The following is a 72089-nucleotide window of genomic DNA, read 5'->3' on the forward strand; positions in this document are numbered from 1 at the left end:
TGTAATGAATTTTATTTTCAATTACTCCAATGGGACTTAAAATTTTATTTCTTTTTTTAAACATTGCATACAAATACTTTATTTTTATTTTTAACTGTTGGGCCCAAACTTGCATGTTTTATCAAAGCTCCACTGAGTTTTTCCTTTAAGTGATATTTTTCTATTAATTATGACTTGAGTGACGTTTTGATAAAAGAATAGAACTAGGGTGCTTTACATGCCCTTCCACAAATTTGAAAAAGTCAAAAGAAATATTATTTACCCTCAGCAAATCTCAACCCTTAGATCAAAATCCAAGGGTCATAATTGCATGAACCATCAATGGTGATTTTTTTGGAACACCATTGTAGGTGGACCCATGTAATATTTTGTGAACAACTTTTATAATTAATTAATCAATTTTAAATTTTAAATAAATCAAATTCAAAATTGAAACAAACATAGTTTTATTTTTTTTTTGGATTTTTGGTTTTATCAATCAATTTTAATAAATTATTTATGTAAAAAAATAAATATATTAATATAATTTAAGTGATTGTATTTTTGTTTCGATTTAAAATAGGGTATTTTTAACTTTAATGAGCCTAAATGTAACGCACCAAATTTTTATTTTATTTTATTAGTTTGTGTGCTTTATTTTTTTTATTAATTGTTAAGTGTTAGCAATTTATTTTTATTTTTTTGAATTGTTTGGTAGGAATTATGTGAATTAAAAATTGTTAGTTGTTTTATTTAATTATTTTAATTTGTAAGTTCTTGAGTTTTGGTTGTATGCACCAAGGTACATGGTTAGTAGAAATGCACTTGAGCACTTGTGTGTGTGTGTATGTGCATGGTATGCATGGTGAGCATGCACTAGTTTTCTATGCATATTGTATTTTCTTTTTATTTATTTATTTATTTATTTATTTTTATTATTATAAAAAGAGAAAATAAAGAAAAATATAAAGGGGTAAGTTATTAGTAGATTTGTACCCATTTTTGGAAGGTTGAAAAATTGGGAAATGAAGTGTGAAAAGGCCATCCATGGCCATGTATAGAGAGAGTGAGAAGGAGTGAGGTGGTCGGCTAGGAGAGTGGAAAAGGAGGGATTTCTTTCCCATTTAGTTTTTAAAAATTCAATAAATTAAATTAGATGATTTTAGCTAAATTGGGTAAGTAAATGGTTGACATCTTTTTTTTTTTTATTAATTCCTTTTAATTTAAGAAAATAAAAATAAAGGAAATTAGGATTTGGGACTTACATTTTCCCATTGCATTAGGATTAGTCACTAGGGTAAATATAAGGGAATGAGATGATTTGAGAACCCCACTTTTGGAGCTGGCCGATTGCACTTAGAGAGAGAAAGCGAGAGAGCTCATGGGAGAGAAAGAAAGAAGAGAAGAAGGAAATTTCGAGAGCCCTAGAGTAATGTGTTCTAATGTTTATACTTTCATTTCATCTACTCTCTTTTCTAAGCAATAGAATGTTTTTTGGGTTTTTGATTGAACCTAGGTTTTGAGGTACCAAAGGATTGATCAAATCTTGTGTGTCTTTAATCATTACCAATGAGGTAATGGAGAATCCTAGTCTTTTTGCTATTATTATGGTGGTTTATTATTAATCTTGTTTATGGTTTTGATATGTTGGTGATTGTTTGAATAGTTGTCTCTATGCACTGTCATTGTTCTTCATGATTCTATTTTATTTATTATTCATAGAAATATGTTAAGGGTTATTGTTTATGGGTCTTCGAAGGTTGGTTGTTGCTTTGAGCATATATGTTTCGGCTAGCGTATGCCTTAGAAATCATGATCTTGTTGTATGTTCTTGTTATAGATTTAATGTTATTATTTTCTTAGAAAAAGCATGATAATTTTTGTGATATATTTTGTTATTGGACTTTATGTATGTTGACTGCCTTTTTCGCTGCCAACTTAATCCGAGAGATTAAATGATAAACAAGGAAAGACACAAGGTTTTACATGGTTCAGGTTATAAAAGAACCCTAGTCCACGAGTTTCCATTATTTGGTGAACTTGAATCTTGAGGTAGCAAGCTTCAATGGTGATTCTCAGGAAGCGTATATATTACACTGAGTACAGAGTTTCTCTCTCTAAAAAATGAACTATTTACAAGGAGATACCCTAGCCCTATTTATAGAGACTGGGGGTCATTAATTCTAATCATATCTCATAAATAGCAGGGTAGTAATGTTAAGTTAATACACAACGGGGTGTGTTGCAATAAAGACTATGGCCCACGCAGATTCTACGGAGCCCATTGCAGAAAGTCACACACCAACTTTATGGGGAACATATTTGTGATTGTCAGGGTGCAGCGCACGTTTGCCCATGTCAGGTGGCATTGTGGGAAATGTCGATTTTCGAGTGTAAAAACTTGAAACCACTAATCAAGGATCACCAAAAGTTGTCAAATGGTCCTTTCGAGGCTCACACCTACAGTGATTGACACCTGACATTACTCCTAGGCCCGAGTGGCCAAGTGAGAAGGGACACTCGAGGCGTGACCTCACTTTGAGACATCCTCTCCCCAAGGGAAGACCTCAAGCCATGGCTTCACCTATGGGTATTCATGCTTCGGAGATTGGCCTGGAACGTGGTCTCCCTAGAAGACACCCTCGAATGAGAGAAGACCTTGGGACATAGCCTCATCTGGAGACATCCTTGATTCGGCCGGACTGGACCACATCAAGGAACTCACATCCCAATGACGCCATGGCCTATCGCTAATTACTCTCAATTGCCACGTGTCGGATGATCAAAACACGGACAACATTTGCCCCCTAAGTATTCACTCATCCTCGGACAGTGGAGACTTAGATTGAGGACTAATTCAAAAAGGTCTTTGGGAGGTGACGTTTGGGCTTCCTCTGACTTCTCTGAAAAGTTCATGCCACGTGTTGACTCCTTATTGTTGGGCCCATCAATCTGTGCAATTAATGAGAAGTCCATTTCACTACTCAAGACGTCAACTCCATACCTGTTGTGCAAAATAGATACTAAGTGCAAGTGTACACTGTCAACAAGTAATAAGGTGATAAGAACCCAATATCGTATCCACAAGGATTGCTTTTAAGCTAAAAATGGTGAAATTAAAGTCTAGCAAAATGATTAAAAATAAAAGAACCAAACTCAAATTAAATTGGAAATTGAATTTTTTTTTATATGCAATTAAAAATAACTAACAACTGAATTTTTAAATCTAAATTAATGGGATGCAATGTGTAAATCAGCAAGTAATGAAATGGTAAGCTAGGATAATTAATTCCCCCTATTATGCAATTATTGGAAACAATGCTATGAGAATGCTGTAGCATTCCTGGCAGTTTAATAATCAAGAATTCTATTCAAGTCCATGAGTTTCTGTCGAAATCAAATGGGTTTAATTCCCTAATTAATTTGCTTATGTCTAAGCCAATTTAATTTCAGGAATTTCAATTAAAGCACCAATTCCATTAGATTATGCAAGGCAAAGATATATGTCTATACCTTCACAAAATAAAAAAATCAAAGAAATTAATCTTGCACCATTCAAGTCTTTTGTCCAATAGTTATAACCCTTTTCAGCAATCCTAACTATTTCAATCATTTACTAAAGGTGATCAAGCAATAGTAAATATTTAACATGCAAATTACTTGAATGAATGAACCTCAATTAACATTAAGCATCAATAGCAAAGTTCCACAATTACATAATAAAGTTCCTTAATTATCCTAACTTAAAGATAATTAGTTCATAACTTTAAACACAAAATAAACTAGCATATAATCAGCCATAAATCAAAATAAAATCCAAGAAAGAGTTGAGTTCAATAAGAAGGGGAAGAAAAACAAGCCAAGAGTATGATGGAGTGTCTTCCAAATAGCTCTTCTCTCCTAGTCTTCTTCCTTCCAAAATCCCTTCTCTCTCTCCTTCCTTTAACTCTTTAATGGCTGCCAAAAATGGGTGTATTCTCTCTTCCAGGCAGCTACTCCTCTCTTCTTGCCTCCTGGGCACGTTTTTCTTGGCTGCCCAAAAGAAGACCACAATACCCCAGGTCACTTTTTCCTCTTTTTGTCATGTGGGCCTCTTTTCCTTCTTTTACTTTTTTTTTTGTCCTCTTGTCCATTAATTGGGTCCAAGGAAAAATAAAGCCCACTAATTCTTTTCCTATCTATAATGCAGCCCACTTTAAATAATCCCCAAAATGGACTGGAAAGTAGTGTCCACGTGGGTCATCCAAATAGGCAGGCTGGCAGTACGTCATGCTGCTGAAATGCTGCAGCATTCCCTCCTGCTGAAACCATTTAAAACTTAAATCTCTTTCCAAATGACCAAAATTCCACCACCACCTGCCAAAATAAGAATTTCACACTTTAGGATATATTTTTCCAGCAAAATACTAGTATATAATATTATTTTATTATATTTTAATATTTGACAAAACAAAGATAAAGACTCTGCAAAAACACTCTAACCCACTCTTTCTTGATAAAATTACAAGTTTAAGCGCATAAAAATAACTCTAATTCCTAGAGTTATCAATACCTTAGGTGTCTTTTTGCTCCATACCCAAGACGTCGTTTCCCAAGGCCAATAATCATGATTCGTGCCTTTTAGGATCTAATCGTTGGATTACTCTCAAGTGCCCACGTCATGAGTAATCCAACGGTCGGGGTGTAGCTGCTTCCCCTCCAAGTTCTAAGTATAAAACTCGATAACCGCCTCTCAGCAAACACCCTTACCATCAAAATTTGAAACCCCCAACACTCTCTCTTCTTCCTTATTCTTCCCAGTCCTTCAATCGTTCCGGAGTTTCTTCTACAAGTCTGGAAGATTGGCGAGATACGTCGTACTTCTAGACAAACGATAAGCATTTCTTCAGAGTAAAAACTCGTTTCAGCACTTACCGTCACTATATCTCAGGTAAGCATTTACTGGTTTTGCACTTTTCATTGGGTTTAATTTCGTGTTTTCTCCTCCCCAAGCAATAGTCTTAGGGATTCTCGCTTTGACCCATCTTTCTATGGGGCAAGGTGATAACTGCTTGGTTTGTTGTTTTAGATGCCCGAGGAGTTTCACCAATTTCATAAACAAGGAGTTTACACCTTTGACGCCGAGATCCTCCAAATGGCCCGAGAAGTGGGGCGACAACCCGAGAAGGGGAAACAAGTGGCTGGTAGCAACCAAGCCCTCGTGGTATGAGAGGGCTCCGATCTGATGGCAACGAGACCCCTTCAAACTGGCCTCTCGGAGGAAGAAGCCAATACAGGCCCGGTGTCGTCGGACAACACCTATACTGTCGCGAGGTTCGAGGCGGAGGACATCCCCAACAAGCTACGGCACCAAGGCGCCCTGGAGAAGATTCTCGACCACTATGAGGTTGTAATGACCCACTAATCTAGACTATTTGGACCATTAACGAATCTATACATAAAACTTACATTTTTGCGGAAATACCATAATTTATTATAAACTTGTAGAAACAAAGGTTACTATCATAAAAATAAGTAGGATATGGGTACCCATTGTCTTTAAAACAAAAATAACTTAAAGTAAAAAGAGCTACATAGAAAATGCGGAAAATACATTTAAAACCATAAAAACATAAACAAGACTACATCCTCGAATCGAATAACGCTCGGCCCCTTGACTCCATTCACCATCGATACACATCCTCTAAGCGTCACGAATCTTACCGCCTCTAAAGCTTATTTTCCTGCACATAAACAGAAAGGAATGAGCCTAATGCCCAGCAAGGAAAATCTAACACATAGTCATAAACATAGATTTCATAATAAACGTAAAGACATATCATAACACATAATACACTTATTATAATGGCCATTATTACTTGGGGTCCCATAGACTAAACAAGCATATGCCCATGGGATTAGTGGGGTCCTACTAGCTAAGTAGGTCATATGCCCATAACCCATTTGGGGTCTTGTTAGTCATATGGGTCATATGCCCAAGCCTACAAACATACATGCATACATATTCATAACATATTCACAACATATCATAACATAACACATAAGATAACATAAACATAAACATATAGATTCTAGCCTATTTTCCTTACCAAAGTTACCGGGATATAATGGACTGAGTTGGGACTTTTGGAACACTCCTAAAACCATAATGAACATGGGTGAGTTGAAAGAAGGAAAGAGATGAAAAGGAAATGGGAAGACTAAACCATTTGAGAAACATGCTTACCACAACTTATGTGCTTAAGAACTTGGATTCCCTAACCAAAATAAAGATTAAGGTTAGAGATTTAGTAGAAGACTATGAGGAAGAAAATAACATAATACAGAAAGGAACTAGAGTTTTGGTTACCTCAAAGACTTGAAAGACTAATCTACACCTCAACCGAAATACTATAGAACCTCACTTCCCAAAGTGTTTGATAAGCTTATGATGTTTAAGCTTATGATTTTTCCCCAAACCAGGTGTTTACACTCTCACACTTACTTAGCACTAGCAGCTTCTGAACTTAGAGTAAAAGGTGAAGAAATGGCTGGGTACTAGGTCCTATTTATAGAGTTTTGGAATGAAAGTATCTTGATTTTACTTGAATAAAAATAATGGCTTTTTAAGTGAAAATCATTTGAATAATCGTTCAGCAGAGGCTGAAGACTCGTTCAAAAGATGCTGGACTTATGAAGAAGTTTGAATGGCTGAAAGGAAAAGAATTCAAAAACAATTGAACATATGCTGAAGGAGGCGATATATCGCCCCCTGTAGGCGATATATCGCCTGGGCCAGTATGCCCGAGGCGACCATGCATCATTTCGTGTTTTCCGTATCTACGTGCTGCGACATATCGCCCCCTATAGCTGCGATATATCGGCACTCGCTGAATATTTAAACACGAAATTACACATTTTTAGCTAAGTTTGAATGGAGTAAACAGCCTTGACTAAGCCCTCAACGTATTCAAAGCTGCTGACTGACCCTATAACATTCAAACTTTACTCCTTATTAAATTTAATCCTCAAAAATACTTAATCCTTAATTACCATTCATAACATGTGCTTAAAATCCTATTGGTTGATATCTAAACCTTATAGTATAATAAATATAATCCTTAATATCAGTCACATTAATCAAACCTTAGGTTAAACTTAATATCCTTAAACTATAGATTAAACTTAGAAAATCTATAAGTACTACTATGAGTGTCCAAATAATTCCCGGTCTGAACCAAAAATCCATAGTAACAAAGATAATGCTATAAATACTATCATACTATTATCTATCTTAGCTAAGTAAAGTTCTTGGACTCTACAGAGGTGGATGCCCGTGAGATTCTAGTGCGCCTATCTCGGGAGGACGAGAGGGCACACGAGAGCATTTACGGGCTCGGGCCTTGGAGTGTCTCTCATCTCCAGGTTGGTGCAACCCTCCCATTGCACCAATACTATGTCTACTTCCTCAAGTTCATCAGTATAACTCTCTTCTAGTTGTCCCCTAATGGATATCGAGTACTGGCCGACCTTTAAGTATTGTACAAGAGGCAGAACTGGCCCACACCATCCCCTGCTAAAATGTTATATTATTTTATAATATAATGTAATATTATATTATATTATAATATAATGTTTTAGATTAAATAAATGTGACAAAGTGTGTCACATATTGTAACATATAATAGAGAGTTACAATATTTAGATATATGAGATATTATCCAAATAATGTAACATATTTGGTGTTACAAATTTGTAACTTCCAAATATTACCCTTTATTGTGTAAAATTGTTGTTACACAATATTGAGATGAATTTCATAAAGCCATATGTGATATGGCTATTAGAGATATGATTTTAACCCCAATAATGTGTTTTGGGAGTTACAAAATCATTTGGGAGGGTTTGGAACCGTTTGGAAAAATAGCATATTTTTTAGTACTGAAAATGGTCGGTGGTTGCGGCCTGTGGGATAGAGGCTAGTGTCCGCAGCCACTAATCCCTTTGGCCGCGGCCACAGGCCAAAAACTGACCATTTTTTTAGTTTTTTCAATCTTTGTTGAACGGCTCAAAAAACTCAAATAACTCCCAAATCTCATTTTTAATTCCATATTAATCCAATTAAACATTGGTAACAGCCATGGGGGTTGGTGGAATTTGAAATTCAAAGGGTGTCTCTAAACTCTATAAATAGGAGCCTATAACTCACTTGTAAGACACAACATTTCTATCCATTAGAGCACTTGGCTAGAAACACCTTGATGCTTGATTATTCCAGAAAGCATTTCCTATAATCTGTGAGAGATCCCTTAGTGCTTGAGTTAGGGGGAAATAAGTTTTTGGACAAAGGTCAAACCTTGTTCAAGTTGGTGATTCCCAACACTCTTCACTTTGGTTGTGTGAGTGAGAGTTTATTGTTTTGGTTCTTGTTCTTATTTGCTTCTATTGCTCTTTGTTCTTTTCTTCTTATTCTATTTACTTGTACTTTTGTTTAAGAGTTGTAATCCTTTTATTTCCTTTGTTCAAACACTTCTAGTTTACTTGTATCTTTTTGTAATAGAGTTGTACTTTCTATTTCTATCATCTTACATCTCCTTCTCCTTTTATTTGTATTTTCAGTTATAGAGTTGTAACACTTTATTTAATCAATCCTTGTCTATTGTAATATTTTGCATAGAGTTGTAATTTCTTACTATTTCCATTGAGGCAAATTTATATTTTCCTAACATAAAATATTGTACGTCTACAGCATTAGGCAGTCCCCGAAGAAGGGGGAAAAAGATGAGTACTACACCCTGATGAAGCACACAATTCCAGGGAGAGGCTATAAGGCTCTGAGCGGTAACGAGAATCACACTCGGAACTACAAGGACCAGTTCTTCTGGGCGAATGGGCTCTCGACGAGGACTAATCCCACCCTTCTCTTAGACTTCATTAGAGTTGGTAAGCACCCTCATCCTCGCATAGTTTCGTTTAATAGCCTTCGGATCGTAACTGATCCTTGATCTTGAAAACATCTCTTTTTAGGTCCTTATCGTCGTACACCTTTTGTTGACTCCTTTGACGAAAGGCTCGGGGCGATGAACATCCTTCGTGATGAGGAGATGGAACTCCCCTTCCTCATCACCGATGCCCATCTCCGACAATATGGGCAACTGCAGGCAAGGCAGAGCATAAGCCTAGTGTTCCTTTCCAAATTCTGAGACTCGAAGCAATCTCGGTAGAAGGCGAGGCTCCACACGGACTATGTGGCGGCCAAGGCGTAGTTTCAATATACGCAGCGCCTTCGTGAGGAGCATGCGGAGAGCGTCCTCACCATCAAGGTAGCCGTGGAGGCGAAGGAAGACGAAGAGCTCGAGGCAGAGATCGAGGCGGGGATTGAGTCATCTTCTATGCCTCAAGGTAAATCCCCAATTTTCCTTCATTATGCTAAGCATGTAGGGGAGGGAACTAGTCCCGACCATTGATCATTTTCTCCTTCGCTTCTTGAGTGCGGTTAAGTCTAGGGGCATCGTTGGTCCAAGGAGGAGTATCAAGTCTACCAAGACCTCATCTATGTGTTCCTCCACAATCTGAGGATGAAGAGGCATCCTCAAGGTTTCATGCCTCTTGTCAAGATGACGACCATGCATGCTACGTGGTTTTGTCAGTACGAGACCAATCTAACGCAGGAGATGGGTCGGCTCATTCGTGAATTCTCCTATTCTGTCCTTCACTCCGAGGAGCCTAATCGCGGTGGGACTCTCGAGGAGGTTTATACGTGGTCTCGCACGTATTTTTTATTTGTTTTTGGTTTTCCTTTCCTTCCGAGGGACTAATCAGTTTGTTTCCTTTGCGTAGAAAGCATGGGTCTGTCCGACCTGGTCAGGTCGAAGTGCCAGAGGGTGTCGGGACCTTCTCAGATAGATCTCCAGAAGACATCAACTACAATGCCCACACCCTCGGGTGCTGCTGCTCCAGCCTCAGTTGCCCAAGTATCCTCTGTGGCTTCTCCACCGGTCCTCACACCAAGCACGATGGCACCCGACAAGGTCATTGACCTTGAGGCTTCCTCCCCTCAAGATGGGGGATTCTATAGGAAGGGTAAGGAAATCCCTTCCAACCTGCCCGAATCCAATCCAGTCAAGGTACCTTGGTTGATAGTCTTCCCAGAACACTATGTTGGGGAGGACTCGGAGGTACACAGGCAAGTCGTTGAGTACTACAACGCCCGCATTGATGAGGGCAGCGAGGACTTTAAACTTCTTGCTGAGTTTCTGCCCGAGGGCAGGCCGAAGGATCCCGTGGCTCCTCCTTTCTATGAGGATTTGAAGCCTCCCCTCGTGGGGAGAATAGAAGATAGGGTCGTGCTGCTTGGCGGGGAGCTTATTCAAGGGTTAGTAGGGTCCTTCTGCGAGATGCTCACCAGCAGCTTCGCTCGCTATGGTAGCAATAACGAGGTTTGGCTAATAGCCACCAGCCGCCATTCTTCCTTTAGGGTAAGTCTCCTAATTTTCACCTCAATTCAGTGTTTATTTCTCTATCTTTTTGGTTGATTTGATATTATGATTTGACAAAGTGCGACCCTCAACCAACGACTTGGAGAAATCATGCTGATGCGGTCCTTTGAACTAAAGAAGGCTCGGGAGGAGCTGGCCTAAACTCAGGAAGAACTAGCTCAGCTCCAGGAGACCGCGGTCCCCTGGAGGAACACCCGTGGCTCCAGAAAGAAGTTGAGGACATGAGGGTCCGTGTCCGCGAGGTGGAGGACCTACTGCCGACCGAGCGGTCGAAGCTATCCACTTTGGAGGAAACTTCCTCTAAGTTGCTGGAAGATGTTCCAGGCCGCACCTGGGCTGTGGAGGATGAGCTGACCAAAGCCCGTGAAGAGCTCTAGTTGAGTCGGGCGGAGTCTCTAGCACATGTCGAGGAGCTGGAGAACCAGGAAAGTTGTCGAAGACCATCGCCGTCGAGCCAAAGAACATGAGAAGGACCTCGATATGATGGCCGAGGATACACTCTTTGTTGCGTGGAAAAGCAACAAAGACATGGATCTATCATTCACCGAGGATCTCAACATGTAGACAAAGCTCAAGGCGCATCTTGAGGTGAAAGAGGCCAAAGTAGCCCAAGAGAAGGAGGCGTTGGCGGTGGGTCGCATTCCTGAAGCTGATCCTGTGATCGAGATGGTGGCAGAGGTGCCCTCAGGCCAAGGGCCTCAGTAATTTTTTCTTGTATTATTTTTTTAGATAAGTAGGCCTGCGTGCCATAATTTATTGGGGTATATATAATCAATGCTCGAGCCCCCGTGCATTGTTGTAACTATTTTCCATTTAAACCTATGCAGCCTGCACTACTTTACTGCCTTGATTGCATTTATTATTTCTGAATTTAACCTTTAACAAATATGCAACATGGACTTGGCTAACTCAGCTTACTATACTCGTGAGAGTCCCAAGACGCCAAACGGGTTTTGTGCTTAAGTCTTGAAGACTCGAGCTTTTATCGACTTCTTTTAGTACTTAGGCAATTTTCATGCGTTTAGTGTTGCTCTATAGGTTCGCGGTCCTCGAGAGTAACTTTAATGCTAGGTCAAGTGGTTATTCAGCGCGACCCTACGTCCCTGAGTTCCAACGACTCAGGGCGAGGCCTGCCTGTGGTACTTAGAGCTTGTGGATTCTCCTGCCAGTGCCTAGACGCTTGTGCATCTAGAGTTTCATCTTAGGTTCGAGGTCATAAAAGTAACTTTGACGCGATGTCAAGTGAGGGCACTCGACTATCCTACGACCCCGAGTTCCAACAACTCGAGCATTAGGAGGTCTTGTACTGTAGTGTTTTTCCTTAGTGCTTGACATTTAGTGTTGCCTTCCAGGCTCAATGTCCTTGAAAGTAACTTTAATGTCCTCCCGTATCCCCGAGTTTTCATGACTTGGGGCTTTAGGGGGTCATTGACACTAAGCTATCTACCCCTGGGAACGTGGTCACCGGTGGGCCAACTTGGGATTCTTAATTTGCCCCTCGAGTACACAGCTCGGAACCTAATCATTTGGAAGTTGTGAACTCATTATCCTAGGCTTAGGAGGCTGTGAATTTATTTTAAGCGTGCGAGGTCTGACCCCGAGTTCCAACGACTCGGGCCTCTATTCGAATCTCAAGATCATAGGACTGAGCTCCTCGAGCGTGGTGTCTTTGGGAGGTAACCTCATTCCATATTCCCAGAGCATTCTGCTCAAGTCTTAAGGCAACTTCTGCTAGTTCCCGAGTACCAACGACTCAGGCTTTTGTTCACATCTCGAGGATTGAGATTTTTTTACTACTCCCCAGGCGCGCGCTATCCTCAGGATAATATGCTAAATCCAATCTTGCATTACTTGGATCTTTTCAGCACTGTGTTTTTGCCAGGCCATTTAGCTATGGTATCCCATGAAATTAGAGGTGCTTCACTCGTCAACTAGCCAAGCTCCCCATGTCATCGACTTCCCGATGATATAATGTTCGAGGCATATGGAGGACTTGGGCATAACTCCTCGAGCGCAATATCCACGGGAGGCGTCCCAAGTCTGCCCTAGGACCAAGTATAGAGTACTCGATCTTTCATTCGCATCTTGAAATTAAAGGACTTGATCAGAGCTCCTTGGGCGCAATGTTCACGGGAGGTGACGCGGGTCCGTTCTCACACTACTAAGATTCTTTGTCTAGTCTCTAGATGTTAAGCCCTTCTCTGTATGGAACAAGCATAGTCTTTTAAGCCAGACTCGACTAGTTTCCTAGGATTTTCTATTCTCGCAGTGGCGACACTAGGCTTACTCCGCTTTTGACAAGTTTATTCTCCTAGGTCGTTCCCCTTGAGGCATGATGCTGCCCCAACTCCATGCCTCCTAAGTGATTGGAGACTAGTCTATGTTCACTTATCCAGGGCAGCGAGTGGGTGCTCTTATACATATCATTAACATAATAAAGGAAACCAAAAAATATAAGCAGACAAACAAATTTCTTTTTTACCGTGTTTTATACATACAATTTCCATTAAATGTGCCTGGAGGCTACAAGGGAGATTACAAAAATTAACAAGGTTCACTGCTCATATTACTGGTAATACCGGTGAAGATGTTCAACATTCCAGGTGTGGGGTATCAACTCTCCACTTGGTCGGACCAATTTGTATGTCCCTGGACATACAATGCTCTCGACTTGGTATGGGCCTTCCCAGTTAGGTCCAAGTACTCCTAGATCGGGGTCTCAGGCGGCTAAGAAGACTCTTCACAACACCAGATCTCTAACCCCAAACTTTCTATCCTTCAATTTAGAGTTGAAATACCTGGCTACCTTTTGCTGGTAGGACCCTACTCAAAACTGAGAAGCTTCACGGAGCTCCTCCACGAGGTCTAGGAACTCTCGCAGTAAAGCATGGTTCGTGGTTGGGTCATATGTATCCCATCGATGCGTGGAGATTACTGCTTCGACTAAGAGCATGTCTTCATACACATAGGCCATTGAGAATGGTGAGTGACCAGTGGAGATCCTGGCAGTGGTGCGGTAGCTCCACAATGCCTTAGGCAGCTCCTCGGGCCAGGCGCCTTTCACCAGCTCAAGCATTTTCTTTAAGGTGGCCTTGAGCGTCTTGTTGACTACTTCCACCTACCCGTTTGCCTACGGGTGGACGATGGAAGAAAAGCTTTTCATGACTCTGTGTCTCTAATAGAAATTTGTGAACACCTCGCTGTCGAACTACACACCGATGTCAGAGACTATCTTCCTTGGGAGCCCATAGCAGCAAACAACATTCTTGATGACGAAATCTAAAGCCTTTTTGGAAGTGATAGTAGCGAGTGGCTCAGCCTCGACTCACTTCGTGAAGTAGTCGACTGCCACTATTGCATACTTCACTCATCCTTTTCCCGTGGGCAGTGACCCGATAAGGTCAATACCCCAGACCACAAAGGGCCAAGGACTCGTCACCTGAGTGAGCTCATTCGGAGGAGCTCGAGGTATGTTGGTAAAACATTGGCACTTGTCACAATTCTTGACATAGTCCATCACATCTCCATTCATGGTGGGCCAGAAGTATCCTTGCCTCAAGATTTTCTTGGCGAGGCTCTGCCCCATAGCATAGTCCCCGCAAAACCCCACATGCACTTCTCGGAGTATCATGCTAGCTTCTTGCTTGGACACGCACCGTAACAGAGGCAACAAATATCCCCGCATGTACAACTTGCCATCCATGATAATATACCAAGGCGCCTTGTAAAGTAGCTTCCAAGCTACTTTCTTATCCTGCGGCAACTCCCCTAAGACGAGATATTTAATTATGGGTTCCATCCACCCGTCCTGGGGCTGGATCGCCTCCACCTCTTCGGGTGCCGAGATACTCGGAGAAGACAAGTAGTCGATGGGGACTACATGTTAGGAAAATATGTATTTGCCTCCATGGAAATAGGTAAGATAATTACAACTCTAAACTAAATATTATAAATAAATATTATTGATTAAAAAGTGTTACAACTCTATGATAAAAATTACATGTAAATATAGAGAAAGAGGTAGAAGATGATAGAAATAGAAGATACAACTCTAAGACAAAAAGATACAAATAAACTAGAAGTAGTAGAATGAAAGATATAGATGAGATTACAACTCTAAAACAAAATATACATATAAAATAGTAAATATAGAATAATAGAAGAAATGAAAAGCAATAGAATAAAAGAACAAGAATAAGAACAATGAACTAAGAACTCTCACTCACACAACCAAAGTGAAGAGTGTTGGGGATCACCAACTTGAACAAGGTTTGAAACCTTTGTCCAAAAGCTTATTTCCCCCTAACTCAAGCACTAAGGGATATCTCACATATATTGGAAATGCTTTATGGAATAATCAAGCATCAAGGTGTTTCTAGCCAAGTGCTCTAATGGATAGAAATGTTGTGTCTTACAAGTGAGCTATAGGCTCCTATTTATAGAGTTTAGAGATACCCTTTGAATTTCAAATTCCACCAACTCCCATGGCTGTTACCAATGTTTAATTGGATTAACATGGAATTAAAAATGAGATTTGGGAGTTATTTGAGTTTTTTGAGCCGTTCAACAAAGATTGAAAAAACTGAAAAAAAAATTGGTCATTTTTTGGCCTGTGGCCGCGACCACCGACCAATTTCAGCACTTAAAAATGTGTTGTTTTTCCAAACGATTCCAAACCCTCCCAACTGATTTTGTAACTCCCAAAACACATTCTTGGGGTTAAAATCATATCTCTAACAGCCATTTCACATATGGCTTTATGAAATTCATCTCAATATTGTGTAACAACAAATTTACACAATAAAGGGTAATATTTGGAAGTTACAAATTTGTAATACCAAATATGTTACATTATTTGGATATATCTCATATATCTAAATATTGTAACTCTCTATTATATATTACAATATGTGACACTCTTTGTCACATTTATTTAATCTAAAACATTATATTATAATATAATATAACACTACATTGATCAGTTCAACATCCTTGGTGGTTGCGAGCTTGGCCAAGGCGTCAGCGTTCGAATTCTGTTCCCATGGCACTTGTCAAATTGTGAAATTTCTGAAGCCATGTAGAATCTCTTGGGTCTTTGCTAGGTATGCGGCCATTTTCATTCCTCGGGCATTGTACTCCCCGAGTACCTGATTAACTACCAGCTGCGAATCACTGAAAATCTCGAGGCCCTCAGCTTTAAGCTCAAGCGCAACTCGAACTCCAGCAATCAACACCTCATACTCTGCTTCATTGTTTGAGGTGTCGAACCCAAATCTTAGGGCTCTGTGGACACTGTGCCCTTCGGGGGATACTAAAATGAGACCTGCCCGACCCCATTTTCATTCAACGACCCATCAAAATATAGCTTCCATGCGGACCCATATGAAAATTTATTCATGTTTGCTAAAATTTTAAGAAAGTGGAAACAAAATAAGTAGAATTATCAACTTGAACGCTAATTTTTAAGAATACTCTCACGTATGCATGTTACATTCAAGAGTATTTTTACGTTCAAATGTATGGCTATTATTCAAAACGTATGATTGTTATTTTGTAACCATGAAGGATTAATTGTTAGAAATATTGGCATTATGCTTAATGATTTTGTGTGACGTTGTTATGTGAATAGAATTATAGTGCAACTTGTGTCGTGTGTGCATGGCCCATGCACACGTGGGGTATGTATGTTGGGTATGTATAATGTTGCTTGATATTAAGATAAATATTTGATTGTGATTCTAGGCTCATTGTGAAGTATCCTGCACTTTACTTTTGCTTGGACCTGAGGTAAGGAAGTTAGTTAGAATTTTCTATGAATTATGTTATGAAATGTATGACTTGTTATGTTGCAAAAGTTAAAGTGTCATGGAAATCATATGTTATGATAAGCCAAGTGTTATGAAAAGTATGAGTTATTACATTATGTTAGGAATTGTTGTTATGCTTGCTTGTATGTTGTATGTAAAAGCAGTAGGTTGTTAGCATACTGAACGCAACAGAACAAAAGAGTTACTAAGGATATGACGTAACTTATAGGGCGGACGCGCCAAGATTATTCGAGGACCTGAGATCTTGTTTGTCTCATAGAGAATGTCTTACCAGTTTATGCTTTTGCTGGTTACCTCTTGATATGACATGGACAATATGGGTGTCATAATCACATGACGTATGATTATGACTACAATTTATGAGTATGAATATGATATGTTTTGCCATGAGTTTATGATATGAATATGCTCTTCTTGTGTTTTCTTGAATATTATTGTATTTATTTATGCTTTCTCACTGGGCTTTTAGCTCACCCCCTTACTTTCCTCTTTTCAAGTAGGCAATAGAATTATTATTGGCACACACAGTGATGTGGGAGGCTCCGATGTCTAGGCATGTATGACGCGGAGTGTCCTATGAACGAATATTTAATCTTAAAGATTGTTATAATCATAATTAATTTTTTATTATAATATTTTTAAAATAATATAAGTATTTTCACCTTAACTATCCCTTCAACAAATAACTAAAAAAAGATTTATTTTTTTTGGACCATGTGTTTTATCCTATTACTTGTTTTGACTATGTGTTTTAATAAATTACTTTTTGAACCTTGTGTTTTTGTAAAATAGTTCAAATAGATCCCCAAGCTCAATTTTGATGAAGAAAAAATTGAATATAATAACACAGTTATTAAGCCGAATGATTGTGATTTTGTTCTGAATTGTTAATTTGGTAAGTTATTTGTGATTTTAGTTAAAAAAAAAACTTTGACCAAAATCGAGTTTATGGGTCTATTTGAATCATCTTACAAAACACTTTGTCCAAAAAGTAATTTTTCAAAACACATGATCCAAACAGGTAGTGAGACAATACACAGGGTTCAAAAAATTATATACCCTTAAAAAATGTTCAGAACTTAATTCAGCTTTTACTTTTTTAAAAAAACTCTTTTTTAGAAAGAATGCAATAAAGCTACTTGGTATATAGAGAAAAATCAACTTATTAAAAAATTATGCATAAACTAAACCTAAAGCTAATACCACCTAATTTCGAATTTTGGCTTATAAATAAATGGGTTATTTGCGGCGAAAGTACTTAAGTTTTTACATTTGTAGCACTTAAGTACCCAAGTTATTTTTTTGGCGGCGAAAGTACCTTCCGTCCATGTTTTGGTGAAGTTTGGTACAACCGTCAATTCTCATCGGTAAGTTCATCTGTGATACATAGGCAAAAGTACCAAATTAAAGGAATATTTGCGGCGAAAGTACCAAATTTAAAAGATGCTTGCGGCGAAAGTACTCAATTTAAGAGATGTTTACGGTGAAAGTAACCAAGTTATTAACAAATTTCACACCATATAGATAGACTTAACGACGAAACAGACAATTGCACTAAACTGCACCAAAACATAGACGGACGGTACTTTCGTCACAAAAAAAATAACTTGAGTACTAAAGTACTACAAACACAATAATTTAAGTATTTTTGCCATAAATATCCCTAAATTAATCTATAATTATTTTACATGTTTACTTATTTATTGTATAGATTATTTAAAATCAAAATATTTGAATATAAAAATAATTAAATTTAAATTTTAAATATATTTTTTATATTTATTAGATATTTTAAAATGCTCTTTGTTTATTAATTTTCTATCAGTAAACTATTCTAATTATACATAGTTTATCCAATATTATATTATAATATCATATTTGTATTCATAGCACTTTTTTTTTATCAAATATTATAATATCACATGTGTATCACACTGTACTTTTAAATTATAATATACCAAACTCAGAATGAATAAGCCACAACTCTTCCAAATTGTTGGTGATGCTAGGATTTGATTAAAAGTGGAATTATGTGTTAAAATAATGTCCATGATATCAGATTTTCGGCATTGAGGTGATGTTTCAATGGATTATACGCTGTGTCTAAATAAAGACTTAAATATTGAGCCTGCAAGGAGAATTTAGATATGTAAATGAGAATTTACTTGTATTTTTGTAAATTTCTATTTTAGTAGCCTATTTTTTTTTAATAATACTTATATGATACTTTGTATTTTAAAATCATACATATTTAATAGTCTAGACTCATTTAATAAATAAAATTTTATCAATATGACCAAACTGTAAAATTTATATATAATTAAGTAATTAAATTTGAATTTAGAACTCATATAATTGAGATCAATTTTATTAAATTAACAAAATTTTATTAATTAAATTTGAGTTTAAAGTACTTAATATGTACGATTTTAAATGACAGTATACTAAATAAGTATTATTGTAAACAAAAATACCAAAATAATACTTTAGAAAAACACATATAACAAATGATTACATACCCTATGTAAATTACCCATAACAAAATTTTCATGCTAATTCATCATTTTCATAGTTTTGAGTCTTTAACCAGAGAAAATCGCTCTATTTTATGACATACTAAGGATTGTAAAATTTATTGCCTCCATGTTTCCGGAAATTGTACAGTTTTAAGTGTTTAACCAACCACAATCCCAACTTTGCATAAAATGAAAACTCAAGTTGTAATTTAGACTTATTAACCAATCATATAAGATTTTAAGCTTTCAAGTTTCACCGACTGGCCACTAATCTAAACAAACTTGCATATATGACTTTATAACTTAAATAGCATCACATAACTACCAGAAATGCGCTCTAAAACCAAACCGAGTCATATAACATAGGGGATAGGTTTCCTTTCCAGCACATAGCCTAGAATTTGTAGATTTGGGCAAACTTGACTTTATCTTAAAATAAATACTTAAGTATGCATTAAAACATAATAAATCACCAATTATTGCACCTTAAAGATCATCAAGTTTCTCACCAAGACCAGATTAGAACTCCAAATAACTCTTCTAGCAAGCTCTACCTCCAAAGATTTGCATTCAATTTGTGAAAATGAACCAACCTATATGTATGTTGTTTTTATTTTCTTGTAAAAGAACAAGAAGACACATTTCTGATTTTGTCGATATGCTGGTGGCCAATTACCCTAATTTGGACTGTAGAGTAACTCTCTTTTATTGAACTAATGTGATGGCTGAAACATTTTTTTTCAGGTTATGGGGGATAGAGATGGCCAAACTACGTATATGATGCTGGCTGGTCTAAGCGTGTAATTATGTAGACTACAAATTAAGAACACAAAACTAAAATAACATCTTGAAAATTACAGAAAGAAAAAAAAAATTATATTACAAGATATTCAGGCATAAAAATACATCCACAGTACATGAATAGCAACATAAGTACATAAAATCCATTGAAAGATTCATACATACATAATATATTAAATTTGTGTTCCAATATAATTTTAATTTACGTATTGTTCAATTACTCGTTAATTTTTTGTGATCACAGAGCATAATCTAATGGTACCCTAGATATTCTTATTCTGTTTTTGAGTGAAAGTTTCGGTGGCAAAGAAACGTGCTCTGTATCTTAATAGGCATAATCAATTAATCATAAGAACGAAGCATTAATTTGGCTTTGAATTGGGCATTTTAGAAAACATATAAACAATCTACACTAACAAACGTTAAAGTGGGGAAGTCTTTACTGTGTATAACCTAGTAAAAAAAGCAATGTTCGTATGTTCATCTAAAATAGCAAATAATATTGATTCTTATCATGATAGTCAGATAGCATAACGGGGCACCAAAAGAACACAACTAGTAGTAACACAACAGCCACTAATGTAAGCCTCGGTTTAAGAAAGGCCGTTTCATTTTGGCACCCCAAAAACCATAAGCAATATCACAATTATGTGAAAATGTACGAAAGAAACTTTGTTGCCAAGCTACTAGACTTGGATTTTACATGATTTTCAAGCTTGTCATCCAGATCATACAATGCTGACCTTAAATGGCAAAACTATAGGGTATAGCTAAACAGCCTAAATGAATAACTTATTCTCTATAAATTATAAGAAAAACTAGTTCACCGGTCTTCACATGTAAGAACATGATATAGAAACTGAACCAGAAAGAAATAGAAGAATTGAAAATGCATTCACCTGTGATTGTTGTCAACTACAATTGCTATATTATAAATATTATGACCCTATGAGTGTAAGTATAAACTGAACATGTAGTCTTGTACACTCTACATCACATATCCAATATCAAATTAAAAAAAAAAAAAGGAAAAAAAGATCGATTACGAAGTAGAAGAGTTAATCAATGCAATGTAAGTATTCGTTTCAAAAAAACAAAATTTGGTAGGAATGAGAAGAATCAAAATCCCGGATTACCTCCTCGTATCAACTCTCAAATTAAAATCCAGCAAAATCCCAGTTCGATTCTCTGCTTCATCTATCTAATTCTCAACTGCAGAAGAAGCTTTTGAGCTTCTAAAATCTTTCTTGAATTCAGTAACTCTCTTCATACAAGCTGCCTTGGATTTTCCAGGAACAGCAGCAGCAATTTTCTCCCACCTCATCGAAACCTCCTTAGGAAAAGCCTTCAAAGCATTAAGCAAAGCAATGTCTTCTCCACTAGACCAGCTCACTACTCCATTTTCCTCCATTAAATCACCTCCGTTAGATCCTCCTTCATTTGCTGAGCCGAGCTCAATTCTCTGATCCGCCGTCTTATTCCTCTTCTTCAGGAAATCCGAATACGAATCGGCATCGTTCGATTTCTTCTCCCCCAACTCCTTGGCCTTCTTGATCACACTCTCCACCTTATGCCGACCCGAGAACGCCTCAGCAATCACCTCCCATCGCCTCGGCTTCCCCACCGGATTCTTCAAAAGCTGCTTTTTCAGAACCTCAATTTCCTCCTCGCCCCACTCCTTCTCTTCTCCCCCCGAAACGACAACTCCATTATCTTCGTTCTTCTTGTTCTTCCGTTCTCTCACAGACCCATTTACGTTTGCAACCTCGGGAACTGAATCGACCGCAACTTCCTCAGATCGGCGAACTTTAGACCTCTTCTGAGAAACCCTCCTCTTAGTTTCCTCGTCAGATTGGGATGACTCGTCTGGGAGATCGAGAACCGGGCCTTGACCGACGCTAACGTCACCGCCTGTGATGGAAGCGGGGGCGAAGGGGCCTAAAACGAAGGAGAGCGAGACCCATAAGAGAAGAGATTTAAAGGGTTCGGATTGGAGGAAGAAGATAGAGAGGAGAAGGAGAAGGAACGAAAGCGAAATTGTGAGAAGGACGATTGGGTTGCGGAGCTTATTGGTGGGGTAGGTTTCTGGTTCTGTCGCCGAAGGAGCGGCTTGTGGGCGTGCCTTGAAGAGGAACTTGGGCCTGGCGTCCTCGTCCAAGAACTCCATTTTCAGTGTGGAGATCTCTCGGCGCCCGTTTCGTTCCTACAAAAATGGTTTTGTTTTGGTTTCTGGAGGGTTTGACTATTAATACTCAAAGTGTGTATAGATTTATTTTATAGGGAAAAAGAAAAATGTACATGATGGCATATCGTGGTGACGAAGCGAGATGGACAGCACTTTTTCCCAACTACGTCACGTGGTGCAATGTGTTTACAGATATACCATAGTTTATACATTTTCTTAGGGAATTACGGCATAAACGCTCCTATTTAACATGCATAGAAGCAGAATTTTCCTTTATTTACGAGCATTGTTATTGGACAATATATATTGATTGGTGCGAACTTTTTACTTATAGATAGATATAACAGTAAGAAACCAAAATCACTTTCTTGGTAATCTGTCAATGCTCCTCTTTTGTCTTAGACTTCTCTCTTTTACACTCACAAGAAATTCACCCAAATTTCAAAGTTGTAACTTCAATGCTTCACTATATGCAACCCATGTTGCACTCCCCAAATCCTATTACCTTAAACTCTCCTTCGACCCTTCTCGACTTCTGCAATGTCTTTCCCAACAAAGAGTTCTTGAAGCACGCCAACTGCTCGACAAATTGTCTGATAGAGATGGTAAGCGCCGCATTGTTCATTGGACTTCGTTGCTCACAAAGTACTCAAAAGCTGGCTTTATTGATGAAGCTCGCAGGCTTTTTGATATCATGCCTGAGAGAAACATTGTTACGTTTAATGCAATGTTATCAGGCTATGTGCAATCCAGAAGATTGTTTGAAGCTTTTCAATTTTTCGAGGAGATGCCAGAGAGGAATGTCGTCTCCTGGACATCCATGCTTTGTGGATTGGCAGACCTAGGGAGGATCGATGAGTTGTGGAGTTTGTTTCATGCAATGCCGGAGAAGAATATCGTTTCTTGGAATGCTATGGTGTCTGGGTTGATTAGGAATGGAGACTTGAAAGGTGCAAGGTTGGTTTTTGACCAAATGCCGATTAAGAATGTAGTTTCTTGGAACACTATGATTGCAGGGTATGCTGAGAACTGCAAAATGGAAGAAGCAAAAGCTCTGTTTGATGAGATGAAAGATAGGAATGTTATTACTTGGACTAGTATAATATCAGGTTATTGTAGGTCTGGCTATGTGGATGAAGGGTATTCCTTGTTTCAAATTATGCCCGAAAGGAATGTCATTTCTTGGACCGCAATGATTGGGGGGTTTGCTTGGAATGGCTTCTATGAAGAAGCCTTGTTGCTTTTTGTTAAATGGAAAAGGAGCTTTGACCTGAAACCAAATGAAGAGACTTTTATATCACTTGCTTATGCTTGTGCTGGTGCGGGTTGGCCTTGTCTTGGTAAGCAATTACATGCACAGATAATTATTAACAATTTGGACAAAAATGACTATGATGGCAGGTTAAGTAAGAGTCTTGTTCACATGTATTCTACATTTGGTAACATGAACTTTGCGTCCTTCATCTTTACCAAGAATTTAAATAACTTTACCGTTCAATCTTGTAATTATCTGATTAATGGCTACATTCAGACTGGAGACCTAGAAAGAGCTCAGAATTTGTTTGACAAGGTACCTATCCGAGATAAGGTCTCTTGGACTTCGATGATAAGTGGATATTTCAGTGTTGGAGAAGTTTCAAAGGCATGTCATCTGTTTTGGAACATGCCAGACAAAGATGCAGTGGCATGGACAACTATGATTTCAGGGCATGTTCACAGTGAGCTTTTCATTGAAGCTACAAATATATTTTCTGAAATGCGGGTTCAGGGTGTTTTAGCATTAAATTCCACATATTGTACTCTTCTTGGAGCCATGGGTGCAATGGCATATCTTGATCCTGGAAGGCAGTTTCATTGCCTGGTGATAAAAACACAATATAAGTTTGACTTGATTCTTGACAATTCACTGATTTCAATGTATGCCAAATGTGGGGAGATAAATGCTGCATATAGCATATTCTCAAATATGGTTTTCCGGGATTTGGTTTCTTGGAATTCAATGATCATGGGGTTTTCAAATCATGGGCTCGCAGAAAAATCTGTGGAGACCTTTAAAACAATGGTGGTATCTGGGACCCTTCCAACCTCGGTAACTTTTTTGGGTGTTTTATCAGCTTGTAGTCATGCAGGACTTTTGAGTAGAGGGTGGGAACTTTTCAATGCCATGAATAATGTTTATGCTGTTCAACCAGGCTTGGAACATTACATCTGCATGATTGATCTTCTGGGCAGGGCCGGGAAAGTAAAGGAAGCCTACCAGTTTGTCTTGAAGCTACCTTTTGAACCAGAAAATACTGTATGGGGAGCATTGCTGGGAATATGTGGCTTAGGCGAGACAAATGCCAAGATTGCTAGACAGGCAGCCAAACAATTACTGGAACTGGATCCTCTGAACGCTCCTGCTCACGTAACGCTTTGTAACATTTATGCAGCAAATGATCAGCATGAAGAGGAGAAAATGTTGAGGAAGGAGATGGGACTAAAAGGTGTGAGAAAGGTTCCTGGATGTAGTTGGATACAGATGAAAGGGAAAGTTCATGTATTTTTTTCAGGGGATAAAGCACAAGAATCAGAAGTGGATGACATGTTGTTGATCTTGTTCAATATTGTTGGTGAATCCTAAAGTGAGATTTTCAACATAGAGAGTTATGGGAGTGAAAATATGTGGATTCTTTAAAGAATGACCAAACTGTTCTTTTTTACAGAGAAATGCAGCTGTTGATGTAGTTCATCACCATTTCTTTTTACATCAGTTTGGGAACAAATAGTGAAGCTTTTATCCTTCAGATTTATGAGTTACAGCTATATCTTGACAAGTAAGGTCATACAAATATAAAAAACCAGTTAACAAAGATTTTTTTAATGGAAAACGACCCACTTCAAAGTGAAGAGAGCTTTCTTTTTGTTTATAGCAAGACAGAAAATTAAGTTTGGTCTATTAAACAACGCTGCAATTGGAGTTTGTGGCCTTTTTTTTTATTAATTGGTCAGATTCTATTTGTTGATTGGCAAGGCAACATGCTCATGTCATTCATCTCAACTGTTAGATTGCCATCACATTAAAGCTATAAGGAGAAGTGTTAAGAATTAAGGTACTTTCTATTGGCACATCTTAATTGTCCAAGTTATAACCTTGTTGTATAAGAAAAAAAAAAAAAGTCTAATATATATATATATATATGGAAGATTTCTCAATGGTTACTATTTATAGATGTGTACTAACAATTATGATAATGTAGCAAAATAGTGACTTGGTAAAATCACCAACAACTAATTTTTTTCTGGTACATTAATTTTGAATTTAGTTATTATTATTTTTTTGTCATAATTAATCTTTATATAGAAATATTATTCTTTATATAGAAATTGACCTGTGTTGTGTTGGGTGTTCCTGGTGTCATACTTTGACTATTTCTTTTTATAAAAAAAAATGTATAGTATTTGAAGGTGAAATCGAACAGGAACAAAATTTTATTTCTTTGACTTTAATATTTAAAGGCACCACACTTATGGAAACCATTATATCTATGACTTCAATGTTTTGCCTGAAATGTGAAACGTAGGTATTGTACGTGGTGGTGGTGGTATTTGGTTTCTCCTTAATTATAGTATATATGCGTATATCAGAAGTTGTAAATAGAAGAACAAAAGTTTCCGTTGCCGAGACATGAACCCAGATCTCTCGAGTGAAGAGCCGACTACCCTGACCAACTAGACTACAATGAATTTTGTTTTGCTATACACACCTTTTCCCACACTATATTTTGTTTGATAATTTTGCTAACCGGTTCAAACTGGTCTTTTCACTGTTCTCAGATTTTTGTCCCTGTCCACAAAGAGAAACATTGGTGCTTAGCAGTTATCAATAAGAAAGACGAGAAATTCCAATACCTTGATTCCCTGAAAGGAAAGGATACCCGGGTGATGAAAGTACTGGTATGCTTTTGATCCTGTCTCGTTGGACATTTAACTTGAAGTGTCTCTACCATAACAAGTCACATTGGAGATTCTTCCCTAACATTATTGTATTCTCTTCCATATACCATAGAAAATTTTATTGGGTTTCACTTGAATAAGAACTATTTCTTCTCTCCCTGCTGTGGAATTATGTTGATTTCGGGTAAATATGAATGCACAAAATTTATTTGGTTCTATAGTTGACAATGTGTCCAAGGTGTAAATGCTTCCTGTTGTTTCTCAAACTTGCAATTTGAGTAATTTACAACTGTTTAACTCATTAAGATAGCTGGCTTGTTGAAATTTTCTGTTGTCATGTGGTAGGCCAAATACTATATTGATGAAGTGAAGGATAAGAGTGGAAAAGACATTACTGTAAGTTCTTGGAAACAAGAATTTGTCAAAGACCTTCCTGAGCAAGAGAATGGGTAATCCGTCTTTTTATTTGACTAGTTGTATCATTCAGTCTAGCCCGCATTTATTTTTGTAATTTCTGACATAAAACTAGTGAATGGATTTCTAAATGATTTTATTAACTTTCTCTTTATATACAGGTATGATTGTGGTATGTTTATGATCAAATATGCAGACTTTTAATGCAGAGGTTTGGGGCTCTGTTTCAACCAGGTAATGGATATTACATTGAAAGAGATTTTTTTTTCTTGGCCACCAACTTTTTTATATTTTGCCTCTTTATAAAAGTATCTTTCACACTTTTGGTTGTTTATAATTAGTTTATTCTCTTAGTTGTGTTACTGAAGAATATGTTTCTCTTGTCCTTGTAGGAACCCATGCCCTATTTTCGATTGAGGACAGTAAACGAGATTCTAAGATTGAGAGCTGAATAAGTAGATTTTTGAAGTTACTATTAGTTTGACAACAAAAGTGACGCCCATCAAGAATTAGCTAGAAAATTTAGCGAAGAACACGTTCCTTTGCTCGAATATATGTTGCAAAATAATAATTTTTGTCAGCATTGCCCAACCGAAGATGCATGCAACTTTGTCAGAAAAATGGATGCTAAACATACTTAGCTCCTCATTGCTCGACCGGCTAAGATTTATAAGGTGTCTTAGGCCGTATTTTTTCTTGTTATATACCATCTTCAAAGCCTTGAGCTCACTAACAAGTTTTGGAGGATTGATTTTTTTTTCTTTTCCTGTCAAACTGTTTTACCTATTTTCTTTTCCTTTTCTTTCACCTGCCCTTTTGCCGCCGGTATTGGATTAAAATTAGCAATTTGTAGTGTAAAGAAATGAGTCACAATTGTTCTGCTTAATCATATGCTTATTGTGTTTATTCTCTCAATAAATTTCCAATGTGATTAATTGCTTCCATGAAAGATGATCATTTAAAACCACAATACAACTTTTTTATGATAGTTTATGCTCGTAAAAAGAAAAAAAAATCGGTAGTATAAGATAAGATTACAAGCTTTCTCATAACCAAATAAAATGTCATTGAATCTCCAACGGCATTGTTGAAATATTGAATTTCCAAACTATTTCCATATACAAAGGGTCGGGAGAGAATGAAAAAACGAATCTATTGAATTTCTTTTTCTTTCCTAAAAATATTTGAGTTCAAATTCAGTCGGCATTGAACAACAGCCCATAGTACACAACCCATAAAACCTGGCAAGAACTCATCAGACTTATCTTCAAAATATAAACGAATTACAACAACACTACAAGAGACATGAACAGCCGCCTGGATGTGAACAGCCCAAGTCTGCACTCTCCTCTCCCAGAGATGATTCTAGGATGGCTCCTCCTCCTTTTGCTCCTAACTGTGCAAGGGCGAAAATAAAAAATAAAAATTTAAAGTTTTTGCTTTTGTTTTTGTTTTCCATCCCTTCTTCCAAAGAGAGAAGATGTGAACACTAAAGAAATTTGGGATGAGAAATTTCAAGAGAGAATACGAAGCCATCATTATACAGACACACAAAATGTTGCCTCAGCGAGGTACTCTTTTCCGGCTAAGTACCTCCTGCTCCTTAAGTCTATGCTGGAACCTTGCAAGACGAGCTTGGAGGCTAACCAGACTAGCAGCCTTTCGAGACAGAACAAAGCTCAACTGAGCCACGTAGTTGTCGATGAGACTTCCTGGCTGGTCCACTTCTGCTAACAGTTTCATTTCCTGGTGATCAAGAACCATAGAAATCTCAATGAACATTTCATCACAGCTCATAAACATTTCATAAGAAACTTAGTCAACTTGTAACCAACAAGACTCCTAGAAACTAGAAAAAAGATACAATCATATTAGACTATGGTGTCCCACATAGAATATGTGTAAGAATATTGAACTATTAATAAGAACATGTGTAACTCCACTAATCACCAATTAGTTTTTAGACGGAGCCTCATGATTCTTGTCAAATCACTTACTTTCCGAACGATCTCCATTGTATCCTCAATCTCTTTCCTATGAGCGGCAATCAAGGCCTCCTCTTCCTGTAAGAAATCCAAATAGCTTAAGATGACAAACAAGAAGTATAACGAAATCTCTCTGTATGCATAAATATATATACGTGTGTGACATAAGGACAACTGCGACGCAAGTGAGACATTAAAAACCAACCTCCAGTATGGCATTAATATTCCCATCAGCACTTTCATGCTCATATCGCCTAGAACCAGCATTAGTTGAGTTTAAATTGCCAGTGTTATGTGCATTAGTTGAGTTGAAATTGCCAGTGTTATGCGGCAGCTTTAAACTGCATTACTCAAACATATCTTTCCTCGTGTGAATGTGAGCACATGTTTATATTCACCTTGAAATCCATGCTAATAAATACTTGATGTTCTCATAAATCAAACATAGTGCATGATCAGATGAATGTAAAAAGACCACACACATGTATAAAAGTGGCAGATACTTCAAGTAATTTAAACATGTGATCAAAATGCTCAGGTAAAAGAATCAGAATTCAGGCCTTCTTGAAAATTCACATTGAATACCTTATAATTTTCTCAAAAGCACTCGAACAATGAAGGAAAAGTCAAAGTTAAAAAATAAACACGTACAATCATGATTAAACGTATATTAACCTACTAACATGATTAATATATTTTATATTAATGTTGCTATTTTGTGATTTTAAATAAAGGATGAGTTACATATATAATACTTATTTGATTTATATTTTTTTTGGATTTTGTGTTTTTTCCATTACTTGTTTGGATTTTGTGTTTTGACAAATTATTTTTTGGATCCTATATTTTGTAAAATAGTTAAAATAGAACCATAAACTTAATTTTGACGAAGAAAAAATTGAATATAACAACACAGTTTTTAAGCAGAATGATTTTATTTTTGTTCTGAATTGTTAGTTTGGTAAATTATTTATGATTTTAGTTGAGAAAATATTGACCAAAATTGGGTTTATAGTTCTATTTTAACCATTTTACAAAACATAAGGATTCAAAAAGTAATTTGTCAAAATACAGGGTCCAAACAGGTAATGAGAAAAAACACAGAGTCCAAAAAGTATAAACCTTATTTATAATGCAGATTTCCTATTTAATGTTTAGATAATATTTATTTTAATTCATTAATTAAATAATTATGTGACCGACATGTCATCAGGTCATTCTTTTTAAAATTTGAAAAAATCATAATTTATTTTTAAAAATTTTAATTAAATTCTATAAATATAGACTATTGATCTTAATCTAAATGTTAATATCAAAGTACACATTCATGGGTAGTAGTAACCATTAAGATTGCACATATATATATATATATAAATATATATATATATCTATACACTGGTAGAGGGCCAACGGAAGATCAATTGTTGCATGCAATAGTTCCAACACAGTTGACACATGCTAGTGTCACTAATATACCAGATATCAAATCTCCGGGACCATCACTACCCCTCAAAACTACATATCTCAAGCGTCTAATCTGAAAATCTCAGGGTTTGATTGGTATCTAAATCCAATTTTATGTTTTCAAATCCTTAAAATTAGTGAACCCATTATAATTAATGATTGGTAGTTTGTTTTTTAAAATCAAATTCAAATCTGTATCCAAAATTTGTTAAGGAAAATAGAAAACGAGAAAAACTTGTTTTCTCAGTTTTGTAAAATTATTTTCCAAAGAAATTTTTTTCTCAATTTTGTAAAATTATTTTCCAAAATCCCACATATTTTAGTTTCTGTTATATTTTCAAATTTAATACCAATCACAGATTTAATTTTTTTAAACTCAAAAACAGTTTACTGACATATATCAATCACATTTTCAGAAACATATTTTTAGTCACTAAATTCAAATTTTCATTTCAGAATCCTACTTTTCAAAAATACAGTTTTCTAATCACGAACCAATCATACCCTCAATTATTTATGTCTAAGGCTACATTTGGCTTAGCTTTTTTCAAAACCGTGCTTTTAGCTTCTACAATAAAAACAATAAAAAAAACACTTTGAGAGTGTTAGTAAAAAATAAAAAATCATTATTTATTTTAAAATATCTTTATTCTAACTCTTTTCTTTTAAAAACATGGCTATTTTTTAGATTAAAATAATTTTTTATTAAGCCTAATTTACTCGATAATTATCCAAACATAAAAAAGTAAGTCAGAACTTTTACTTGCTTATGCTTTTGCTTAGCTTTGCCAAACGGAGTGATGCACAATGCATAATTTACCCTCTTAAACTCGGGTAAATAATACACAAACATTGTTAAGATTCAAACAAAAAAAATGTGTTACAGAATGTTGAGCAACTATCTCATGTCTATTGTAACATACCATATTCTATAGCAACGCAGGATGAGACATACATGTGGAAAGAACCACTGCTAATTCTTCAAAACTCTCATGAACAAACAAAAACAAATAAGGGAATGACCAATTTCCAAAACCAGTGGGTATTCTCATCATAAATTATGTCAATCAAGATTATTTGCATTATGTTTCCTGTTCATCATCACTGCCACCACCAAACATGGTGGCCATTTTCAATGCCATCTTTGCAGCCATTTCTCTCCTCTGAAAATCAGGCATCAACCTTAAACTATCTCGTATGTTACTGATCTCAGACATCAACTGTTCCAACTCCTCAAACTCAAAATGTGAACTCTGATCTGGTTTCGATGCTTGGTTAGGATCTTCCAGATGGGGAATGACACTAGCCTTGTCATTCTCATCATGCATTGCAGCCCCAGATGTTGACGGACGCATCGCCTCCCTATCATATTTGATTACATTCTCTAGATTGCCATTTAAATTGGGATTATCACTTGCAGAAACCCATTCTTTATCTGTATCATCCCATGGTTCAGCTGAGCCAGCAGATAGAACTTCATACTCCAATTCATAATCAGATTCTTCTTCGGACAAGTCTGAAAGAAAAGATGAAAATTTTATTCTTCCAAACAAGAAGTCAAGTAATAATTAAATTTAGATGGGGAGTAAGACCTTCTCTTTCAGGAAATGGTGCTACTGTAACCTTATCTCCTGCCTTAATAATCATTCCAGGCCACATATGAGCAGAGAGAGCACCAAGAAGACGCTCAACTCCTTGTAAATCACCATATACTGACAAACCTGAACAAGAAAAGAATACTTTTTAGTGAATAATAAAGGCAAAGAAATATACATAAATATACATAATCTTGGAAACCAAGAAGTAAACTCCATTGGCATACCATGACGCTTTTTACATGCTTAAATATTATATAAATATATTTATAAATAAGTTCTATATCTCCCTAAGAATATTCTCAAGCATAAAAGCTCAAATTACAATGGTATGTCCATATCATTCCATAATTATGGTTGATATTAAGATCAAAGTCTGAAGCAATTTCTATTAGACTTCCCAATCCATGATCAAACAATGTAATGCAGCATTTAAGCAGATGCTCACATCCCTCGGTTACACTAATATGTTTTTAGTTTCAAAACAAGTAGAATGGCATACTGACTCAATTATAACTAAAAAGGTAGCTGAAAGCATGTCAAAACAGGAAGAGGGCATACATTTGTCAAAATCAGCATTAGAAGCACATGCTTCAATGAACTCAATATTATGCTCAGTGCACCACTCCAGACATGACCTCCTAATCTCCAATTCCATTTCTGGTTCATCATCTCCTAACAAACTGCTTCCTTCAGTTTCAGAAATCCCATAATTATCAAATTCCAATTGAGAGTCGGCAGACAGGTCGTTAACCTTCAGAAGGCTTCTTCTGTATTCAGAATGAACTGGATGACCAGGAACAAGATCCACTTTGTTCCCAATGCACAACAAAATCTCAAACTTTTGAAGATCATTACGAGATACCCAATCCTGAAGGGAAACTAAAGACGAGAGCTGCACGGAACGTCAAAGAAGGAAATTCATTTCCACCAAATCATTGTGGTTGCACAAAGAACAATTTTAAAATGTAATGGGGTAGGGTACTAAAGCATTAACAAATAAACAGCGCATAACAGTCAGATTGCAGGAAAGGAAAGGAAAGGAAAGGAAATGACCTACATCATTCATGTTGAAGACCATGACTAGGGCAGCTAACTGGGAATATGATGGAAGGGTCGAAATGGAGAATGTGTCATGAAGATGAGCCACACATATGGAAACATCAGCAGTGTAGTACTTTGTGTTGATAGTCCAGCTGCTTGGAAAAACAGCAACACATAAGTCATTAGAGAATGTAATAAACTACATTCAGTATCCGTTTGTCGCTAACCACCGATGAATTTAAATATGGCAATTGCCTAGGGGTCAAAGGAAAGTAAACCTACCCAAGTAGCTCCTGGGATGATGAATCAGAAGAATCCTCAAAACCAATCGAGGTTAATCCTGCAGTAAAATTATGCTCTCAATTTCTTGGTAACAAGTTTCATTTACTTAACTACAAGAAGTCTGAAAGTAAATATTTATAACTCAAAAATGGGTCATTAAAAATAATGTAAAAGATTTCAACTAGTTTGCCATACAAGAACCAATTAGAAAACCCGCGTAATACCCCAAAGAGAATAAGAAATAGAGGGAAAAGCAACATACTGGAGACAAGAGTGCGCTTGCCAGCGTTAGGGGACCCAATAAAGATGATGCCGGGCCTCTTATCCAGAGATTGGTGAGGAGTTATGTCACCATTCTCTTCTTGTTGCATTTTCCCTTTCTGTACAGCTAGCATCGATCAACCTTCCTAAGTTGTGACACACCCATCATTAGTAATGTTGCTCAAGACTTTATAGGCATTTAACTTATTTTCCTATGGGCAAGTGTACAATCAGTTTTTTTTTCCTTTAAAAAAAAGATATAATGGACATAAACCAACAACCTCGAGCAGAACAAAAGATGATATAAAAAATTTCTGCAAGAAGCAAACTTTGAATCATCAACTATGTCAACAAAAAGTAATATAAAAATAATTCCAATTTTGAGGGGATCAAGAAAAATGAAAAGCTTTAAAAACTAGTGATACATGTCTTGCTTCACAATTCCATAATTCTAACTAAAAGCTAAAACCTATCACAATACAGGACTCCAAAAATTCATTTTTGGAGTAGTACATCCTTATGCAAGATCCCCTTCATTTACTAAAAATGAAAAGAATGGAACTGAGGTAAGTGAAATGGAATGAAATTTCATTTCTTATCAAATAGCATCTAAAAATTATAGTTTTGTAGCTTCTATCCTAGTCAAAGTTCATCATTATGATAAGCAGAGTACTTGTACTTAGTCAATATTTTAGTAAGCTTAGTCAATATTTTCTTTATGTAATGATATGTGTAAACATTAGATGAATGACAACTGTATATTGTCAGTCATTATAATATAACATTACAAAATTCTTCATTCCTCTCTTGCTTCGTCTCTGAATTTTTTCTTCCCTCTGCATCTCTGTTTCTATTCAGCACAAAATTTATCTACATACATATCCCGATAAGATTATATCGCTGTCCTTAGATTTTACCAGTAGCCCATTAACCCTCTTAGACTTTACCTCAAAGATTTTATAGTAATATATAACACTTGTTTGTGTTGATCTATGAAGTGTCTAGGGGAGGCATCTGCCCCGACTGAATTTTCTCTAAATTGTTTATGTATACATGTAAGAATGGGTATTTGCAGTTGTATAGAATTTAATTTCCCAAACAAGAAAAGCAAAATAATTCATAATCTTGTAAGCAAGCATATACATTTCAACAGCCAAGGAATTGTGATTTAGAAAGAATTTTGAGAACAAATCTATATAATATTATCATTTCTTGAAGAAATCAACTCCACCAAAACGTTGAATTAGTTTTCCATCTCAGTACTACAGTTATAAAATTTTAAATCAAAATATATATAAAAATTGAAAAAAAAAAAAACAAGAGAGTGAGATACCTGAACCGGCGAAGTGGATTGGTCGGAGGAAGAGCAGCGGCAAGAGAGAATTTAGGGTTTAGGTGTGAATTTGAGGAAGAAACAATCAATAGGTTTGCCGGAGGAAGGACTACCCGACCCGAAGATGGAATTGGAGAGGAAGAAGAAATAGAATGATTCATTAAGAATCTCTGACTAATAAATAATTCATGGGTATTTAGCTCTTAATTAGTAGTGGATTTGTAAATTGGTCCCTCAAAATAAAAATAAATCAATTTAGTCCTTGATTTTAATTAAAACCCTAGTATTTGGATTAGTTTGACACTTTTAAATTGAAATTTACTATAACTAGCCAGCTTAAGAAAACTATTTTGGTGTTTTATGCTTTGATTGATATGTAAACAAGACTAGTGGTAGAATTATGGAGAAGAGAATCTTACAAAATTTAGCAATGGGTAAATACAAGGCATACTACAAGTGCACTATTGTAAACACACAGCACAACTCAAAGTATACACTAAAAAAATAAAACAGATTTAACAACAAAAAACCAGAATTATTAAAGAAATGAAAAGAAGACAACTAGAATTATACTGGTTGGGACAACAATATGTTGGCTTACATCCAGTTTCCTCCAAATGAGGTTCCACTATGATTTGAATCTCTGTTACAACCTACTGTTCCAACAAGCCAAAAGCCTGTCTCAACACTTATACAAGTGAATAACTTCCAGCCAGAACCGAGACACCTTTTACAATACAAGTTCTTGGACTTTCTCTCACAAGACTCTCAACTCTCTCTTGCTCCCTTACAATTCACTCAATGTGTTTCCCAATCTCTCTCTCTCATTGAAAATTATCTATCCCCTCACTATAAATGAACCGAGGCCCCTTTTTAAATAAAAGTAAAAGTTGTAGCAGCTGAAGCATTGTAACAAACATAACTATCTTGATGACAGCTGGAGTTTAGTTTGTTAAGTGGCATGGTTAGATTAGTAAGGATTATTATACTACAAATTCCACCTTAATCCTTATAATCTAACCATTTACCTCAAAAGGAGATAGATACTCAAACTATTCAGTCCCAACATTCATAAGTTTCAGGCAATGCTGAAACTTATTCAAGTTGAGTATTTTTGTTCCTGCATCAGCAGGATTCTCTTCAGTTAGAACTTTGTCAAGTTCTATAGTCCCTTCTTCAATCTTGTCTCTTATCCAAAATAAATGGACATCTATATGCTTAGACCGTTCATGATACACTGGGTTTCTGCATAAGTGTATGGAGGATTGGCTATTTGAAAAAAATTATGACCTTGCCTTTGAACATCTTGATCTCTTCAAGCATTCCCTTCAGCCATACTCCCTCTTTGAAAGCTTCGGTAGTAGCTATAAATTCAGCTTCAGTAGTTGATAATGCTACAATCAGTTGCATTTGTGATTTCCAATTGATGCAACATCCCTTAACCAAGAAACAGTAGGAAGTAAGGGACTTCCGAGTGTCTTTGTTTGATGCATAATCAGCATCAACATAGCCTTCTAACTCAGTTGTCTTGCCAGCTCTTTTGAACACTAAACCATGCTTCAAAGTAGTTTTTAAGTATTTGAGTAACCACTTCAATCCTTTCCAGTGATCATCTCTGGGATTAGCCATGACATGCTTAAAATTCTAATAGAGTAAGCAATGTCTAGTATGGTATAGATCATTGTGTACATGACACTACCAATAGCTTCGGCATAGGGGACATTTGACATCTTTTCTTTTTCAGCTTCTGTAGAAGGTGATTGTTTAGAGCTTAAATCAAAATGTCCACCTAGAGGGACACTAACATCTTTGGAATTAACCATATTAAACTTGCTCACAACAGAGTTCAAGTAATGAGATTGTGACAACTTCAACTTGTGAGCTTTCCTATCTCTCAAAATATCAATACCAATAATCTTTCTTACAGTTCCCATGTCTTTCATCTCAAATTCTCCATTTAAAACTTCTTTGAGTCTTTTGATCTTTGCTGAATCATTTCCCATGATGAGCATATCATCAACATAAATGAGAAGGAATATAGGTGACTTAGTTCCAAGGTCAGTATAATATAAGAATGTGTCGAACTTGGATCTAATATATCCAACCTTGGTTACTACTGAGTCAAATTTCTTATACCATTGTCTAGGTGACTGTTTTAGGCCATAAATTGATTTTTTAAGGAGACATACTAGTTGAGTTCCATTAGTTTCCACCTTGAATCCTTCGGGTTGGTCCATGTATATTGTCTCCTCTAGTTTTCCATGCAAAAAGACAGTCTTAACATCCATTTGTTCGATTTCCCAATCATGTTGAACAGCTAGAGCTAGCATCATTCTAATGGTCTTCATTTTAATGACTAGTGAGAAAATTTCAGAGTAGTCAATGCCTTCGACTTGAGTGAAACCCTTAGCCACTAGCCTTGCCTTGTATCTTTTTGCTCCCTTGGGGTTAAGCCATCCTTTAACTTGTAAATCCATCTGCATCCAATAAGCTTTTGGTTTTCAAGTCTAGGAACAAGTTTCCAAGTGTCATTCTTCCTTAGTGACTCAATTCCTTCACTCATAACTTGCTTCCATTTCTTAGATTGTTGACATTCAATGGCATCCTTGTAGCTTTTAGGTTCTGAATTGTCTAAGTTATTCATCACTGAAAGTGCATAAGCTATAATGTCAGCTTCGGCATACCTTGTGGGAGGTCTAATTTCTCTTCTTGATCTATCTCTTGCCAATTGATAGTTGTCTAGAGTCTCATCTCTTGAAGTACTTGGACTGCCATGCTCTAGTTCCTCTTGGTCCATTTGATCTTTAGTTGTAGAGCTAGCTTGAGTGAGTTCCATTTCAATCTGGTTTGCAACATCTTTGGTAACCTGTTGTCCTGCATCATCAAAAGAAACACCCTTCTCATTTCTTTTAAAAGGAAAATTAGATTCATTAAAAATGACATCTCGGCTGGTTATGATTTTATTAGTTTCTAATGATAAAAATCTATAACCTTTCACACCATTAGGGTAGCCTAAACAGATGCATTTTATGGACCTTTTGCCAAGCTTATCTTCTATGTTATGAGCATAGGCCGAGCATCCAAATGTTCTAATATGTGATAAGGATGGCTTTTTACCAGTCCGTTTTTCTTCAAGGGTTATAAACTGATTCACTCTACTTGGACTTCTATTAATCAAATAGCATGCATTATAAAGCGCTTCACCCCAATACTTTTTACTCAAACCAGATTGTATCATAAGGCATCTAACTTTGTTTAGCAAAGTTCGGTTCATCCTCTCAGCAACTCCATTTTACTGAGGGGTATTGAAAATAGTTCGATGTCTTAAGATGCCATGGTCAGAACAAAGTTTTTCAAACTCTTGGTTAACAAATTCAAGACCATTATCTATTCTAAGAGTCTTTATCCTCAAATTTGTTTGGTTTTCAACTAGAGTTTTCCACATTTTAAATTTATCCAAGCATTCACTCTTTTGTTTGAGTAAGTATACCCATACTTTCCTACTGAAGTCATCTACAATTGACAAGAAATACAAGTTGCCTCCCTAAGTTGGTGTTTGGTTAGCTCCCCAAAAATTTGAATGAATGTATTCCAATGGCCTTTAAGCCTTGTAAGTGCTGGAACTAAACTTTAATATGTGTTGTTTTCCCTACACACACATTTCACAAAAAGATAAGTTTACATGAGTATAGTTAGGAATCATACCTTTTTTGGAGAGCTCTACAAGTCCTTGTTCACTTATGTGTCCCAATCGGGTATGCCAAGCTACATAATTCGAGATCACTTTCTTTAATATAGTAGCTTGCCCAGGAGGTACTGTTTCTCCATCAAGGTGATACAAACCATGTTTCTTTACACCTTTGAACACAACTAGAGAGCCTTTAGTGATTTTTATGGTTCCTTTCGTAGACTTGTATTCATAACCTTCATCATCCAAAGCACCAAGGGATATGAGATTTCTTTTCAAATCTTGTATGTGCCTTACTTTGTTGAGAACCTTTAAAGTGCCATCAGATCCCTTAAGAGCAATTGAGCCTATTCCAACAACATTGCATTGTGGGTCATTCCCCATAAGAATTTTTCCTCCATTTAGTTCTTGATAATCCATAAACCATTCTCGGATTGGGCACATGTGGTATGTACACCCAGTGTCAAGAATCCAATCTTGTGAATCTCTTTCTGTTGAGACACAACAAACATCTCCATCTAGGGTGCTACCCTATTCCATCAGATTCCTGTTTTGGGCATTTTTAAGGGTTTTTGGCTCGGGGTTTCAATCCTTAAGGCATAGGATCGAATCTACTCACCATTTGGGTACAATTCGAGGTTCCGGGAGTGAGGTTTAGGTCGAGACCCTTTCATTGTTGATTTTCATTAATGGAGATTGTATTTGGTTATGACTAGGTAACCACTAAGGGATTAAAGGATTGATCGTTCTCAAGGGTCCTTCATTTGTTATTTCTCGCTCGAACCAGAGGTAAGAAAACTGCACCCTATATATATGACATGCGTGGTCATTATTGAGGCATGTTGAGTGTTGAAATGTGGACATTGAATGCATATTAAATGCTTAGCAAATCTTGCTTATTTGTGAAGCACGAGAAACATGTGGTATGGGCATGCCGTGAATGTTAAATATGAGATTAATCAGAGCTTGAGTCTCTGTGTTTGTGCATGATCCTAGTTATGCTAGCAATTGTTAAGTAAGCATGTTGAATGCCCTACATTCGTGTAATGACCCAACTACTCTAGATTTTTGGACCATTAACGAAACTATACATACAAATCCTTAGTAAAACTTACATTTGCGAAAATACCATAACTTTATTAAAAACTTGTAAAAAACCAATGTTAAAACTTACATAACTCAAGGCAGGATATGGTATCCCATTGTTTTAAAAACAAAACATAACATAATTTAAAATAAAAAGGATTACATAACAAGTGCGGAAAAATTACACATAAACCATAAATAAAAGACTACATCCTCGAAATCGAACTCTCGACTCCTTGAATCCATTCATCACCGATACACATTCTCCCAAGCATCCACGAATCTTTCCCGCCACTATAGCTATTTTCCTGCACATATAAACAAAAAGGAATGAGCCTAATGCCCAGCAAGGAAAATCTAACACATAGTTCATATACATAAATTTCATAAGAAACATAAAAAAACATAACATAACATAACATATATATATATCATACACATACTATAATGGCCATTATTACTTGGGGTCCCATAGACTAAACAAGTCATATACCCATTAGATTAGTGGGGTCCTACTAGCTAAGCAGGTCATATGCCCATAATCTATTTGGGGCTTGTTAGTCATTTGGGTCATATGCCCAAGCCTACAAACATACATATCATAACACTTATCATAACATAAGAAACATAAGATAACATATAAAACATATAACATATGAATTTCTATCCTATTTTCCTTACCAAAGTTACTGGGATATGAGGACAGAGTTGGGACTTTTGGAACACTCCTAAAACCATATATAACAGGGTGAGTAGATTTGAAGAAAAAGGAATGGAAGGACTAAACCTTGAGAAAAATACTTACCAAAACCTTTTTGCTCAAGAACTTAGATTTCCTAACCAAAATAAAGATTAAGGTTAGAGGCTGAGTAGAAGACTATGAGAACTTAAAAGAACAAGTACAGAAATGAACTAGAGTTTTGGGTTACCTTGAAGACTTGTAAGACCAATCTACACCTCAAACCGAAATACTATAAAACCTTACTTCCCTAAGTGTTTGATAAGCTTATGATGATCAAGCTTATGATTCCCCAACCCAGGTGTTTACACTCTCACACTCACCTAGCACTAGCAGCCTCTGAACTTAGAGCAAAAGATGAATAATGGCTGGGCACTAGGTCCTATTTATAGAGTTTAGGAATGAAAGGATCTTAATTTTACTTAAATAAAAATAATAGCTTTTTAGGTGAAAATAATTTGAATTATCGTTCAGCAGAGGCTGAAGACTCGTTCAAAAAGATGCTGGACTTATCAAGAGGTTGAAGGGTTGAATGGAAAACGATTTCAAAATGTTTCAAAATATACTGAAGGAGGCGATATATCGCCCCCTGTAGGCGATATATCGCCTGGGCCAGTATGCCCGAGGTTGTCGTGCATCGTCTTGTGTTTTCCATATCTACGTGCTGCGATATATCGCCCCCTATAGCTGCGATATATCGGCACACGCTGATTATTTAAACACGAAATTACACATTTTTAGCTAATTTTGAATGGGGTAAACAGCCTTGACTAAGCCCTCAACGTATTCAAAGCTGCTGACTGACCTTATAGCATTCAAACTTTTACCCTTATTAAATTTAATCCTCAAAATACTTAATCCTTAATCATCCATACATAACATGTGCTTAAAATCCTATTGGTTGTTGTCTAAACCTTATAGTATAATAAATATTATCCTTAATATCAGTCATATTAATCAAACCTTAGGTTAACATTAATATTCTTAAACTATAGGTTAAACTTAGAAAATCTACAAGTACTACTATGAGTGTCCAAATAAATCCCGGTCTGAACCAAAAATCCACAGTTACAAAGATAATACTATAAATACTATAATCCTACTATCTAACTAGCTAAGTAAAGTTCTTGGACTCTACAATTCAGATATTTGACAAATGATATATGCATGTTAGCATTGCTTACTTGTGAATGGCGCTGACTTACCAGTCAGAATCGGCAATGGTGTCAGAACTAGCTGTGAAGCTGTGACTTACTAGTCAAGTTCGACAATAGTTTTGAGCACTGGTCGTATGTTATTGACCTTAGAGTCAGGAGCGGCATAAGCGTCATGAACGCAGAGCTGATAAAAGATTAGATCTAATCAACATCTGCATTGAATGACTCATTATGAGAATTAATGCCGGACCGACCCTAAGTTCGATGAAAACTAAAAGCGCTTGTCTAGTCTATGACTAGTTACTCAGAGCCAGGGCCAGAAGGCTCAGGTGACCATGTAGTCACATGGCTGAGGGTGTAGATCCCATGATAGTGACTTGCTTATAAGTCACATGACTAAGGGGGCAGATCCCATGTTAGTGACTTGTTCATTAGTCACTCATCTAAGGGTGCAGATCCCATGTTAGTGACTTGTTTATCAGTCACTTATTTAAGGGTGCAGATCCCATGTTAGTGACTTGTTTATTAATCACTCATCTAAGGGTGCAAATCCCATGTTAGTGACTTACTACTCAGTCACTCATTTGATTAGGGCTATAAGCTCCTGAATGGTTATCGGAACCTCAAGTGTTAATCACTCATCTGTTTAGGATTGACTTGATAATCATCCATACAGGAGGGCAGGGCCCACAACCATCATAATTTGAACTTATTTGCATGCGTGATTAAGGCTATTATTGCTAGGCATGCACATTATGATTTGATGACATGATATTACTAATCATGAGCATATTGAGTTTTCTTGATGGACTTTGACTCACGGGTGCTATGTGGTGCAGGTAAAGGCAAAATAAAGCCGGACCATCCTTGAGTTGGAGAGCTTAGGTTACGATGTGTACATATGCGGCTGCTCATCCGCCACGGCTGAGGGTTGAAAGAGGAACTAGGGTTAAACCCTGTTTTGTCGCTTAGATCGTGGTTGTAAATATTTTCTTGTAATTAGCCTTTAAATTATATTTTTGGGATCCCAATGTATACAGTAAGCGTTTTAGTGAAACGTTATATCTTAACCAAAAAATTTAATCATAAACCGCTAATCATACTTAGTTACACAATTATGGCCAGATGACTCGATTAACAAGTTTAGCACTGTTTAAAATGCACACCGTAACGGTCCCTGGAGTTTAGGGCATTCCAACTTGGTATCAAAGCCTTGATCCAGCCGGAAGTGTGGCCGACAGGGATGTCAGACTCCTAAGGAGGGTGATTGTGACAGCCAGTATCCCGTGATCCATAGGGGGAAAGACTAGGTAAAGCTGTGCAATCCCACACTGCCTGGGGAAGGTCAAGTCTGATGATTATAAGACTGTGTAGGTATGGGACTACACAGTTGAAGAGGGCTTAAATGGATTGATGGGTACTACCTATATCAAGAAGATGCATCTTCTTTTCGGTAGCCTATTACTTGAGAACTCCAAAGTTAAGCATGCTTAACTTGGAGTAATCTCAAGATGGGTGACCTCCTGGGAAGTTTTCTCAAGAAGTGTGCGAGTGAGGACAAAGCACGCTGGAAAGACTCGTGTTGGTTTGTAGGGCTAGTCGTCATTCCAAAAAGCAACCATAGTGACGTGGGGCATTACAAATGGTGTAGTTATGTGTTTAACTGCTTAAATAGAATGTAAATGCTTTACCTGCACATTGTATTAGGGAGCATGAGATTCTAATAGAGCATGGCTCTTGACTTTATGATTACATGCTCCGTGAATATATATATATATATATGAATGTGATCATATGATTACCTGCTCCATGGATATATATAATTGTGATATTTGCATGTTGAAGTTGGAGGCATGGTAGGTATGTCGGAAGAGTAGGGATTATGATTGATAAATGAATGCCAAGGGCATGTTTTTAGCACTGCAGTGGGTTGTGATTGTAGTGTGGTAAGATTTTTCTCATGAGGAAAGCTCTTGATATGTTCATCATGTTTAATGGGTCAAGTTATTAACTGCAAATTCAATCAGTAGATGTGTATCCAAGGCAGATAATGAGGCCTGGTGGTGGTTATACTAAAGCTAGGAGTTTCAAAATTTCCAGCAAATGCTTATAAATGTGCAATTAAGATTGCAGAGATAGGAGGAAGAGATTAGGTGTTTGAAGCAACAACATAATCTGTTGGGGAGCACCTCTTCCTTTGCTATACCAGGAGTGGCACTAGTTTTGGCTCAGCCTAGGGTTGAGAGCAGATGAGAATTTCTTTGTGGAAGATTCCAGGAGTATTACCCTTCAATCTTCAAGGGAGGCCTAGATCCATTCAGAGTTGAGCAATGGATGGGCATGATCAGTTCCATTCTCGATAGTATAGGGCTGGTGGGTCACGATAGGGTGATCTGTGCAACATATGTATTGCGGGATGATGCTCGGACATGGTGGGAAGTAATATCCCAGACACGAGATACAACTGTAATGGACTGGAAAGAATTTAGGCAGCTGTTCAATGAAAGATATTATTGTGATGCATCCAAGACTGCAAAGATGAATGAGTTTCTGAATCTCGTTCAGGGAAATGCAACAGTAACCGAGTATGTTAACATATTTGATGGGTTGACCGAGTTTTCTTTTGATATGGTACCCACAGATGTAGCTCAAAAGGAAATGTTTATTCATGGACTGAATCCCAGAATAGCTTGGGGCATTAGAGTTTCCCCAGTGCATGAAACCTCCACCTACGCTCAGGTGGTAGGCAAGGCTCTTGATGTTGAGAGCACAGGAAATTAGACTGAGAAGGAGAGTGCTGGAGATCACAGAGCTCAAGCAGTGATGCCTCCATTTATTGGACCAAGCAAGAAGAAGGAGTGGAGGACCTACCCAGAATGCACTCGATGTAAGAGGTGTCATCTGGGAAAATGTCGAGCAAGGGTATGTTTCTTTTGTGGAATGGTGGGGCATCGTAGGAAGAATTGCCCAAGGTTAAGAAAGGATGAGCAAAAAGGGGATGGACAGCTCGACTCCAGCTCGAGTGTTCGTTCCGATGCAGTCAAAGACTGAGACTAAGACTAGTTCCTCAGAGATGGCAGGTCACATTTTTTAGTTTTGATTCTTGTTTTATGCTGACTGGTTTTGGTGCCATGCTGTTTCTTTGTTTGTTACATATAAAGAAGCATAGAGATGTTATGTAGATCACATGGTTATGTTGTGATGGGAGTGTGGCACTATATTGGGGATTTAAGAGATGAATTAGGTTATGGTGGAAAAGGGCTCATTAGTGATTTGGATAAAGTTGGTTATGAATGGCTTCAGTTTAATCCTGGATATGGATTGGTTAGGTAATTATGAGGCAATGCTAAATGGCTAGGAAATGATAGTAATTCTTGAGTTTGAGAGTGGGAAACCCTTGTGGTAGCTGGCACTGTGCATGGACTTCGTATGTTTATGACATCTGTATCTAGAGCTAGAGTTTTATTGCAGGGGGATGCATAAGACTCTTAGCTAGTGTGGTGGATATCACTTAGATTGTACCAGTGGGATCAAGACAGACTGGATTAATCTGTGAGTTTCTGGATATGCTTCTAGGGGGAATTGACAGGGATACCTTTATATGAAAGGATAGAATGGTGATTGGATTGGTGCCAGGGATGGAATTTGGTCTAGGGCACTGTTTGGAATGGCTTCAGCAAAGTTGTAAGAACCTAAAAGCTCAGTCATTGAGTAAGATGGTATTCTCTAAGGGGATCTTTGATCTGGTTATTACCAGCTAGAGATCAGGGAGAAGGATATGCAGAAAAACTGATGTTATATCAGATAAGGGCACTTGGAATGCCAAGTTGTTTTTATGGATTAGATGAACAAAGTATTTAGGGATTATTTGAATTGGATTTGTGATCGTATTGATCAATGGTATTGTGATTTATTCTCTGCGGAGATTTGCCAAGGTCAAGGAACGCCTTAGGGGCAGGAATTTCCTTGGATGGGCAGGATATTAAATGTGCCTTGGGAAAGAGTTCTAAGTCTTTTTACAGATCATAATCAATTGGTAGGTTGTTATGACGCCTTAGTGGCAGGGAGAAATGGATTGCCTATGCATCATGTTGGTTAAAGGATCTAACCAGAACTAGATTAAAGTTTCTGGTGGGCCAGATGGCCAATTTTTATGCTTGAGATTATCATTTCGGAAAGGATTAAAAGGAAAACGATTAAGTGAACCACAGATAGGAAAGATTGAGTGGAAAGTCTTAGCTGGATTAGCTAAGGATTAAACAGTGTCAGGTAAGAATTTATTGAGGTATAAGGATCGGATTTGGAATCCGATGAACACTGAGATTAAATGGGAGATTCTGGATGAATCTCATGCTACTCTCTTATTCTCTTCATTCAGGCATCAGGTCAATGTACCAGAGTTTGAAAGTTTTATAGTGGTCGCCTGGGATGGAGAGGGATATAATGGTATAAATGGCAAAGGTTTCAACCTGTTAGCAGGTCATGACAGAGTATCAGAAATCAGTAAGTCCATTGTAGCCTTTGAGTATTCTATAATGGAAATAAGGAAACATCGCGATGGGTTTCACAGTGGGGTTGCCCAGGATAGTGGGTCAGCGTGAGTTGGCATTGGGTCATTATGGACTAGTATTCCAAGTGAGTTCATTTCTATCAGTAAGGACAAGTAATGCAGCTGATCAATTTTCTGACCTCTTGTGAAAGAGGTAGTGCGCCTTCATGGAATTCAAGGTCTATCTTATCAGATGGAGACTCTATTGTTACTTCCAGGTCTTGGAAGGGTTAAGGAAGGCGATGAGTATATAGATGGAATTCAGTATAGTTCATTTTTTTCCTCAGACTGATGGTAAATCAGAGAGAGAGAGAGAGAGAGTTATCCAGTTATTGAAAAGATACCTTATGAGATGAGGTATGCTTGAGAATAAGTATCACCATGGAAAGGGGTGAGGAGTTAAGGGCAAGTTGAGCCCTAGATTAGTATGACAGTTTGAGTCCTGGATAGGACTGGTCAAGTTGTCTTTGGTTGGGCCATAGTATTGGCTCTGGTAGTGGTATACAGTGTATTTGTATTTCCATGTTGAGGATAGGGGTTGAAAGGAAACTCATGAGTTGAGTTATGGGAATTAGGAGATTAAGGCTAAGTTATCCTGTAAGGAATAACCAGTCCATATTTTGACAGAAGAAACAGAGTTCTGAGGAACAAAGTTATACCTTGAGTCAAGGTAAGGTTATAGAGACAATGAGGTCGAGGGAATGACCTGGGAAATAGGAATCAGTTGTGGGGAATTTATATTCTGGGCAGTTCAGATAAATTTCGATGATGAAATTTCTGTAAGGAGGGGATAATTGTAATGCCCAAATACCTCTAATGCGGTTTGTTGGTTGGATTAGTAGGCCGAGAGGGCCATAATTGTTTTACTATGCCATTAAACTATTATATGCATGTTTATGTAAATTATATTATAATATGATGTTAAATGCATGCATGTGGGTCCACATTTCATCGCAGGGGTATTTTGGTAATTTGGCCCGTTGAGGGCACAATTGTATGTTTGTATGCATGTTGGTGATCTATTGTTGACGCCACATTATATGTGGATTTGTTCGAGCCATTCAGCATGAGACAATCATGGAATGCAAGTTTTCAGTCTGGTCATAACGGGATTAGTTTCGGGGCTCGGGGTGAAACTCGGGGTAATTTTGAGGATTAGAACATTACCGGGAATTAAAGGATAATGAGATATGATTTATTGGCATTTGAGAATGTTGAGAATAGCGAGAATTTGAGGGTGTTAATTGTAATTAACAAGATAGGGGGAAATGATGGTTTTGCCCTTGGTGGCCTTAAGAGGATTTGAAATGACCTAAGGGTATTTTAGTCTTTTCACCCTAAAAGATATATATTAGCCATTAGATGGCTGTGGAAGTAACCAAAACAGAGCATAACTTCATCTTCCTCTCCCAATCATCTTCTTCTTCCATTTTCTCTTTGATTTTTGAAGCTTCTTTTGAGGAACTAGGCCAGGGAACCAAGCTTTGATAATCTAGGGTTGTGTTCTACCATTGAAGAGGGTGTGTTGCTGAGATTGAGGTGAGTTTTTAACCATGGAATCTCTTGTTCTTGCTCTGTTTTTAATTGAAGTTTCAGTTTGGTTTTGAGTTGGAAAGTTGGGAATTTGATGGAAGTTTTGGCTAGGGTTACTTGGGTTGTGATGCCTAGGATAAGTGTAGATGATATTTGGGTTCATTTGGAGGTTTAAATGGTGTTTAAGAGCTTGATTTTCAGGTTGAAAATGGTGGAGTCGAAGTAAAAAGGTTCAGGGGCATTTTCTGTCTGGGGGTAGCGCTACAGCGCCCACTAGGGGGCACTACAACGCTACTCAGGTGGAGTTTTGCTGACTTGAGCGCTGGGGCACTAGTGGGGTAGCACTGGGGTGCTACCCTGTTCCATCAGATTCCCATTTTGGGCATTTTTAAGGGTTTTTGGCTCGGGGTTTCAATCCTTAAGGCTTGGGATTGAATCAACTCACCGTTTGGGTACAATTCGGGGTTCCAGGAGTGAGGTTTAGGTCAAGACCCTTTCATTGTTGATTTTCATTAATGGAGATTGTATTTGGTTATGACTAGGTGACCGCTAAGGGATTAAAGGATCGATCGTTCTCAAGGGTCCTTCATTTGTTATTTCTCGCTCGAACCAGAGGTAAGAAAACTGCACCCTATATATATGACATGCGTGGTCATTATTGAGGCATGTTGAGTGTTGACATGTGGACATTGAATGCATATTAAATGCTTAGCAAATCTTGCTTATTTGTGAAGCACGAGAAACATGTGGTCTGGGCATGCCGTGAATGTTAAATATGAGATTAATCAGAGCTTGAGTCTCTGGGTTTGTGCCTGATCCTAGTTATGCTAGCAATTGTTAAGTAAGCATGCTGAATGCCCTACATTCGGATATTTGACATATGATATATGCCTGTTAGCATTGCTTACTTGTGAATGGCGCTGACTTACCAGTTAGAATCAACAATGGTATCAGAACTAGCTGTGAAGCTGTGACTTACTAGTCAAGTTCGACAGTAGTTTTGAGCACTAGTCGTATGTTATTGACCTTAGAGTTAGGAGCGGCATAAGCGTCATGCACGCAGAGCTGATAAAAGATTAGATCTAATCGACATCTGTATTGAATGACTCATTATGAGCATTAATGTTGGACCGACCCTAAGTTCGATGAAAACTAAAAGCGCTTGTCTAGTCTATGACTAGTCACTCAAAGCTAGGGCCAGAAGGTTCAGGTGACCATGTAGCCACATGGCTGAGGGTGCAGATCCCATGATAGGGACTTGCTTATAAGTCACATGACTAAGGGGGCAGATCCCATGTTAGTGACTTGTTCATTAGTCACTCATCTAAGGGTGCAGATCCCATGTTAGTGACTTGTTTATCAGTCACTTATTTAAGGGTGCAGATCCCATGTTAGTGACTTGTTTATTAATCACTCATCTAAGGGTGCAGATCCCATGTTAGTGACTTACTACTCAGTCACTCATTTGATTAGGGCTATAAGCCCCTGAATGGTTATCGGAACCTCAAGTGTTAATCTCTCATCTGTTTAGGATTGACTTGATAGTCATCCATACAGGAGGGCAAGGCCCACAACCATCATAATTTGAACTTATTTGCATGCGTGATTAAGGCTATTATTGCTAGGCATGCACATTATGATTTGATGACATGATATTACTGATCATGAGCATATTGAGTTTTCTTGCTGGGCTTCGACTCACGGGTGCTATGTGGTGCAGGTAAAGGCAAAAGAAAGTTGGACCATCCTTGAGTTGGAGAGCTTAGGTGACGATGTGTACATATGCGGCTGCTCATCTGCCACGGCCGAGGGTTGAAAGAGGAACTAGGGTTAAACCCTGTTTTGCCACTTAGATCGACTAGTTGTAAATATTTTCTTGTAATGAACATTTAAATTATATTTTTGGGATCCCAATGTATACAGTAAAAAATTTAGTGAAACGTTATATCTTAACCAAAATTTTTAATCCTAAATCGCTAATCATACTTAGTTACACAATTATGGCCAAATGACTCGATTAACAAGTTTAGCACTTTTTAAAATGCACACCGTAACGGTCCCTAGAGTTTAAGGCATTAATAAAAGGGCCATGCCCTACAATACAAACAATAGGGGAACGCCCTGCTCTACAGGTACAACAGTTTTCTTACCTGTGTCCCAAGCTTCCTGAGCACCGCAATCCCGAGCACAGTCCTCTAACACGGGCCTCTTTGAAAACCTAATCACAACATATTCATAATAGCCATCCATCAAGTTCTAATCCAATATATAACTTTGGAATATAATTCTAGCCTCCGGGACCTTGGATTCTACCAAACCAGGTGGTAAAATCCTTCCTAAGCCTTAACATTTGGGTTCTCGAGCTAAAAAACTTCAAACTGCAAATATCTTGCATTTGAGCCGCGGCCCAGCCCCTTAAGGGCCGCGGCGCACTCAAGTCAGAGGCAAAAATACCTCTCTGCTGAGGGACACGGGCTGCAGAGCTCCAAACCCTGAGTCGCGGCGCGCCTAGGCTAACAGGGGCTTTCCAGCCTCTTCGACACACATGGGCCGCGGCGCTTGAAGAACAGGGCTACGGCCCGAGCCCCCAAACCCAAAAAATCAACATTCTTCCTACGTTTTCCTCAAGCCTAAACCCCAATTTCTTATCCAAAACACCAATTAAACCCAAAATTAAGCTTGGATTCTGACGCGGTTCTTCGCCAACAGGTAATTTAAGAAAAGAAGAGAAAGGGATTAGTGCTAATAATGAACCGAAACAGATATGTGATCTTAGAAAATGAAATGGTGACTCAAGACACGGTTTTTAAGTGGTTCAAAGGTTAAAATCCTTCTACTCCACTAGTCAATATTATTGCTCTATTCTGGGTATATGATTACAGGATATTTTTTACAAGAGATAATCCAACCCTTATTTATTCCCAGGGTCTCAATATTTATAGGAGAAGGCACCTGGGAGTTGGTAAGAAGGTCATCCCGTGACCTTCTTACCTATCGTATCAACTCTGTGACATTCATGATTAATTCCTAAACCTGACACATGAGTGTGGTCAAATCAATAGGTAAGGAGATAATGGGCCGCACGACCCAACCCAGTCGTGGGTGTCTGAATACGCACATTCCTGCTGCGTGTCCGAGAAGTCAGGGGCATATCAGACACGTGATGTCTGATATATGCACGTTTACCTTGCGTGTGTTGACTTTACAAATGGGTCATAGCCTCCATATCCAACTCGTACCACGAGCTGGACACTTAACTCGACCTTCGGCCTTCAAAGTCCGAACTCAAGTCTTAGGCAATCTTGGCGAACCCTTGGGTTGCCTCGAGCTAAGGAGGTACGACCTTATGACAGAAGCTCCGGTCTTGGGGAGGTCCATGAGATAATCATGATTAGGCCGCAGCTCAGCTCGCTAATCAGCCCGTGGGAAAATCAGGGCGTACATCTGCCCCCCAAGCACCTGCTCGTGGTATACGACATCGGATAAGGCCACAGTAGGGGCTTTTAGGCTTCCCCATGAACTCTTCACATTCCACATCTTACGCAGGCGCCTGATACGTGGAACATCATGGTTGGTGACGGTACGTCTTACGAGAACCGCATTTAATGGCCTTGCCTATGCCCAGGCGTCATTTCGTATTTCGAGTGGAGGGCCTTGGATCCCACATCAGGGCCATCCAACGGCCCTCTATACGTGACCCCTCATGTATATAAAAGGGGTGGCCACCCTACGCATGGGCCACCCTTTCATTTGAAATTCCTCAGAACTTCTCTCCTTCTTCTCTCTTCATTTCAGAAGAAAAAAGAAACCCTCTTCTTTGCGACCGCCATTCTCAGTTGCTTAAGAAACTCAGACGTAAGGATTTCTTCAAAGCTTTGGAAGCAAACACTCCGACGAAGCTCCCACCTAGGTGACACCTTCATCCACCTCCCAACCAAACACTGTAAGTCTCTTGACCTTGCGTGTTTTGAAAATATTTTTCACTGTAGCTTAGGTAAATATTTACTGTAGCCACATGCAAGGGTTTACTGGTTTTTGTGGGTACGAAGGGTGAAAGCCTTTTAGGTTAGGATATTTTTGCTGTAGGAAAACGTTTGGGAGTATGGCTTACAGGATGCATTTTCTGGGGAAAATTTCTGGGTAGAAGTTTTGGTATTTTAGTTCAAAGATATCCAGGATTTAGGTGCAAAACCGGGTAGCTTAAGGGACACGCCTCACAGGCGGTTTTGCCTTCCTTGCCTATTGAAACTTTCCCCCCAAGGCAAATTTTATCCTGACCCTCCTGACACACAAATTCTGAGTAATCTGGGATCTGTTGGGAGCACAGACGCGTGTTCATAGAACCGTGTGGTCTCACTCTCCACGGGCTGGGCTTACCTCAGCTCGTGCAAATAACACTTTGATTCTTCCTCATGCTTAGGTCACCTTTTCTAAAATCTTTTTTTTTTGTTCGTTAGGTGAGCAGATGGCACTAAAGAGGAATGCCCCACAGAAGACCGTTGGCAGCTCGGCCTCCCAACAGGACAAAGGAAAAGCGGTGATGCCCGACTCCCCGATCCCCCGCTTTGGGGCGGCAGTGGAGAAGGAGCTCGAGGTGGCTCCTGATGCATTTTTTGAGGCGGAGAGGATCGTCTCAAAGATTACCAACCAGACGAAGATCAATAAGATATTCCTCTCCCACAACATTGCGCTGGGGAGGACGTCAGTGATTGCCCGACCTCCCACGGAAGGCGAGCGGAGCTGTGCGCCGCTCGACGAATCGTTCGCGGCCTGGAGCGGCGAGCATTTTAAGGCGGGGGCCTTCCTCCCATTGGATCAGTATTTTGCTGACTTCCTGAATTATGTGAGGTTGGCCTCATTTCAGCTCCCCCCCCCCCCCCCCAACTCTTATTGGTTGTTGGCGGGGTTGAGATATTTATTTTAGAAGCACGAGTGGGAGGTCCCCACTCCTGCGGACATTTTATACTTTTTCTACCTCAAGGCCAGCCCGGATCAGCGGGGGCGAGGCGACGGGTTTTACTACTTAACCCGATTTCCCAATATGGCTGCGGTCATCAAGCTGCCCAGCCACCCCAACGACTTCAAGGATCAGTTCTTCATGTCGATGGGGTTCAGAAACTGCGAGCTCCACTACTTCAATCATCCTCGTAAGTGTTTTTTTATCCTTAGCTCGTAAGTTAAGTATCGTTTTAGCTCCTCCCGTATCCCTTTGTGACTTGGGCCAATCATGCAGCCATCTTTGCGAGGACAGAGAAATCTGTGACCCTCGGGGCCCAATACGAGACACTGGCGGGCTTGCCCCCCAATGAGAAAGATTACCGCGTGCTCGTAACGGACGAGACGATGGTGGCCTGCAAGCTGATTTTCCCAAATCAGACTTTGAACCAGAAGAGGCCCCGGGGGCTTCCCCCAGCTCGCGACACCAGACCCATCACCGTGGAGGAGGTCGCGAGGGATGAAGATGAGGAGGACGAGGACAACGAAGTTCCGCTCGTGAGGAACAGAAAGCAGGCTTTGGAGGTTGCCCAAAGGACGGGCGAGGAGAGGATCCAATCCGGAGCAGCCGCGGGTCCTTCTGGCCAAGGTAACCCTTACATGTTTAGGAATCTAGATAGGGCCGCAGCAGACCCCCGGCTGGCTAGGTTCAATCTAGGCAGCTCATCCATCGCCACCGAAGTGATCCGGACCTGAATACAACCCTGCTCCATTGTGTCGACTGACTTGTGCTGGATTACCAAGATAGCCGGCCTAGGGGTGCCGTAGTAGTAAATAACACCCTAGCTTTTAGGTCGATCCTATTCGAGGAGTATGGGACCAACCTTCGGACATGGCCATCACTCCGGAGGGGTGCCGTAGCTCCGGGGCTTAGGCAATATGTAGAGGAATCTAGCCCCGAGTCAGCCTCGGACCCAGAACTTGCGCCAGCTCGGGAAGTAATCAACTTAGATTCATCTTCTAGCTCAGGGGGTAGGATTCCCTTAGTATTCATATACTTGACTTTCTCTTTACCCCTTTGTTTTTGTCTCTGTATGGTTGCTAACTCGTACTAACCATGTTTTTATTTTGACAGAAGAGATGTCTCAGCCCGAGGAGAGCCTGCGAGGTGCGGTCTTCGGGGGGAACGCCGCAGCTGGGGCCGCTAGGCCAAGAATGAAGAGGCTCCGGACGTCCAAGAACGCCGCCGGGACCCCCACCAAGTCTCCTGCAAAGGAGAAGGAGCAACCCCCAGCAGCACAGGTCGCAGGAGCGGTTCTTCCTGCTACAGGGGGAAGCAACATGCCTCCACCGGCTCCGCGAGCTCCAGCCGCCGCCCGGGACGCAGGAACGGAGGTCGGGACTTCGGCCATCGTACCCTCCGATGTACGCATCCCAATCAATACCCAGGACCTGAGGAAGATCCCCGAGGCCTTCCGGGGAACGGTGTATGAGTCGGCGAACTAGGCCGTCAGCCACATATACAAGTTCACCGAGAAGGAGCTTCGGGCCATCGAGACAATGAGCCCGGTGAGCGTGCTGGAGTCTTCATTGGGAATGGCCATGACGGTAAGCTAACTTACTTTTTTGTGGTTTTTATCATTACACTTTGCCCTGCTTTTCTTTTCTCCCCCCTTTTTTTTTTCTAAGGCAATTATCTTTTCACCTTCGCAGAGTGCCGTTGCCCTTCACCGGAGCATCGCCAGGACCAAAACTCAGCTCGAGGACATGAGGAGCGAGCACCAGACTACCCTGCAGGCGACTAAGGATGCCTTGGCGGCCTCTCAGGTTGAGTTGGAAAAGACCCGCTCGAAGGTCCAAGAGCTCAAGACCTCCCTCGCCACCTCGCGGACAGACCTAGATGCCGCGAAGACTGAGGTCCAGGCCGCCCTAGAGGCCGAGTGGACAACTTTGGAAAATTCCATGGAAGATCTGTTCTACCATTGCTAGGCCTACAATCCAGATGCAGACTTCTCCTTCATGTCAGCAAGCCTCTGGGAGCGCTTGCTGGTGAAGTTCCAAGCTCGCCTTGATAAAGAGGCGCCCTCTAAGACCGGGGAAGGCTCTAGCGCAGCTGAGCAAGGCGAGACGGTGAACTCCAAGGGGCCACCTGGCGGAGCTTAGGGCGTTTCTTCTCTTGTGCCTTTCACTATTTTTTTTTATATATTTTTTTATGTAACCCTTGCATGAGGTGCTTCCACCTCGAGACAATTTGATTCCATGCTTTCAATTGATCCTCCTTTTTTGCCTTTACACGTTTTGGTTACAATTTCTTGAAAAACTTAGTTCGCGCTAATCTTTATCCATATCTTGAGCTCTTTAGGAAGAGCAACGATCAATAGATTTAAATCAACTTCTAAGTTTTATGACCCGGTTAAGACCAGGAACTTAATTTGAAAACTTAGTTCACATTAACTTTTATCCATATCTCGAGCTCTTTACGAAGAACAACGATCAATAGATTTAAATCAACTTCTAAGTTTTATGACCCGGTTAGGACCAGGAACTTCATTTTAAAAAATTAGTTTGCGTTAACTTTTATCCATATCTCGAGCTCTTTAGGAAGAACAACGATCAATAGATTTAAATCAACTTCTAAGTTTTATGACCCGGTTAGGACCAGGAACTTAATTTGAAAACTTAGTTCGCGTTAAATTTTATCCATATCTCGAGCTCTTTATGAAGAACAACGATCAATAGATTTAAATCAACTTCTAAGTTTTATGACCCGGTTAGGACCAGGAACTTAATTTGAAAACTTAGTTCGCGTTAACTTTTATCCATATCTCGAGCTCTTTATGAAGAACAACGATCAATAGATTTAAATCAACTTCTAAGTTTTATGACCCAGTTATATCCAGGATAGGACTTAGTTAGCGTTAACCCTTATCAACATCTCGCGTTTTTTAAGAAAAACAACGGTCAATCGATATGGATCAACTTCTAAGTCATTAAGGAGACCCGGTTATATCCAGGTACCATATGCCCCCCCAAGTAACTGGGAAAGGGTCTTTCGTGGTTACTTTAGATTACACTTGCAAACATGCATAAAAAGTTGATTCTCATTAATACATAAAAAATTGCCTTCTAGGCCTTACAAGTGAATCATTGATAATACTTCTTTAAATGGATGGCGTTCTAAGTCCGCGGGACTGCCCCTCCATCAAGTCGAGCTAACTTATAAGTTCCCTCCTTAATGACCTCGATGACTTGATATGGCCCCTCCCAGTTCGGTCCCAAGACTCCATCTTTGGGGTCCTTACTGACCAAGAAAACTCTCCTGAGGACCAGGTCGCCAACGCTAAAGGCACGATTTTTTACTTTTGAGTTGAAATAGCGAGTGATCTTCTGCTGATAATGGGCGAGATGGAGTTGCGAATCCTCTCGCCTTTCATCAACTAGATCAAGGGAATTGCACAGGAGCTCGTGGTTGCGGTCCTGGTCGTAAAACTGGACCCTATGCGAACGCACCTTAATTTCCACAGGGAGGACTGCCTCACTCCCAAAGGTCAAGGAAAAAGGAGTATGACCCGTAGGAGTCCGATGCGAGGTCCAGTATGCCCATAGGACCTGGGGGAGCTGTTCTGGCCAGACCCCCTTCGCTTCATCTAATCTCTTCTTGAGGCTCGCCTTTAGAGTCTTGTTGACAGCTTCGACCTGGCCATTAGCCTGAGGATAGGCCACGGAGGAGAAACTTTTCACAATTCTGTACCTTTCACAAAATTCGGTGAACAGGTCGCTGTCGAACTGAGTGCCGTTATCGGAAACGATCTTCTTGGGCAGGCCGAATCAACAGATAATGCTTTTAACCACGAAGTCAAGCACTTTTTTGGACGTTATCGTTGCCAAGGGTTCTGCCTCAGCCCACTTCGTAAAGTAGTCGATGGCTACCACGGCATAACGGACCCCGCCTTTTCCAGTGGGGAGGGCGCCAATCAAGTCTATCCCCCAAACGACAAATGACCATGGGGACGAGATCATCTTTAGCTCGACTGGAGGAGCTCGGGCAACTACGGCGAACCGTTGGCACTTGTCGCATTTCTTCACGTATGAAATTGAGTCCTTGGACAGAGTTGGCCAGTAGTACCCTTGCCTTAGGACTTTTAAGGCCAAGCTTTGCCCCCCGGTGTGGTCTCCGCAAAATCCCTCGTGCACCTCCTATAAGATGGCCTTTGCTTCGTCTGGGAGAACACATCGGAGGAGAGGTAGGGAGTGCCCACGTCGGTATAGCATCCCATCAACTATAGTATACCTGGGAGCTTGATAGAGTACTCACCGCGCATCATTACGCCCTTCAGGCAGCTTTCCCTCGGCGAGATATTCAAGGATGGGGGTCATCCAGGTCGGCCTGGCATCGATCATCTCGACCTCCGTGCTGACATACACTATGCTTGGTTTCTCTAAGAACTCTATGGGAACTAGCCCCAAGGTTTCCATTTCCCCAGAGGTGGCGAGCTTGGCAAGAGCGTCTGCGTTAGCGTTCTGTTCCCGAGGTATCTGTTCGATCGAGCCTCGCTCAAACGCGGACAGCTCAGCTTTTACCTTTGCCAGATAGGCGGCCATCTTGGGTCCCCGTGCTTGATATTCGCCCAGAACCTGGTTTACCACGAGCTGGGAGTCACTGAAGCACTGGACGGAGCTCGCCTTCAACTCCTGGGCTACCCTCAGCCCGGCCAGCAAAGCTTCGTATTCGGCCTCGTTGTTGGAGGCTTTGAATCCGAATCTCAGCGCCGAGTGGAATCTATGTCCCTCGGGGGATATCAAAATGATTCCAGCTCCGGAGTCGTTCTCGTTGGACGAACCATCTACAAAGATCCTCCATGAAGCCTGGGGCGAGCTGATTTGGGGTGAGTCTTCTGCGGGATCCTCCTGGAATCCCGTGCACTCTGCCATAAAATCGGCCAGGGCCTGACTTTTTATAGCAGTTCGTGGAGTGTAAAAAATCTCGAACTAACTGAGTTCGATTGCCCATTTCAACAAACGTCCTGATGCTTCAGGTTTTTGCAAAACCTGCCTTAAAGGTTGATCGGTCATGACGTGTATCGAGTGGGACTGGAAGTACGGCCTGAGCTTTCGCGAAGCTGTGATAAGGCAGAACGCCAATTTCTCCATCAGCGGGTATTGGGATTCAGCCCTGAGAAGTCTCTTGCTGATGTAGTAGACTGGCTTCTGAACTCGGTCCTCTTCTCGTACCAATACGGCACTAGCTGCATCCTCAGTAACAGCCAGGTAGAGAAAAAGAGGCTCTCCTACTTTGGGTTTGGATAGTGCGGGCGACTCGGCCAGATGTGCCTTCAGGTCGAGGAATGCGCTTTCGCACTCTACTGTCCATTCAAACTTCTTGTTTCCTCGGAGCAGGTTGTAGAATGGCAAACACTTATCGGTGGACTTGGAAATAAACTGGTTGAGGGCTGCCACTCTTCCTGTCAGGCCTTGGACATCTTTTCGCGACCTGGGCGAAGGAAGCTCGAACAGTGATCTGATCTTGTCGAGGTTTGCCTCGATTCCTCGTGTATTGACTATGAACCCCAGGAATTTCCCCGACGCAACTCCAAAAGTGCATTTCTGTGGATTAAGCCTCATGCCATATTCCCGTAGTATCTTAAAACATTCTCCCAAGTCGGAAACATGGTTATCGGCAGTCTTCGACTTGACTAGCATGTCATCAACGTACACTTCCATGTTTCTTCCGATCTATTCTGCGAACATTCTATTTACTAACCTTTGGTAGGTAGCTCCGGCGTTCTTCAGCCCGAACAGAATGACCTTGTAACAATAGACGTTAGTCGGGGTCATGAAGCTGGTGTGTTCCTGGTCCGCCGGATTCATCGCGATCTGATTGTAGCTTGAGTACGCGTCCATAAAGGACATGAGCTCGTGCCCTGCCGTGGCATCCACCAACTGATCAATCCTGGGCAATGGAAAGCAATCCTTGGGGCAGGCTTTATTCAGGTCGGAGAAGTCGATGCAGGTCCGCCATTTCTCGTTAGGCTTTGGAACTAGCACGGGGTTGGCGACCCATATTGGAAACTTGGCTTCACGGATAAAGTCGCATTTCTTGAGCCGGGTCACCTCTTCCTTCAAGGCTTCAGCTCGAGTTGTTCCTAGGCGTCTTTGCTTCTGGGACTTGGCGGGAATGCTTTTATCCAGATGAAGTGTATGCATGATGACACTCGGGCTGATTCCCACCATGTCCTCGTGGGACCATGCAAACACGTCCAGGTTATCCCGCAGAAACTTAGTCAGCTCCGCCTTCCTCTTGCTACAGAGGTTTTTTCCAAGTTTGACCATCCGTGATGGATTCTGTGGATCAATGCTCACTTCCTCGAGCTCCTCAATTGCCTGGAGCTCGGATCTGTCCTCTCCTATTCGGGGGTCAATGTCCTCACTTAAGACGACATTTTCCCCTTCGGCACTTTGAGGTTTTTCAATCTCAGGATCAACTAAGGGTTCCTGAGGTTCCTCTTCACCGTCCTGAATGGCCATTGCCAGCTGCCCGGGTTTAGACTTTCCCTTCATAGAAATGCTGTAGCATTCCCTGGCAGCGAGCTGATCGCCATGGACAGTGCAGATTCCCATGGAAGTAGGGAATTTCATCGCGAGGTGGCGAATGGAAGTGACAGCCTCGAAGGCCATGAGCGTCGGTCGTCCCAAAATGGCGTTGTAGGCCTCGGAATAGTCAATGACCACGAACTCGAGGAGTTTGGAGACTGTCCGAGGTCCTTCTCCTAGGGTGATCACCAGCTCGATCGTCCCTATCGCTGCTGATCCTTCTCCCGAAAAACCATACAACATCATGGAAGTCGCCTTCAGCTCGGCGACAGTCAAACCCATCTTCTCCAATGTGGAGCGGAATAGGAGGTTCACCAAGCTCCCGTTGTCGATCAGCACCCTCCTCACCCTCCGATTAGCCAACTGAACTATCACGACCAGAGGGTCATTGTCAGGGAACTGGACATGGCCCGCATCTTCCTCCGTAAAAATGATTGGTTGCCTCTCCAATCGCTGCTGCTTTGACTGACGCTGTTCCGGGACGAACTCTACTCCGTTATGAGTCTTTAGTTCGTTCACATATCTCTTCTTGGCGCCTCTGCTCGTGCCGGCCATATGCGGACCTCCAGAGATGGTAGATATCTCTCCTCCAACCACGGGAGGAAGGACGTCCTGATCTACCCGAGGCCCGGGTTGACTGGCCGGGACTTCTGGAGCAGGTCGGCCTACTAGAACCCTGTTCCGTGCGTATTGAGCCAAGGGGCCGGCTCGAATGAGAGTCTCGATCTCATCTTTTAGATGTCTACAATCGTCGGTATTGTGGCCAACATCATTATGAAAACGGCAAAACTTGGAGGTGTCTCTCTTCCCCTTGTGGTGCTTTAATGGCTTCGGCCTCTTCCAGGGGACTCGAGTAGAGTTGGCCAGGAAGATATTCTCCCTGGACTGGGTGAGCTCTGTATAAGTCGCGTAGATGGGCTTGACTTTGTCCCCGGACTTATTCTTCTTTATGCCGTGCTGACTGTTTTCGCCATTTCCCTTTCTTTTGCCTCCACCGGGCTGGTTGTTCTGTGTGACGTTTTGGGTCGCTGCCATGACCTCCGTCCCCACTCCAGCGGGCTGCTCGGGGACCTGGCTGGTTCCCACAGCTGAGGCCTCGGCTTCCTCCAAGTTTATCCATTCTTGGGCCCTGTTAAGGAATTCATTAACTGAGCTGACTCCCTTCCTTTGTATATCCTTCCAGAGGTCTCCTCCGACGAGGATTCCAGTTCTCATGGCCATGAGCTTGGAGCTATCATCCGTGTCTCTGGCTCGAGCGGTGACGTTTGCAAATCTGCTCAGGTAGGCCTTCAGAGTCTCACCGGGCTGCTGCCTCACGTTTGCCAGGGAGTCGGCCTGAACACGGGCGGCCTGGGAGGCTTGGAATGCCCTTTTGAAGTCAGATGAGAAGGTTTTCCAGGAACTGATTGACTGTCTTTTACTTTGCTTGAACCACTGCCTGGCAAGTCCAGTCAGTGTGGAAGGGAAGATTAAACATCTCAGCTCGGGGCCAATGTTATGGGCCATCATGAGGGTGTTGAACATCCCTAGATGGTCCGATGGGTCTCCGTCCCCATTGAACTTTGACAAGTGAGGCATACGGAAACCAGATGGGTACGCCGTTGCTGCTATACTGGGGGTGAAGAGTTCCATCTCATCCCCTGAATCATATTCATCTTTTTCTTTTCCTGACAGGAGCTTCCTCATCAGCTCCTCCATCTGAGTCAGGTGCTCAAGGGTTTGGTCCTGATGTCCTTGGTTATTCCGGGGCTGTTCAACAGCTCCGGATCCATTGTACATATTTGGTGGGTTATTGCCCCTCCTATCTTGAGATAGGTTATTTGGGACATTCCCTGCGTTACGTACTTTGGACAGAGCCCCCCCTGAGCGAGCATGGCCATCTCCTCATGCTTGTTCCCCTCTATGAGAGTTGAGGCGATCTCGCAGGTCGCCTCCCTGGGTGGTTTGATGACTTTGTGTCGAACTTAAACGCTGACGCAGGTCTCCCCCAGAGAGATCACTCCGGTGACTGTCGGTCCAGTGGCTCCTGCTGGATAGGCTTGGAGTTCGCCTTTGGTGGTGAGGATCTGAGCTTTCCCTTGGCGCCCTGCTACGCTGGGAAGGTCCAGCTGATGGCGGGTTTCTCCTACTACTCCCATAGGCTGGGATATCTCGGACGGGCCGAGGAGGAGACGGATACCTGATTGGGGAAGGAGGATGCCTGACTGGAGAGGCGATCCTAGTCCCGTCAGAACGGATCAAGTTTGGTGGCGGCCTTTCGGCCCTGCCAACCTGCTGGTCTCGCGCCTGACGATCTGGACGAGGCGCAGGACGGTTGTTGGGGATGGGCTGATGCTGCGAGCCCTCTCCGGATTTCCTTCAGGAATTTCCTCGAACTCCCCTGGGCGCTCTCGAGGATGGCTGGGAGCTAGGAGTTGACGTTCTGACCGAACGGCTGTATTGTTGTTGGCTTCAGGCAGTTCTTCGAAGTTTGCCTCTCGGTGATGTGATGAAGGAGTGGAATTGGCTGTCAGAAGTCTATCCAACCGGCTATGCCTGGACCGGTTACCCCGGGGAGACTTAGGAGCCTCGCCTTGCCTCTCTCCGACGTTAACGTCGGTTGTGAGAGGAGGTAGTCGGGCCAGCACATCCTTGATCTACTCGTTAGCTATTGCTAGCTGGTTCCTCAACTGAGCGTTCTCCATCTCCACCGCCGTGTAATAACATGGGTTTGGATTAGGTGGCCGGGGGGCCAAACTTTCGGTGTCATCTTGGCCCACCGGCTGCTTTCCTGGCCGCTGCTGGGCCTTCGGAACTTGTTCACCAGGGGTGGAAGTATGATGAGCCTCCTGCCCATCATGCTGTTCTGTCTCGTTACCGTGCCTGGATCGAGTAGTCACCATAGTTGGATGTTTGCAACTGCACTAATCGAACTTTCCTCTCAATGAAAGCACCAAACTGTTGACGCAGTTCTTCGCCAACAGGTAATTTAAGAAAAGAAGAGAAAGGGATTAGTGTTAATAATGAACCGAAACAGATATGTGATCTTAGAAAATGAAATGGTGACTCAAGACACGGTTTTTAAGTGGTTCAACGGTTAAAATCCTTCTACTCCACTAGTCAATATTATTGCTCTATTCTGGGTATATGATTACAGGATATTTTTTACAAAAAATAATCCAACCCTTATTTATTCCCAGGGTCTCCATATTTATAGGAGAAGGCACCTGGGAGATGGTAAGAAGGTCATCCCGTGACCTTCTTACCTATCGTATCAACTCTGTGACATTCATGATTAATTCCTAAACCTGACACATGAGTGTGGTCAAATCAATAGGTAAGGAGATAATGGGCCGCACGGCCCAACCCAGTCGTGGGTGTTTGAATACGCACGTTCCTGCTGCGTGTCCGAGAAGTCAGGGGCATATCAGACACGTGATGTCTGATATATGTACGTTTACCTTGCGTGTGTTGACTTTACAAAGGGGTCATAGCCTCCATATCCAGCTCGTACCACGAGCTGGACACTTAACTCGACCTTCGGCCTTCTAAGTCCGGACTCAAGTATTAGGCAATCTTGGCGAACCCTTGGGTTGCCTCGAGCTAAGGAGGTACGACCTTATGACGGAAGCTCCGGTCTTGGGGAGGTCCACGAGATAATCATGATTAGGCCGCAGCTCAGCTCGCTAATCAGCCCGTGGAAAAATTAGGGTGTACATATTCCTTATTCACATACCCTAGACAAACACAACAAGTCCATAACAACCCCATATACTCAGCAAACTTCCAAGATATTACTTAGAACCCATTTTCATGCAAGCTTATAACTCTAACATAATTCAATAAAATTTAACAGTTTCAATGGCTGAAATTCCTTACCTTGCTAATATCTTTACCCTTGAGTTAATCCCAACCACAGCCAGCTTCCATTTCCTCTGAGAACTAAGCCTAGAATCCTCCAATTGATCCAAACCTTCAAGCACCAAGGAAGAGAAGGGGAGAACCGAAGGATGGAGAGAGAGAGAGAGAGAGAGAGTTGATGTTTATCCTTCACTTAAGTCTGGTGTTTTCTCAAGCCATCTGAATGTATATTAAACCTTAGCAAAAGTCTAAAATGCCCCTTAAGTTATCTAAGTCCTCAAGTATCATCAAGGACAATTTCGTCAATTGCCAAGTCCCACTAACTCCTTGAATGTTCCTATAAATCCCCGTTTAATCCCAACATGTCCAAATAATTACTAAATTACTACCCGTTACTCTATAAATCTTGAACACATATAACATTCACAAAATACCTCTAGGCTCCTCCCGAGCCGGGTATTTGACCCCGTTGTGACCTTCTAGCTAAATTTCTCCCTAGGACCATCTTGGATCGTGCATCACAAATATATCACCACTCACTTGAGGTATTAATCACAATATGCACAAATATTGCATTTATGCCCTCAACGGGCTAAAATTACAAATATGCCCCCAATAACCAAATGGGGCCCACATGCATATTTAATTCACCTAAACATGCATTTCTAATCACATAATCATAAAATTCATATATTAATGTAATTAAATCAATTATTGCCCTCCTGGCACGCTAATCAACGCCCTAAGCCTTATTAGCAAATTTGGGATGCTACAACAATCCCCTCCTTACAGAAATTTCATCCTCGAAATTACTTGAATAACTCTGGATATCGATCCCGCATATCTGTCTCAAGTTCCCAAGTCGCCTCTTCCACTTTACTGTTCCTCCACAACACTTTTACTAAGGCGATGGTCTTGCTCTGCAAGACTTTATCCTTTCGGTCAAGAATCTGAACCGGCTTCTCTTCATACGATAAATCTTGATCCAGCTCCAAGTTCTCATAACTTAGCACGTGCGTAGAATCTGATACATACATCCGGAGCATGGATACATGAAACACATTGTGAACCCCTGATAGAGTTGGAGGCTTCGCCAACCTGTAAGCTACCTCTCCAACCCGTTCTAGAATCTCAAAGGGGCCAACAAACCTAGGGCTCAGCTTGCCCCGCACACCAAACTGCTTCACCCTTCTCAAGGGAGAAACTCTGAGAAACACCTGGTCACTGACTTGAAACTCTACGCTCTTGCGTCTCAAGTCTGAGTAACACTTCTGCCGACTCTGGGAGGCGAGCATTTGAGCTCTAATCTTTTCGATCGCTTCATTGGTCCTTTGAACAACCTCAGGACCTACATATCTCCTCTCACCCATCTCATCCCAATGGATGGGTGATCTACACTTCCTCCCATATAACATATCATATGGAGCCACTCCGATAGTCGCTTGATAACTGTTATTGTATGAAAACTCAATCAAAGGAAGATACTTACTCCAAAATCCCCCAAAATCTAGCACACAGACTCGTAACATATCCTCCTGTATTTGAATCGTCCTCTCAGATTGTCCATCTGTTTGAGGATGATAAACGGTACTAAACCGCAATTGTGTGCCCATAGCCTTCTGTAGGCTCTCCCAAAAAATGGAGGTTAAGGTGGGGTCCCTGTCAGATACTATCGACTTCAGAGCCCTATGTAGTCATACGATTTCCTTCACATACAATTCAGCATACTGCTCCACAGTATAAGTTGTCCTAATAGGCAAAAAGTGGGCGGACTTGGTGTACCTATCTACAATCACCCACACTGAATCATGTTGTCCCGGAGTCCATGGTGATATCCTCCCATTTCCACTCTGGAATTCCTAGAGGCTGCAAGAACCCTGCTGGCCTTTGATGTTCAGCCTTTACCTGCTGACAAGTCAAACACTTGGCCACATAATCCACCACACCCCTCTTCATTCTTGGCCACCAATATAGAGTTCTCAAATCTTGGTACATCTTCGTCGTACTCGGATGTAAAGAATAGGGAGTGGTATGAGACTCATCTAGAATCTCTCGTCGAATACCCGAATCCATCAAAACACAAATTCAGCCTTTGTACAATAGTAGTCCCATCTCCGAAATAGAGAAGTCCTTAGCTGCTCCGGATATGACACTCCCTTTGTGCTCTCTCAACTAGGGATCCTTCCCCTGTGCCTCCTTGATCCTCTCAAGGAGCGTAGACTGAAGAGTGATGTTGGCTAACCGACCAACTACCGAATCTATACCTGCTCTAGTCATCTCTTCAGCTAACTTATCTGATATCTGCCTCGAACTGAATAACTGTCCTGGGCCCTTCCAACTCAGCACGTCGACCACTACATTGGCCTTCCCAGGATGATATAGAATATCACAATCGTAATCCTTTACCAATTCCAGCCAACATCTCTGGCGCATATTCAGATCTTTCTCACTAAAGAAGTACTTCAAACTATTATGGTCGGTGTATATTTCGCACTTCTCACCATATAAATAATGTCTCCAAACCTTAAGTGCAAATACCACCGCCGCCAATTCTAGAACATGTGTAGGATATCTTTGCTCATACTCCTTCAGCTGTCTCGATGCGTAGTTTATTACCTTTTTGGCCTGCATCAGAACACACCCTAAACCCTGTTTAGAAGCATCACAATAGACTACAAACTTCTCATTGTCTGACAGCAGACTCAATACTAGAGCGGTGATCAGTCGCCGCTTCAATTCCTTGAAACTGTTCTTACACCTGTCTGTCCACACATACTTAGTCTTCTTACGTGTCAACTCGATCAATGGTGTGGCTATTCTAGAGAATCCCTCTATGAACCGCCGATAGTACCCTGCCAATCCCAAAAAGCTCTTAATTTCTGGTAGACTGCTTGGCCTAGGCCAATCTCTCACTGCCTCAATCTTGCTTGGGTCAACCAGAATCCCCTCCTTACTGACAATGTGAACCAGGAATGTTACTTGCAGTAGTCAAAACTCACACTTGCTGAACTTAACATATAAACTATGCTCCCTCAACCGTTGTAATACCAGGCGTAGATGTTGCTCATGCTCTGTCTCTGACTGAGAGTATACCAGTATGTCGTCAATGAATACGATCACAAACTTGTCCAGATAATCCTTGAAGACCCTATTCATCAAGTCCATGAAGGCTTCTAGGGCATTGTTTAATCCAAAGGACATAACCAGGAATTCATAGTGTCCATACCTCGTGCAGAAAGTGGTCTTTGGTATGTCCTCCTCTTTAATGCTTAACTGGTGGTAGCCTGACCGAAGATCAATCTTAGAAAACACTGTCTTCCCCTGTAGCTGGTCAAATAAGTCGTCGATCCTAGGTAGTGGGTACTTGTTCTTAATGGTTAACTTGTTCAACTCTCTGTAGTCAATACACATCCTTAAGGATCCATCCTTCTTCTTGACGAACAACACTGGAGCACCCCATTGCAAAAAACTTGGTCTGATGAATCCCAAATCCAGTAACTCTTGCAACTAAATCTTCAGTTCCTTCAACTCTGCTGGAGCCATTGTATAAGGTGTCCTAGATACTGGCTCAGCCCTTGGCACCAATTCTATGATGAACTCAATCTCCTGGTGTGGTGGCAACCCTAGCAAGTCTGTGGGGAACAAATCTGGAAACTCACATACCATTTGGTCTTATCCGGTACAATCTGGAGGTATCCACAATGTTTACTAGGAATCCTATGCAACCCTCCTGCATCAGGTCTCTAGCCTTCAGTGTCGAAATTATAGGTACTCGTGGACCACTCACTATCCCCACGAATACAAAAGGTACCTCTCCTTCTAGTTCAAAGGTCACCATTCTGCGCTTGCAGTCAATCGTCGCCCAATACTTCGATAACCAATCCATCCCTAGGATTATATCAAAGTCATCCATTGCTAGCTCAATTAGATCCACAGACAACTCTCTACTGTCTATCTCTACTGGCAATGCTCTAACCCATCTCCTAGAGACTACTAGTTCCCCAGTCGGCAACAAAGTCGGAAATCCCCTAGAATACAAATCACTAGGTCTACACAGTTGATCTATCACTCTAGCATAAACAAATGAATGAGTAGCCCCCAAATCAATCAATGCAATAAAAAAAGAACCAGAACTAGAAATCTGACCTGTCACAACCAAGGGGCTAGCCTCAGCCTCAGTCTGGGCCAAGGTAAATACTCTGACAGGAGTGAGATTGTCGCTCTGCTTCGACTCTTCCTTCCTGGCTTGTGGGCAATCCTTCCTCAAGTAACTGATACTCCCACAAGTAAAGCAGGCTCTAATCCTGTACTCTCCCTTATGTCATCGTCTGCACCAAGGACACACTGGGAAACTCCTCCAGTTGTCTCCCCCGCCCTGACGGCCACTAAAAGCACCCCGTGCCCTCCTATCCGATCTAGGAGGAAAAAAATAGTCTGGGGCCTTTCTCTTTTGCTCACTGGGGCCACTACCCCGACTAAATCCAGTGAAAAGAGGTACCATCCTCCGAGCATCTCGCCTAGCAGTGCCCTCTCTCCATATCTGATCCTCTGCCCTTAGTTGTAAGGGCCTTGTACACTACCTGTGCATAAGTAGGAGTCCCCAGATCCAAAGTTATCTTGACATCACGGGCGATCATAACATTCAATCCTCGCATAAACTGATCTCTTCATGCCATGTCAGTCGGCACCAAATCCGGAGCGAACTTCGCTAACCGGTCAAACTTCAGAGCATACTCAGTAACCGTCATTCGAATCTGAGTTAGGTTGGTAAACTCATCAACCTTCGCAGCTTGGACTGCGACACTGTAATAATTCTCATTAAAAATGTTTTTGAACTCTTCCCAGGTCATAACTGCAACATTCCTTCTCTGCGACACAACATCCCACCAGATGCGGGCGTCTTCTCTCAACATGTAGCTGGCACAAGCTACTCTCTCATTCCCTTCGACCCTCATGAAATCCAGGATGGAAGAATTCATGTTCATCCATTGCTCTGTCAGTAGTGGGTCTAGTCCACCCTCGAAGGAGGGAGGATGCTGCTTCTTGAACCTCTCATACAAAGGTTCCCATCTATTCTCCACAGCAGGCTAGGCTGGCACTGGTGCCACAACCTGTGGAACCTGCAACACAATGCCCTGAGGAGGGGCCTGTTGCCTCAACTATTAAAGCTCTTCTTCTGTTCGGTGAAGTCTAGCTTCCATCTTGACAAATAACAGTTGCCAATTCGGTGGGGTAGGTGGAGGGTCCTGACCCTGGTTGTCATCCTCAGCCCTATTGTCGCGGAGTCTGATTGATCGCCGAGGCATTATAACAATATCCCTGCAATCAATGACGTCGTTCATCAAGAATGATAACAACATCCAAAACCACCTCCCAAACTCATCAACCAATCATACTCAGCAAATCCACATAACACAGATAACATACAACAATCAAGGGGGCCATGCCCTAGCATCATGCACATGTCAACTTATTCATCATGCTCTACATAAATACTCAGGCAAACAAGGCACTTTAACAAGCAACTAAACATATAATTCAATAATTACCAACTAACCCTGAGTCGAGCTTGTCACTGGCAGTGAGCATACATGTTCGGTCAATCTCCAGGAACCATAAACCTTGGCTCACTCTAATACCAAGTTGTAACATCCTACTTCCTTAGAGCCATTACTAAGTGAGTTTAAAACGTTCCATTAGCTTTCTAATCGAGGTTTTAGGTTAAAAGTGTAGCTAAACTGTAATAAAAGTCGTTTAAAGGCATTTGATACAAAAATGTGGTCATTCATTGAAAACGTAAGGAATTATACATTCGGGATCCCAAAATAATGTTCAGAAAATACATTACATCTCAAAATACATTTAAGGTCGACCTAAGTGACAAATCAACCAAATACATTACATCATCCCAAAATAACCCTGGCCGTGGCAGCCAGGCAGGCCGAACATATACCCGTCGCTCCACGCTCTCCATACTCATGGTTGGTCGACCTTTCCCTTGCCCTTACCTACACCATAGAGCACCCGTGAGCCGAAGCCCAGCAAGAAAATTCAATACAAAATAGATAACATATGCATATCTATCAACAACATATAACAAAGCAGCCAACAGGCTAAACACATAGCAAGCATGCCGTCCCAGGTGCTTTACCAGGCCCTGGGTTTGCGATCTTCACCGAGAGGATGTCTTCAGCATCCTAGGAGGGTCTCGCCATAACGGCTTTCACTCTGTGTGCTCAATGCCAATCCTGGCCCTTGCCGTACTCGGCTTCCTGCCGTTCTCGACCTTTGCCGTTTCTGGCCTTCGCCGTTCACTCACAAATATGCATTACATAGCATAATATCAATATATATTTAAACATATAATAAACATAAACAATAGGGCTATGCCCTACAATTCAATCAATAGGGCCATGCCCTGCAATACAAACAATAGGGCCACGCCCTGCTCTACAGGTACAACAATTTTATAACTTGTGTCCCAAGCTTCCTGAGCACTGCAATCCTGAGCACAGTCTACTAACCCAAGCCTCTTTGAAAACCTATTCACAACATATTCATAATAGCCATCCATCAAGTTCTAATCCAATAAATAACTTCGGAATATAATTCTAGCCTCCGGGACCTTGGATTCTACCAAACCAGGTGGTAAAATTCTTCCTGAGCCTTAACATTTGGGTTCCCGAGCTAAAAAACCTTCAAACAGCCAATATCTTGCATTTGAGCCGCGACCTAGCCCCCTAAGGGCCGAGTTGCACTCAAGTCTGAAGCAAAAATACCTCTCTGCTGAGGGACATGGGCTACGGCGCTCCAAACCTTGAGTCGCGGCACGCCTAGGCTAACAGGGGCTTTCCAGCCTCTTCGACACACACGGGCTGCGACGCTTGAAGAAGAGGGCCGCAACCCGAGTGTAATGACCCAACTACTCTAGACTTTGGACCATTACTAATTTCTATACTAATCTTACGAAAACATACATTTGAAATAACATATCTTTATTTCAAAACTGTAAGGTAAAGGTTTAAAAACTATATAAAATTCATAAGTAGGACATTGGGATCCCATTATTTGAAACAAAACATAACTTTGACATAATGAAAACTTAATTAAAACTTATTACAACCAATTGCAGAAAAATACATAGAAAAACCATAATTAAAGAGACTTCATCCTCGAATCGAACTCTCGGTCCATCGATTCCATCCCGCCTCAATACACATCCCCAAGCTTCCAAGAACCTTTCCCGCCACCAAAGCTATTTTCCTGCACATATAAACATAAAAGAGTGAGCCTAATGCCCAGCAAGGAAAATCTAACACATAAATCATATACATAAAATTCATGTTAGAGAATATATATTATTGCTCAATGGAATTATGGAAAAACCAATTACAACTCTATGCAAAAATACAATGGACAAGATAATATTGATTAAATAAGTATTACAACTCAATTGCTCAAAATACAAGTAAATAAAAAGATGTAGAAGAAGAAGATTACAAACTCAATACTATAACAATACAAGTAAATAAGAAGAACAAGAAGAACAAAAGAATGAAAACACAAACAAACTCTCACACAACCAAAGTGTAGAGTAGTGGAGATCACCAACTTGAACAAGGTTCAAGACCTTTGTCCAAAATCTTATTTCCCCCTATTCTCTAAGCACTAAGGGATCTCTCAAGGAAATAGCTCTCTGGAATAATCAAGCCTCAAGGTGTATTTTTTCAGCCAAGTGCTTTGTGGATGAAAAATGGTGTGTCTTACAAGTGAGCATTAGGCTCCTATTTATAGAGTTTGAGATACACCTTTGAATTTCAAATTCCTCCAACCCCCATGGCTGTTAACAATGTTTTATTGGATGTTTTATGGAATTAAAATAGAGATTTGGGAGTTACTTAGCTGTTGGAAACGTTCAAAATTGGATAAAAACTGAAATTCAAAGAAGCTGTCAGCCACTAGGGCCACGACGCTTGTTCCAGGCACCGCGGCGCTCAGTCAAGTTCAGCCACTAGGGTCGCGGCGCTTGTTCCAGGCGCCGCGGCGCTCAGTCAATTTTAGCAACAAATTTTTTCAGTTTTTTCCAAAACATTCCAATTTATTCCCACTTGATTTTATAACTTCCATACACAATATGAGAGTTAAAATCACATCTCTATCAGCCATTTCTCATATGGCTTTATGAAATCCAATCTCAAATGTGTAACATATAATATACACATTATTGGGTAATATTTGGGAGTTACAAATTTGTAACTGATTTTGTAACTCCAAAATATGTCACATTTGGACACACACATGTGCCCAATTTTGTGACTCTCAATAATATGTTACAAGGTGTGACAAATCACATTTGTGTGACAAATCACATTTTGTCACATTATTTAATCTAATATTATATTATATGAAATAATATAACAATTCATAACAACATATACTAAAACATATCATAACATATGTCACATATACTATAATGGCCATTATTACTTGGGGTCCCGTAAACTAAACAAGTCATATGCCCATTAGATTTGAGGGGCTTACTAGCTAAGCAAGTCATATGCCCATAAATTTATTGGGGCTTGTTAGTTATACAGGTCATATGCCCAAGTCTACAAACATACATAATATAACATATAACATATACATAACACTTAAATCATAAGATAATACATAACATAACATATAAAATCCTATCCTATTTTCCTTACCAAAAGTATTGGGATATGAGAACAGGTTTGGGACTTTGGAACACTCCTAAAAACCATCAATGAAAGGGTGAGTATACTAAAGAAAAAGGGATGAAAATAATGAAAGAACTATACCATCAAAATATACTTACCAAGAATCTTTTGTTCAAGATCTTAGATTTCCTAACCAAGAATAAAGAATAGAGTTAGGATGTTGAGTAGAAAACTATAAGAACTTAAGGAAAACAATACCAAAATGAACTAGAGTTTGGAATACCTTGAATGATTCTATGAATGATCTAAACCTTGAACCGAAATGTGCTATAAACCTTACTTCCCAAGTGTTTGGTAAGCTTATAATCCCCAACCCAAGTGTTTACACTCTCAAAAATAACCTAGCAGCTTGCAGCCTCTGAACTTAGCTTGATGAATGAATAAATGGATGGGTACTAGGTCCTATTCCTATTTATAGAGTTCAAGAATGAAAAGATATTCATTTAACTTGAATAAAATAATGGCTTTTTAAGTGAAAAATATTTGAATTATCGTTCAAGAGAGGCTGAAGACTCGGTCAGATAGATGCTGGACTTATCAAGAGGTTAAAGATTTAAATGAGAACGTTTTCAAAAACATTCAAAAATATACCAAAGGAGCTGATATATCGCCCCTTGTAGGCGATATATCGCCTGGGCCAGCATGCCCGAGGCTCGTCAAGGTGACCGTGCGAAGTTACGTGTTTTTCTTATCCCCGTACTGGGATATATCGCCCCTTATAGCTGCGATATATCGGCATACGCTGAATATTTAAACACAAAATTACACATTTTCAGCCTAATTTGAATTGAGTAAACAGCCTTGACTAAGTCCTTTAATGATTTCAAAGCTGCTGACAGACCCTAGGATATTCAAATATTACTCTTAATAAACTTATTCCTCAAAAATACTTAATTATCATTAAACATACACAAGACAAGTGTTATTATCTTATTGGGTCTATCTAAACCTTATAATATAATAAATATCACCATCAATCTCAGTCACAAAAATACTACAACTATTACTATTATTACTACTATCTAACTAGCTAAGTAAAGTTCTTGGACTCTACACCGAGCCCCCAAACCCAGAAAACCAACATTCTTCCCGCGTTTTCCTTGAGCCTAAACCCCAATTTCATATCCCA

At 40.2% G+C, this 72089-nt stretch overlaps 4 protein-coding genes across 7 annotated transcripts; 1 reads left to right on the top strand and 3 right to left on the bottom strand.

The window, feature by feature from the left end:
* Positions 1-20477: 20477 nt before the first annotated feature.
* LOC133777983 (transcription factor MAMYB) lies at positions 20478-21854 on the bottom strand. The gene has a single exon (XM_062217781.1). The coding sequence runs from the start codon at positions 21767-21769 to the stop codon at positions 20804-20806; it is 966 nt and encodes a 321-aa protein (XP_062073765.1). The 5' UTR covers positions 21770-21854; the 3' UTR covers positions 20478-20803.
* A 49-nt stretch (positions 21855-21903) lies between these two features.
* Positions 21904-27043, top strand: LOC133777982 (pentatricopeptide repeat-containing protein At1g32415, mitochondrial). Of its 3 annotated transcripts, none has more exons than XM_062217778.1 (5): positions 21904-24879; positions 25351-25907; positions 26069-26172; positions 26299-26371; positions 26530-27043. In XM_062217778.1, the coding sequence occupies exon 1, from the start codon at positions 22170-22172 to the stop codon at positions 24408-24410; it is 2241 nt and encodes a 746-aa protein (XP_062073762.1). In that variant the 5' UTR covers positions 21904-22169; the 3' UTR covers positions 24411-24879; positions 25351-25907; positions 26069-26172; positions 26299-26371; positions 26530-27043. The 3 variants fall into 3 exon arrangements, with proteins under 3 accessions (XP_062073762.1, XP_062073763.1, XP_062073764.1); XM_062217779.1 differs by having other exon boundaries at positions 25351-25723; XM_062217780.1 differs by having other exon boundaries at positions 25604-25907.
* A 118-nt stretch (positions 27044-27161) lies between these two features.
* LOC133779812 (kinesin-like protein KIN-13A) lies at positions 27162-28606 on the bottom strand. Its single transcript, XM_062219718.1, has 4 exons — positions 28545-28606; positions 28328-28463; positions 28135-28200; positions 27162-27883 (listed from the first exon to the last, which is right to left on the bottom strand). Exons 1-4 carry the CDS (start codon positions 28604-28606, stop codon positions 27701-27703), a joined length of 447 nt encoding a protein of 148 aa, XP_062075702.1. The 3' UTR covers positions 27162-27700.
* Positions 28607-30425: 1819 nt separating this feature from the next.
* LOC133777984 (uncharacterized) lies at positions 30426-34262 on the bottom strand. Of its 2 annotated transcripts, none has more exons than XM_062217783.1 (7): positions 34102-34262; positions 32770-32910; positions 32508-32565; positions 32242-32377; positions 31743-32076; positions 31179-31307; positions 30426-31102 (listed from the first exon to the last, which is right to left on the bottom strand). In XM_062217783.1, the coding sequence occupies exons 2-7, from the start codon at positions 32900-32902 to the stop codon at positions 30669-30671; spliced, it is 1224 nt and encodes a 407-aa protein (XP_062073767.1). In that variant the 5' UTR covers positions 32903-32910; positions 34102-34262; the 3' UTR covers positions 30426-30668. The 2 variants fall into 2 exon arrangements, with proteins under 2 accessions (XP_062073767.1, XP_062073766.1); XM_062217782.1 differs by having other exon boundaries at positions 32770-32914; positions 34102-34261.
* Positions 34263-72089: the final 37827 nt, after the last annotated feature.

The sequence above is a fragment of the Humulus lupulus genome, chromosome 5 (assembly GCF_963169125.1).
Source record: "Humulus lupulus chromosome 5, drHumLupu1.1, whole genome shotgun sequence".
NCBI lineage: Eukaryota > Viridiplantae > Streptophyta > Magnoliopsida > Rosales > Cannabaceae > Humulus > Humulus lupulus.

What these genes read in the sequence shown, in the direction of transcription:
- LOC133777983 (XM_062217781.1), bottom strand. Translation starts at nt 21,769, where the DNA reads ATGGAGTTCTTGGACGAGGACGCCAGGCCCAAGTTCCTCTTCAAGGCA.
- LOC133777982 (XM_062217778.1), top strand. Translation starts at nt 22,170, where the DNA reads ATGCTCCTCTTTTGTCTTAGACTTCTCTCTTTTACACTCACAAGAAAT.
- LOC133779812 (XM_062219718.1), bottom strand. Translation starts at nt 28,606, where the DNA reads ATGTGTGTGGTCTTTTTACATTCATCTGATCATGCACTATGTTTGATT. An exon ending in ATATTAATGCCATACTGGAG is followed by an intron (nt 28,201 to 28,327) that starts GTTGGTTTTTAA and finishes GATTTCTTACAG; the next exon opens with GAAGAGGAGGCCTTGATTGC. An exon ending in CAATGGAGATCGTTCGGAAA is followed by an intron (nt 27,884 to 28,134) that starts GTAAGTGATTTG and finishes CTTGATCACCAG; the next exon opens with GAAATGAAACTGTTAGCAGA.
- LOC133777984 (XM_062217783.1), bottom strand. Translation starts at nt 32,902, where the DNA reads ATGCTAGCTGTACAGAAAGGGAAAATGCAACAAGAAGAGAATGGTGAC. An exon ending in TCATCCCAGGAGCTACTTGG is followed by an intron (nt 32,378 to 32,507) that starts GTAGGTTTACTT and finishes TTTTCCAAGCAG; the next exon opens with CTGGACTATCAACACAAAGT. An exon ending in TAATGCTGATTTTGACAAAT is followed by an intron (nt 31,308 to 31,742) that starts GTATGCCCTCTT and finishes TTTCTTGTTCAG; the next exon opens with GTTTGTCAGTATATGGTGAT.